Source organism: Macaca mulatta, chromosome 5 (genome assembly GCF_049350105.2).
Source record: "Macaca mulatta isolate MMU2019108-1 chromosome 5, T2T-MMU8v2.0, whole genome shotgun sequence".
Classification (NCBI taxonomy): Eukaryota; Metazoa; Chordata; class Mammalia; order Primates; family Cercopithecidae; genus Macaca; species Macaca mulatta.
In genome coordinates, this window is record NC_133410.1 from 88,106,015 (window position 1) to 88,178,103 (window position 72,089).

Genomic DNA, 72,089 nt, shown 5'->3' on the forward strand with positions numbered 1-72,089 from the left:
CTTAGCGAAAGGCTTCTTGAGGGGAAAGCTGTAACTCTGTGAGCTCATTTCACAGAACACAAAGAAGTTTCTCAGAAAGCTTCTTTCTCTTAGTTATCGGAGGATATTTCCTTTGGCCCTATAGTCTTCAAAGGGATACGAAATATCTGTTGTCAGATTCCACAGAAATAAGGCTAGCAAAGAGATCAACGAAATACAGATGTAACTCTGTGAGTGGAAGTCACACATCACAGAGCAGTTTCTCAGAAATCTTCTTTCCAGATTTCATCTGAGGATATTTCCTTTTTCACCATAGCCCTCTATGGGCTTCCAAATATCACTTTGCCAATTCCACAAGAACTGTCTTAGCGAAAGGCTTCTTGAGGGGAAAGCTGTAACTCTGTGAGATGATTTCATAGAACACAAAGAAGTTCCTCAGAACGCTTCTTTATCTTAGTTATCGGAGGATATTTCCTTTGGCCCTATAGTCTTCAAAGGGATCCGAAATATCTGTTCTCAGATTCCACAGAAATAAGGCTAGCAAAGAGATCCACGAAATACAGATGTAACTCTGTGAGATGAATTAACAGAACACTAAGCAGTTTCTCAGAAAGCTTCTTTCCAGATTTCATCTGAGGATATTTCCTTTTTCACCATAGTCCACAAGGGCTTCCAAATATCACTTTGCCAATTCCACAAGAACTGTCTTAGCGAAAGGCTTCTTGAGGGGAAATCTGTAACTCTCTGAGATGATTTCACAGAACACAAAGAAGTTTCTCAGAAAGCTTGTTTCTCTTAGTTTTCGGAGAATATTTCCTTTGGCCCTATAGTCTTCAAAGGGATCCGCAATATCTGTTCTCAGATTCCACAGAAATAGGGCTAGCAAAGAGATCCACGAAATATATATGTAACTCTGTGAGATGAATTAACAGAACACTAAGCAGTTTCTCAGAAAGCTTCTTTCCAGATTTCATCTGAGGATATTTCCTTTTTCACCATAGCCCTCTATGGGCTTCCAAATATCACTTGGCCAATTCCACAAGAACTGTCTTAGCGAAAGGCTACGTGAGGGGAAAGCTGTAACTCTGTGAGATGATTTCACAGAACACAAAGAAGTTTCTCAGAAAGCTTCTTTCTCTTAGTTATCGGAGGATATTTCCTTTGGCCCTATAGTCTTCAAAGGGATCCGAAATATCTGTTCTCAGATTCCACAGAAATAAGCCTAGCAAAGAGATCCACGAAATACAGATGTAACTCTGTGAGATGAATTAACAGAACACTAAGCACTTTCTCAGAAAGCTTCTTTCCAGATTTCATCTGAGGATATTTCCTTTTTCACCATGGCCCTCTATGGGCTTCCAAATATCACTTGGCCAAATCCACAAGAACTGTCTTAGCGAAAGGCTTCTTGAGGGGAAAGCTGTAACTCTGTGAGATGATTTCACAGAACACAAAGGAGTTTCTCAGAAAGCTTCTTTCTCTTAGTTATCGGAGGATATTTCCTTTGGCCCTATAGTCTTCAAAGGGATCCGAAATATCTGTTGTCAGATTCCACAGAAATAAGGCTAGCAAAGAGATCCACGAAATACAGATGTAACTCTGTGAGATGAATTAACAGAACACTAAGCAGTTTCTCAGAAAGCTTCTTTCCAGATTTCATCTGAGGATATTGCCTTTTTCACCGTAGCCCTCTATGGGCTTCCAAATATCACTTTGCCAATTCCACAAGAACTGTCTTAGCAAAAGGCTTCTTGAGGGGAAAGCTGTAACTCTGTGAGATGATTTCACAGAACACAAAGAAGTTTCTCAGAAAGCTTCTTTCTCTTAGTTATCTGAGGATATTTCCTTTGGCCGTATAGTCTTCAAAGGGATCCGAAATATCTGTTCTCAGATTCCAGAGAAATAAGGCTAGCAAAGAGATCCACGAAATACAGCTGTAACTCTGTGAGATGAATTAACAGAACACTAAGCAGTTTCTCAGAAAGCTTCTTTCCAGATTTCATCTGAGGATATTTCCTTTTTCACCATAGCCCTCTATGGGCTTCCAAATATCACTTTGCCAATTCCACAAGAACTGTCTTAGCGAAAGGCTTCTTGAGGGGAAAGCTGTAACTCTCTGAGATGATTTCACAGAATACAAAGAAGTTTCTCAGAAAGCTTCTTTCTCTTTGTTATCGGAGGATATTTCCTTTGGCCCTATAGTCTTCAAAGGGATCCGAAATACCTGTTCTCAGATTCCACAGAAATAAGGCTAGCAAAGAGATCCACGAAATACAGATGTAACTCTGTGAGATGAATTAACAGAACCCTGAGCAGTTTCTCAGAAAGCTTCTTACCAGATTTCATCTGAGGATATTTCCTTTTTCACCATAGCCCTATATGGGCTTCCAAATATCACTTTGCCAATTCCACAAGAACTGTCTTAGCGAAAGGCTTCTTGAGGGGAAAGCTGTAACTCTGTGAGCTCATTTCACAGAACACAAGAAGTTTCTCAGAAAGCTTCTTTCTCTTAGTTATCGGAGGATATTTCCTTTGGCCCTATAGTCTTCAAAGGGATACGAAATATCTGTTGTCAGATTCCACAGAAATAAGGCTAGCAAAGAGATCAACGAAATACAGATGTAACTCTGTGAGTGGAAGTCACACATCACAGAGCAGTTTCTCAGAAATCTTCTTTCCAGATTTCATCTGAGGATATTTCCTTTTTCACCATAGCCCTCTATGGGCTTCCAAATATCACTTTGCCAATTCCACAAGAACTGTCTTAGCGAAAGGCTTCTTGAGGGGAAAGCTGTAACTCTGTGAGATGATTTCATAGAACACAAAGAAGTTCCTCAGAACGCTTCTTTATCTTAGTTATCGGAGGATATTTCCTTTGGCCCTATAGTCTTCAAAGGGATCCGAAATATCTGTTCTCAGATTCCACAGAAATAAGGCTAGCAAAGAGATCCACGAAATACAGATGTAACTCTGTGAGATGAATTAACAGAACACTAAGCAGTTTCTCAGAAAGCTTCTTTCCAGATTTCATCTGAGGATATTTCCTTTTTCACCATAGTCCACAAGGGCTTCCAAATATCACTTTGCCAATTCCACAAGAACTGTCTTAGCGAAAGGCTTCTTGAGGGGAAATCTGTAACTCTCTGAGATGATTTCACAGAACACAAAGAAGTTTCTCAGAAAGCTTGTTTCTCTTAGTTTTCGGAGAATATTTCCTTTGGCCCTATAGTCTTCAAAGGGATCCGCAATATCTGTTCTCAGATTCCACAGAAATAGGGCTAGCAAAGAGATCCACGAAATATATATGTAACTCTGTGAGATGAATTAACAGAACACTAAGCAGTTTCTCAGAAAGCTTCTTTCCAGATTTCATCTGAGGATATTTCCTTTTTCACCATAGCCCTCTATGGGCTTCCAAATATCACTTTGCCAATTCCACAAGAACTGTCTTAGCGAAAGGCTTCTTGAGGGGAAAGCTGTAACTCTGTGAGATGATTTCACAGAACACAAAGAAGTTTCTCAGAAAGCTTCTTTCTCTTAGTTATCGGAGGATATTTCCTTTGGCCCTATAGTCTTCAAAGGGATCCGAAATATCTGTTCTCAGATTCCACAGAAATAAGCCTAGCAAAGAGATCCACGAAATACAGATGTAACTCTGTGAGATGAATTAACAGAACACTAACCACTTTCTCAGAAAGCTTCTTTCCAGATTTCATCTGAGGATATTTCCTTTTTCACCATGGCCCTCTATGGGCTTCCAAATATCACTTGGCCAAATCCACAAGAACTGTCTTAGCGAAAGGCTTCTTGAGGGGAAAGCTGTAACTCTGTGAGATGATTTCACAGAACACAAAGGAGTTTCTCAGAAAGCTTCTTTCTCTTAGTTATCGGAGGATATTTCCTTTGGCCCTATAGTCTTCAAAGGGATCCGAAATATCTGTTGTCAGATTCCACAGAAATAAGGCTAGCAAAGAGATCCACGAAATACAGATGTAACTCTGTGAGATGAATTAACAGAACACTAAGCAGTTTCTCAGAAAGCTTCTTTCCAGATTTCATCTGAGGATATTGCCTTTTTCACCGTAGCCCTCTATGGGCTTCCAAATATCACTTTGCCAATTCCACAAGAACTGTCTTAGCAAAAGGCTTCTTGAGGGGAAAGCTGTAACTCTGTGAGATGATTTCACAGAACACAAAGAAGTTTCTCAGAAAGCTTCTTTCTCTTTGTTATCGGAGGATATTTCCTTTGGACCTATAGTCTTCCAAGGGATCCGAAATATCTGTTCTCACATTTCACAGAAATAAGGCAAGCAAAGAGATCCACGAAATACAGAAGTAACTCTGTGAGATGAATTAACAGAACACTAAGCAGTTTCTCAGAAAGCTTCTTTCCAGATTTCTTCGGAGGATATTTCCTTTTTCACCATAGCCCTCTATGGGCTTCCAAATATCACTTTCCCAATTCCACAAGAACTGTCTTAACGAAAGGCTTCTTGAGGGGAAAGCTGTAACTCTGTGAGATGATTTCACAGAACACAAAGAAGTTTCTCAGAAAGCTTCTTTCTCTTAGTTATCGGAGGATATTTCCTTTGGCCCTATAGTCTTCAAAGCGATCCGAAATATCAGTTTTCAGATTCCACAGAAATAAGGCTAGCAAAGAGATCCACGAAATACAGATCTAACTCTGTGAGATGAATTAACAGAACACTAAGCAGTTTCTCAGAAAGCTTCTTTCCAGATTTCATCTGAGGATATTTCCTTTTTCACCATAGCCCTCTATGGGCTTCCAAATATCACTTTGCCAATTCCACAAGTATTGTCTTAGCGAAAGGCTTCTTGAGGGAAAGCTGTAACTCTGTGAGATGATTTCACAGACCACAAAGAAGTTTCTCAGAACGCTTCTTTCTCTTTGTTATCGGAGGATATTTCCTTTGGCCCTATAGTCTTCAAAGGGATCCGAAATATCTGTTCTCAGATTCCACAGAAATAAGGCTAGCAAAGAGATCAACGAAATACAGATCTAACTCTGTGAGTGGATGTCGCACATCACAGAGCAGTTTCTAAGAAAACTTCTTTCCAGATTTCATCTGAGGATATTTCCTTTTTCACCATAGACCTCTATGGGCTTCCAAATATCACTTTGCCAATTCCACAAGAACTGTCTTAGCGAAAGGCTTCTTGAGGCGAAAGCTGTAACTCTCTGAGATGATTTCACAGAACACAAAGAAGTTTCTCAGAAAGCTTCTTCCTCTTTGTTATAGGAGGAAATTTCCTTTGGCCCTATAGTCTTCAAAGGGATCCGAAATATCTGTTCTCAGATTCCACAGAAATAAGGCTAGCAAAGAGATCCATGAAATGTAGATGTAACTCTGTGAGATGAATTAACAGAACACTAAGCAGTTTCTCAGAAAGCTTCTTTCCAGATTTCATCGGAGGATATTTCCTTTTTCACCATAGCCCTCTATGGGCTTCCAAATATCACTTGGCCAATTCCACAAGAACTGTCTTAGCGAAAGGCTTCGTGAGGGGAAAGCTGTAACTCTGTGAGATGATTTCACAGAACACAAAGAAGTTTCTCAGAAACCTTCTTTCTCTTAGTTATCGGAGGATATTTCCTTTGGCCCTATCGTCTTCAAAGGGATCCGAAATATCTGTTGTCAGATTCCACAGAAATAAAGCTAGCAAAGAGATCCACGAAATACAGATGTAACTATGTGAGATGAATTAACAGAACACTAAGCAGTTTCTCAGAAAGCTTCTTTCCAGATTTCATCTGAGGATATTTCCTTTTTCACCATAGCCCTCTATGGGCTTCCAAATATCACTTTGCCAATTCCACAAGAACTGTCTTAGCGAAAGGCTTCTTGAGGGGAAAGCTGTAACTCTGTGAGATGATTTCACAGAACACAAAGAAGTTTCTCAGAAAGGTTCTTTCTCTTTGTTATCGGAGGATATTTCCTTTGGCCCTATAGTCTTCAAAGGGATCCGAAATATCTGTTCTCAGATTTCACAGAAATAAGGCTAGCAAAGAGATCCACGAAATATAGAAGTAACTCTGTGAGATGAATTAACAGGACACTAAGCAGTTTCTCAGAAAGCTTCTTTCCAGATTTCATCTGAGGATATTTCCTTTTTCACCATAGCCCTCTATGGGCTTCCAAATATCACTTTGCCAATTCCACAAGAACTGTCTTAGCCAAAGGCTTTTTGAGGGGAAAGCTGTAACTCTGTGAGCTCATTTCACAGAACACAAAGAAGTTTCTCAGAAGGCTTCTTTCTCTTTGTTATCGGAGGATATTTCCTTTGGCCCTATAGTCTTCAAAGGGATCCGAAATATCTGTTTTCAGATTCCACAGAAATAAGGCTAGCAAAGAGATCCACGACATACAGATGTAACTCTGTGAGATTAATTAACAGAACACTAAGCAGTTTCTCAGAAAGCTTCTTTCCAGATTTCATCTGAGGATATTTCCTTTTTCACCATAGCCCTCTATGGGCTTCCAAATATCACTTTGCCAATTCCACAAGGACTGTCTTAGCGAAAGATTTCTTGAGGGGAAAGCTGTAACTCTGTGAGCTCATTTAACAGAACACAAAGAAGTTTCTGAGAAAGCTTCTTTCTCTTAGTTTTCGGAGGATATTTCCTTTGGCCCTATAGTCTTCAAAGGGATCCGAAATATCTCTTCTCAGATTCCACAGAAATAAGACTAGCAAAGAGATCCACGAAATATAGATGTAACTCTGTGAGATGAATTAACAGAACACTAAGCAGTTTCTCAGAAAGCTTCTTTCCAGATTTCATCGGAGGATATTTCCTTTTTCACCATAGCCCTCTATGGGCTTCCAAATATCACTTTGCCAATTCCACAAGAACTGTCTTAGCGAAAGGCTTCTTGAGGGGAAAGCTGTAACTCTGTGAGATGATTTCACAGAACACAGAGAAGTTTCTCAGAAAGCTTCTTTCTCTTAGTTATCGGAGGATATTTCCTTTGGCCGTATAGTCTTCAGGGATCCGAAATATCTGTTTTCAGATTCCACAGAAATAAGGCTAGCAAAGAGATCCACGAAATACAGATGTAACTCTGTGAGATGAATTAACAGAACACTAAGCAGTTTCTCAGAAAGCTTCTTTCCAGATTTCATCTGAGGATATTTCCTTTTTCACCAGAGCCCTCTATGGGCTTCCAAATATCACTTTGCCAATTCCACAAGAACTGTCTTAGCCAAAGGCTTCTTGAGGGGAAAGCTGTAACTCTGTGAGCTCATTTCACAGAACACAAAGAAGTTTCTCAGAAAGATTCTTTCTCTTAGTTATCGGAGGATATTTCCTTTGGCCCTATAGTCTTCAAAGGGATCCGAAATATCTGTTTTCAGATACCACAGAAATAAGGCTAGCAAAGAGATCCATGAAATACAGATGTAACTCTGTGAGATGAATTAACAGAACACTAAGCAGTTTCTCAGAAAGCTTCTTACCAGATTTCATCTGAGGATATTTCCTTTTTCACCATAGCCCTCTATGGGCTTCCAAATATCACTTTGCCAATTCCACAAGAACTGTCTTAGCGAAAGGCTTCTTGAGGGGAAAGCTGTAACTCTGTGAGATGATTTCACAGAACACAAAGAAGTTTCTCAGAAAGCTTCTTTCTCTTAGTTATCGGAGGATATTTCCTTTGGCCCTATAGTCTTCAAAGGGATCCGAAATATCTGTTCTCAGATTCCACAGAAATAAGGCTATCAAAGAGATCCACGAAATACAGATGTAACTCTGTGAGTGGAAGTCACACATCACAGAGCAGTTTCTCAGAAATCTTCTTTCCAGATTTCATCTGAGGATATTTCCTTTTTTACCATAGCCCTCTATGGGCTTCCAAATATCACTTTGCCAATTCCACAACAACTGTCTTAGCGAAAGGCTTCTTGAGGGGAAAGCTGTAACTCTGTGAGATGATTTCACAGAAAACAAAGTAGTTTCTCAGAAAGCTTCTTTCTCTTAGTTATCGGAGGATATTTCCTTTGGCCCTATAGTCTTCAGGGATCCGAAATATCTGTTTTCAGATTCCACAGAAATAAGGCTAGCAAAGAGATCCACGAAATACAGATGTAACTCTGTGAGATGAATTAACAGAACACTAAGCAGTTTCTCAGAAAGCTTCTTTCCAGATTTCATCGGAGGATATTTCCTTTTTCACCATAGCCCTCTATGGGCTTCCAAATATCACTTTGCCAATTCAACAAAACTGTCTTAGCGAAAGGCTTCTTGAGGGGAAAGCTGTAACTCTGTGAGATGATTTCAGAGAACACAATGAAGTTTCTCAGAAAGCTTCTTTCTCTTAGTTATCGGAGGATATTTCCTTTGTCCCTATAGTCTTCAAAGGGATCCGAAATATCTGTTCTCAGATTCCACAGAAATAAGGCTAGCAAAGAGATCCATGAAATGTAGATGTATCTCTGTGAGATGAATTAACAGAACACTAAGCAGTTTCTCAGAAAGCTTCTTTCCAGATTTCATCCGAGGATATTTCCTTTTTCACCATAGTCCACAAGGGCTTCCAAATATCACTTTGCCAATTCCACAAGAACTGTCTTAGCGAAAGGCTTCTTGAGGGGAAATCTGTAACTCTCTGAGATGATTTCACAGAACACAAAGAAGTTTCTCAGAAAGCTTCTTTCTCTTAGTTTTCGGAAGATATTTCCTTCGGCCCTATAGTCTTCAAAGGGATCCGAAATATCTGTTTTCAGATTCCACAGAAATAAGGCTAGCAAAGAGATCTACGAAATACAGATCTAACTCTGTGAGTGGATGTCACACATCACAGAGCAGTTTCTCACAAAGCTCCTTTCCAGATTTCACCTGAGGATATTTCCTTTTTCACCATAGCCCACTATGGGCTTCCAAATATCACTTTGCCAATTCCACAAGAACTGTCTTAGCGAAAGGCTTCTTTAGGGGAATGCTGTAACTCTGTGAGATGATTTCATAGAACACAAAGAAGTTTCTCAGAAAGCTTCTTTCTCTTAGTTATCGGAGGATATTTCCTTTGGCCCTATAGTCTTCAAAGGGATCCGAAATATCTGTTCTCAGATTCCACAGAAATAAGGCTAGCAAAGAGATCCACGAAATACAGATGTAACTCTGTGAGATGAATTAACAGAACACTAAGCAGTTTCTCAGAAAGCTTCTTTCCAGATTTCATCTCAGGATATTTCCTTTTTCACCATAGTCCTCTTTGGGCTTCCAAATATCACTTTGCCAATTCCACAAGAACTGTCTTAGCTAAAGGCTTCTTGAGGGGAAAGCTGTAACTCTGTGAGATGATTTCACAGAACACAAAGAAGTTTCTCAGAAAGCTTCTTTCTCTTAGTTATCGGAGGATATTTCCTTTGGCCCTATAGTCTTTAAAGGGATCCGAAATACCTGTTCTCAGATTCCACAGAAATAAGGCTAGCAAAGAGATCCACGAAATACAGATGTAACTCTGTGAGATGAATTAACAGAACACTGAACAGTTTCTCAGAAAGCTTCTTTCCAGATTTCATCTGAGGATATTTCCTTTTACACCGTAGCCCTCTATGGGCTTCCAAATATCACTTTGCCAATTCCACAAGAACTGTCTTAGCGAAAGGTTTCTTGAGGGGAAAGCTCTAACTCTGTGAGCTCATTTCAAAGAACACAAAGAAGTTTCTCAGAAAGCTTCTTTCGCTTAGTTATCGGAGGATATTTCCTTTGGCCCTATAGTCTTCAAAGAGATCCGAAATATCTGTTCTCAGATTCCACAGAAATAAGGCTAGTCAAGTGATCCACGAAATACAGATGTAACTCTGTGAGATGAATTAACAGAACACTAAGCAGTTTCTCAGAAAGCTTCTTTCCAGATTTCATCTGAGGATATTTCCTTTTTCACCATAGCCCCCTATGGGCTTCCAAATATCACTTTGCCAATTCCACAAGAACTGTCTTAGCGAAAGGCTTCTTGAGGGGAAAGCTGTAACTCTGTGAGATAATTACATAGAACACAAAGAAATTTCTCACAAAGCTTCTTTCTCTTTGTTATCGGAGGTTATTTCCTTTGGCCCTATAGTCTTTAAAGGGATCCGAAATACCTGTTCTCAGATTCCACAGAAATAAGGCTAGCAAAGAGATCCACGAAATACAGATGTAACTCTGTGAGATGAATTAACAGAACACTGAGCAGTTTCTCAGAAAGCTTCTTTCCAGATTTCATCTGAGGATATTTCCTTTTACACCATAGCCCTCTATGGGCTTCCAAATATCACTTTGCCAATTCCACAAGAACTGTCTTAGCGAAAGGCTTCTTGAGGGGAAAGCTGTAACTCTGTGAGCTCATTTCACAGAACACAAAGAAGTTTCTCAGAAAGCTTCTTTCGCTTAGTTATCGGAGGATATTTCCTTTGGCCCTATAGTCTTCAAAGAAATCCGAAATATCTGTTCTCAGATTCCACAGAAATAAGGCTAGTCAAGTGATCCACGAAATACAGATGTAACTCTGTGAGATGAATTAACAGAACACTAAGCAGTTTCTCAGAAAGCTTCTTTCCAGATTTCATCTGAGGATATTTCCTTTTTCACCATAGCCCCCTATGGGCTTCCAAATATCACTTTGCCAATTCCACAAGAACTGTTTTAGCGAAAGGCTTCTTGAGGGGAAAGCTGTAACTCTGTGAGATGCTCACATAGAACACAAAGAAATCTCTCACAAAGCTTCTTTCTCTTTGTTATCGGAGGATATTTCCTTTGGCCCTATAGTCTTCAAAGGGATCCGAAATATCTGTTCTCAGATTCCACAGAAATAAGGCTAGCAAAGAGATACACGAAATACAGATGTAACTCTCTGAGATGAATTAACAGAACACTAAGCAGTTTCTCAGAAAGATTCTTTCCAGATTTCATCTGAGGATATTTCCTTTTTCACCATAGCCCTCTATGGGCTTCCAAATATCACTTTGCCTATTCCACAAGAACTGTCCTAGCGAAAGGCTTCTTGAGGGGAAAGCTGTAACTCTGTGAGATGATTTCACAGAACACAAAGAAGTTTCTCAGAAAGCTTCTTTCTCTTAGTTATCGGAGGATATTTCCTTTGGCCCTATAGTCTTCAAAGGGATCCGAAATATCTGTTTTCAGATTCCACAGAAATAAGGCTAGCAAAGAGATCCACGAAATACAGATGTAACTCTGTGGGATGAATTAACAGAACACTAAGCAGTTTCTCAGAAAGCTTCTTTCCAGATTTCATCGGAGGATATTTCCTTTTTCACCATAGCCCTCTATGGGCTTCCAAATATCACTTTGCCAATTCCACAAGAACTGTCTTAGCGAAAGGCTTCTTGAGGGGAAAGCTGTAACTCTGTGAGATGATTTCACAGAACACAAAGAAGTTTCTCAGAAAGCTTCTTTCTCTTAATTATCGGAGGATATTTCCTTTGGCCCTATAGTCTTCAAAGGGATCCGAAATATCTGTTCTCAGATTCCACAGAAATAAGGCTAGCCAAGTGATCCACGAAATACAGATGTAACTCTGTGAGATGAATTAACAGAACACTAAGCAGTTTCTCAGAAAGCTTCTTTCCAGATTTCATCTGAGTATATTTCCTTTTTCACCATAGCCCTCTATGGGCTTCCAAATATCACTTTGCCAATTCCACAAGAACTGTCTTAGCGAAAGGCTTCTTGAGGGGAAAGCTGTAACTCTGTGAGATGATTTCACAGAACACAAAGATGTTTCTCAGAAAGCTTCTTTCTCTTACTTATCGGAGGATATTTCCTTTGGCACTATAGTCTTCAAAGGGATCCGAAATATCTGTTCTCAGATTCCACAGAAATAAGGCTAGCAAAGAGATCCACGAAATACAGATGTAACTCTGTGAGATGAATTAACAGAACACTAAGCAGTTTCTCAGAAAGCTTCTTTCCAGATTTCATCTGAGGATAATTCCTTTTTCACCATAGCCCTATATGGGCTTCCATATATCACTTTGCCAATTCCACAAGAACTGTTTTAGCGAAAGGCTTCTTGAGGGGAAAGCTTCATCTCTGTGAGATGATTTCACAGAACACAAAGAAGTTTCTCAGAAAGCTTCTTTCTCTTAGTTATCGGAGGATATTTCCTTTGGCCCTATAGTCTTCAAAGGGATCCGAAATATCTGTTCTCAGATTCCACAGAAATAAGGCTAGCAAAGAGATCCACGAAATACAGATGTAACTCTGTGAGATGAATTAACAGAACACTAAGCAGTTTCTCAGAAAGCTTCTTTCCAGAATTCATTTGAGGATATTTCCTTTTTCACCATAGCCCTCTATGGGCTTCCTAATATCACTTTGCCAATTCCACAAGAACTGTCTTAGCGAAAGGCTTCTTGAGGGGAAAGCTGTAACTCTGTGAGATGATTTCACAGAACACAAAGAAGTTTCTCAGAAAGCTTCTTTCTCTTAGTTATCGGAGGATATTTCCTTTGGCCCTATAGTCTTCAAAGGGATCCGAAATATCTGTTCTCAGATTCCACAGATAAAGGCTAGCAAGGAGATCCACGAAATATAGATGTAACTCTGTGAGATGAATTAACAGAACACTAAGCAGTTTCTCAGAAAGCTTCTTTCCAGATTTCATCTGAGGATATTTCCTTTTTCACCATAGCCCTCTATGGGCTTCCAAATATCACTTTGCCAATTCCACAAGAACTGTCTTAGCGAAAGACTTTTTGAGGGGAAAGCTGTAACTCTGTGAGATGATTTCACAGAACACAAAGAAGTTTCTCAGAAAGCTTCTTTCTCTTAGTTATCGGAGGATATTTCCTTTGGCCCTATAGTCTTCAAAGGGATCCGAAATATCTTTTCTCAGATTCCACAGAAATAAGGCTAGCAAAGAGATCCACGAAATACAGATGTAACTCTGTGAGATGAATTAACAGAACACTAAGCAGTTTCTCAGAAAGCTTCTTTCCAGATTTCATCTGAGGATATTTCCTTTTTCACCATAGCCCTCTATGGGCTTCCAAATATCACTTTGCCAATTCCACAAGAACTGTCTTAGCGAAAGGCTTTTTGAGGGGAAAGCTGTAACTCTGTGAGATGATTTCACAGAACACAAAGAAGTTTCTCAGAAAGCTTCTTTCTCTTAGTTATCGGAGGATATTTCCTTTGGCCCTATAGTCTTCAAAGGGATCCGAAATATCTGTTCTCAGATTCCACAGAAATAAGGCTAGCAAAGGGATCTACGTAATACAGATGTAACTCTGTGAGTGGAAGTCACACATCACAGAGCAGTTTCTCAGAAAGCTTCTTTCCAGATTTCATCTGAGGATATTTCCTTTTTCACCATAGCCCTCACTGGGCTTCCAAATATCACTTTGCCAATTCCACAAGAACTGTCTTAGCGAAAGGCTTCTTGAGGGGAAAGCTGTAACTCCGTGAGCTCATTTCACAGAACACAAAGAAGTTTCTCAGAAAGCTTCTTTCTCTTAGTTTTCGGAGGATATTTCCTTTGGCCCTATAGTCTTCAAAGGGATCCGAAATATCTGTTCTCAGATTCCACAGAAATAAGGCTAACAAAGAGATCCACGAAATATAGATGTAACTCTGTGAGATGAATTAACAGAACACTAAGCAGTTTCTCAGAAAGCTTCTTTCCAGATTTCATCGGAGGATATTTCCTTTTTCACCCTAGCCTCTATGGGCTTCCAAATATCACTTTGCAAATTCCACAAGAACTGTCTTAGCGAAAGGCTTCTTGAGGGGAAAGTTGTAACCCTGTGAGATGATTTCACAGAACACAAAGAAGTTTCTCAGAAAGCTTCTTTCTCTTAGTTTTCGGAGGATATTTCCTTTGGCCCTATAGTCTTCAAAGGGATCCGAAATATCTGTTCTCAGATTCCACAGAAATAAGGCTAACAAAGAGATCCACGAAATATAGATGTAACTCTGTGAGATGAATTAACAGAACACTAAGCAGTTTCTCAGAAAGCTTCTTTCCAGATTTCATCGGAGGATATTTCCTTTTTCACCCTAGCCTCTATGGGCTTCCAAATATCACTTTGCAAATTCCACAAGAACTGTCTTAGCGAAAGGCTTCTTGAGGGGAAAGCTGTAACTCTGTGAGATGATTTCACAGAACACAAAGAAGTTTCTCAGAAAGCTTCTTTCTCTTAGTTATCGGAGGATATTTCCTTTGGCCCTATAGTCTTTAAAGGGATCCGAAATATCTGTTCTCAGATTCCACAGAAATAAGGCTAGCAAAGAGATCCACGAAATACAGATGTAACTCTGTGAGATGAATTAACAGAACACTAAGCAGTTTCTCAGAAAGCTTCTTTCCAGATTTCATCTGAGGATATTTCCTTTTTCACCATAGCCCTCTATGGGCTTCCAAATATCACTTTGCCAATTCCACAAGAACTGTCTGAGCGAAAGGCTTCTTGAGGGGAAAGCTGTAACTCTGTGAGATGATTTCACAGAACACAAAGAAGTTTCTCAGAAAGCTTCTTTCTCTTAGTTATCGGAGGATATTTCCTTTGGCCCTATAGTCTTCAAAGGGATCCGAAATATCTGTTCTCAGATTCCACAGAAATAAGGCTAGCAAAGAGATCTACGTAATACAGATGTAACTCTGTGAGTGGAAGTCACACATCACAGAGCAGTTTCTCAGAAAGCTTCTTTCCAGATTTCATCTGAGGATATTTCCTTTTTCACCATAGCCCTCTATGGGCTTCCAAATATCACTTTGCCAATTCCACAAGAACTGTCTTAGCGAAAGGCTTCTTGAGGGGAAAGCTGTAACTCTGTGAGATGATTACATAGAACACAAAGAAATTTCTCACAAAGCTTCTTTCTCTTTGTTATCGGAGGATATTTCCTTTGGCCCTATAGTCTTCAAAGGGATCCGAAATATCTGTTCTCAGATTCCACAGAAATAAGGCTAGCAAAGAGATCCACGAAATACAGATGTAACTCTGTGAGATGAATTAACAGAACACTAAGCAGTTTCTCAGAAAGCTTCTTTCCAGATTTCATCTGAGGATATTTCCTTTTTCACCATAGCCCTCTATGGGCTTCCAAATATCACTTTGCCAATTCCACAAGAACTGTCTTAGCGAAAGGCTTCTTGAGGGGAAAGCTGTAACTCCGTGAGCTCATTTCACAGAACACAAAGAAGTTTCTCAGAAAACTTCTTTCTCTTAGTTTTCGGAGGATATTTCCTTTGGCCCTATAGTCTTCAAAGGGATCCGAAATATCTGTTCTCAGATTCCACAGAAATAAGGCTAACAAAGAGATCCACGAAATATAGATGTAACTCTGTGAGATGAATTAACAGAACACTAAGCAGTTTCTCAGAAAGCTTCTTTCCAGATTTCATCGGAGGATATTTCCTTTGTCACCCTAGCCTCTATGGGCTTCCAAATATCACTTTGCAAATTCCACAAGAACTGTCTTAGCGAAAGGCTTCTTGAGGGGAAAGCTGTAACTCTGTGAGATGATTTCACAGAACACAAAGAAGTTTCTCAGAAAGCTTCTTTCTCTTAGTTTTCGGAGGATATTTCCTTTGGCCCTATAGTCTTCAAAGGGATCCGAAATATCTGTTGTCAGATTCCACAGAAATAAGGCTAACAAAGAGATCCACGAAATACAGATGTAACTCTGTGAGATGAATTAACAGAACACTAAGCAGTTTCTCAGAAAGCTTCTTTCCAGATTTCATCTGAGGATATTTCCTTTTTCACCCTAGCCCTCTATGGGCTTCCAAATATCACTTTGCCAATTCCACAAGAACTGTCTTAGCGAAAGGCTTTTTGAGGGGAAAGCTGTAACTCTGTGAGATGATTTCACAGAACACAAAGAAGTTTCTCAGAAAGCTTCTTTCTCTTAGTTATCGGAGGATATTTCCTTTGGCCCTATAGTCTTCAAAGGGATCCGAAATATCTGTTTTCAGATTCCACAGAAATAAGGCTAGCACAGAGATCCACGAAATACAGATGTAACTCTGTGAGATGAATTAACAGAACACTAAGCAGTTTCTCAGAAAGCTTCTTTCCAGATTTCATCTGAGGATATTTCCTTTTTCACCATAGCCCTCTATGGGCTTCCAAATATCACTTTGCCAATTCCACAAGAACTGTCTTAGCGAAAGGCTTCTTGAGGGGAAAGCTGTAACTCTGTGAGTTGATTTCACAGAACACAAAGAAGTTTCTCAGGAAGCTTCTTTCTCTTAGTTATCGGAGGATATTTCCTTTGGCCCTATAGTCTTCAAAGGGATCCGAAATATCTGTTCTCAGATTCCACAGAAATAAGGCTAGCAAAGAGATCCACGAAATATAGAAGTATCTCTGTGAGATGAATTAACAGAACACTAAGCAGTTTCTTAGAAAGCTTCTTTCCAGATTTCTTCCGAGGATGTTTCCTTTTTGACCTTAGCCCTCTATGGGTTTCCAAATATCACTTTGCCAATTCCACAAGAAATGTCTTAGCGAAAGGCTTCTTGAGGGGAAAGCTGTAACTCTGTGAGATGATTTCACAGAACACAAAGAAGTTTCTCAGAAAGCTTCTTTCTCTTAGTTATCGGAGGATATTTCCTTTGTCCCTGTAGTCTTCAAAGGGATCCGAAATATCTGTTCTCAGATTCCACAGAAATAAGGCTAGCAAAGAGATCCACGAAATACATATGTAACTCTGTGAGATGAATTAACAGAACACTAAGCAGTTTCTCAGAAAGCTTCTTTCCAGATTTCATCTGAGGATATTTCCTTTTTCACCATAGCCCTCTATGGGCTTCCAAATATCACTTTGCCAATTCCACAAGAACTATCTTAGCGAAAGGCTTCTTGAGGGGAAAGCTGTAACTCCGTGAGCTCATTTCACAGAACACAAAGAAGTTTCTCAGAAAGCTTCTTTCTCTTAGTTTTCGGAGGATATTTCCTTTGGCCCTATAGTCTTCAAAGGGATCCGAAATATCTGTTCTCAGATTCCACAGAAATAAGGCTAACAAAGAGATCCACGAAATATAGATGTAACTCTGTGAGATGAATTAACAGAACACTAAGCAGTTTCTCAGAAAGCTTCTTTCCAGATTTCATCGGAGGATATTTCCTTTTTCACCCTAGCCTCTATGGGCTTCCAAATATCACTTTGCCAATTCCACAAGATCTGTCTTAGCGAAAGGCTTCTTGAGGGGAAAGCTGTAACTCTGTGAGATGATTTCACAGAACACAAAGAAGTTTCTCAGAAAGCTTCTTTCTCTTAGTTATCGGAGGATATTTCCTTTGGCCCTATAGTCTTCAAAGGAATCCGAAATATCTGTTTTCAGATTCCACAGAAATAAGGCTAACAAAGAGATCCACGAAATACAGATGTAACTCTGTGAGATGAATTAACAGAACACTAAGCAGTTTCTCAGAAAGCTTCTTTCTAGATTTCATCTGAGGATATTTCCTTTTTCACCATAGCCCTCTATGGGCTTCCAAATATCACTTTGCCAATTCCACAAGAACTGTCTTAGCGAAAGGCTTCTTGAAGGGAAAGCTGTAACTCTGTGAGTTGATTTCAAAGAACACAATGAAGTTTCTCAGGAAGCTTCTTTCTCTTAGTTATCGGAGGATATTTCCTTTGGCCCTATAGTCTTCAAAGGGATCCGAAATATCTCTTCTCAGATTCCACAGAAATAAGGCTAGCAAAGAGATCCACCAAATATAGAAGTATCTCTGTGAGATGAATTAACAGAACACTAAGCAGTTTCTTAGAAAGCTTCTTTCCAGATTTCATCGGAGGATGTTTCCTTTTTGACCATAGCCCTCTATGGGTTTCCAAATATCACTTTGCCAATTCCACAAGAACTGTCTTAGCGAAAGGCTTCTTGAGGGGAAAGCTGTAACTCTGTGAGATGATTTCACAGAACACAAAGAAGTTTCTCAGAAAGCTTCTTTCTCTTAGTTATCGGAGGATATTTCCTTTGGCCCTATAGTCTTCAAAGGGATCCGAAATATCTGTTCTCAGATTCCACAGAAATAAGTCTAGCAAAGAGATCCACGAAATACAGTTGTATCTCTGTGAGATGAATTAACAGAACACTAAGCAGTTTCTCAGAAAGCTTCTTTCCAGATTTCATCTGAGGATATTTCCTGTTTCACCATAGCCCTCTATGGGCTTCCAAATATCACTTTGCCAATTCCACAAGAACTGTCTTAGCGAAAGGCTTCTTGAGGGGAAAGCTGTTACTCTGTGAGATGATTTCACAGAACACAAAGAAGTTTCTCAGAAAGCTTCTTTCTCTTAGTTTTCGGAGGATATTTCCTTTGGCCCTATAGTCTTCAAAGGGATCCGAAATATCTGTTCTCAGATTCCACAGAAATAAGGCTAACAAAGAGATCCACGAAATATAGATGTAACTCTGTGAGATGAATTAACAGAACACTAAGCAGTTTCTCGGAAAGCTTCTTTCCAGATTTCATCGGAGGATATTTCCTTTTTCACCCTAGCCTCTATGGGCTTCCAAATATCACTTTGCAAATTCCACAAGAACTGTCTTAGCGAAAGGCTTCTTGAGGGGAAAGCTGTAACTCTGTGAGATGATTTCACAGAACACAAAGAAGTTTCTCAGAAAGCTTCTTTCTCTTAGTTATCGGAGGATATTTCCTTTGGCCCTATAGTCTTCAAAGGGATCCGAAATATCTGTTGTCAGATTCCACAGAAATAAGGCTAGCAAAGAGATCCACGAAATACAGATGTAACTCTGTGAGATGAATTAACAGAACACTAAGCAGTTTCTCAGAAAGCTTCTTTCCAGATTTCATCTGAGGATATTTCCTTTTTCACCATAGCCCTCTATGGGCTTCCAAATATCACTTTGCCAATTCCACAAGAACTGTCTTAGCGAAAGGCTTCTTGAGGGGAAAGCTGTAACTCTGTGAGTTGATTTCACAGAACACAAAGAAGTTTCTCAGGAAGCTTCTTTCTCTTAGTTATCGGAGGATATTTCCTTTGGCCCTATAGTCTTCAAAGGGATCCGAAATATCTGTTCTCAGATTCCACAGAAATAAGGCTAGCAAAGAGATCCACGAAATATAGAAGTATCTCTGTGAGATGAATTAACAGAACACTAAGCAGTTTCTTAGAAAGCTTCTTTCCAGATTTCTTCGGAGGATGTTTCCTTTTTGACCTTAGCCCTCTATGGGTTTCCAAATATCACTTTGCCAATTCCACAAGAAATGTCTTAGCGAAAGGCTTCTTGAGGGGAAAGCTGTAACTCTGTGAGATGATTTCACAGAACACAAAGAAGTTTCTCAGAAAGCTTCTTTCTCTTAGTTATCGGAGGATATTTCCTTTGTCCCTGTAGTCTTCAAAGGGATCCGAAATATCTGTTCTCAGATTCCACAGAAATAAGGCTAGCAAAGAGATCCACGAAATACATATGTAACTCTGTGAGATGAATTAACAGAACACTAAGCAGTTTCTCAGAAAGCTTCTTTCCAGATTTCATCTGAGGATATTTCCTGTTTCACCATAGCCCTCTATGGGCTTCCAAATATCACTTTGCCAATTCCACAAGAACTGTCTTAGCGAAAGGCTTCTTGAGGGGAAAGCTGTTACTCTGTGAGATGATTTCACAGAACACAAAGAAGTTTCTCAGAAAGCTTCTTTCTCTTAGTTTTCGGAGGATATTTCCTTTGGCCCTATAGTCTTCAAAGGGATCCGAAATATCTGTTCTCAGATTCCACAGAAATAAGGCTAACAAAGAGATCCACGAAATATAGATGTAACTCTGTGAGATGAATTAACAGAACACTAAGCAGTTTCTCAGAAAGCTTCTTTCCAGATTTCATCGGAGGATATTTCCTTTTTCACCCTAGCCTCTATGGGCTTCCAAATATCACTTTGCAAATTCCACAAGAACTGTCTTAGCGAAAGGCTTCTTGAGGGGAAAGCTGTAACTCTGTGAGATGATTTCACAGAACACAAAGAAGTTTCTCAGAAAGCTTCTTTCTCTTAGTTATCGGAGGATATTTCCTTTCGCCCTATAGTCTTCAAAGGGATCCGAAATATCTGTTGTCAGATTCCACAGAAATAAGGCTAGCAAAGAGATCCACGAAATACAGATGTAACTCTGTGAGATGAATTAACAGAACACTAAGCAGTTTCTCAGAAAGCTTCTTTCCAGATTTCATCTGAGGATATTTCCTTTTTCACCATAGCCCTCTATGGGCTTCCAAATATCACTTTGCCAATTCCACAAGAACTGTCTGAGCGAAAGGCTTCTTGAGGGGAAAGCTGTAACTCTGTGAGATGATTTCACAGAACACAAAGAAGTTTCTCAGAAAGCTTCTTTCTCTTAGTTATCGGAGGATATTTCCTTTGGCCCTATAGTCTTCAAAGGGATCCGAAATATCTGTTCTCAGATTCCACAGAAATAAGGCTAGCAAAGAGATCTACGTAATACAGATGTAACTCTGTGAGTGGAAGTCACACATCACAGAGCAGTTTCTCAGAAAGCTTCTTTCCAGATTTCATCTGAGGATATTTCCTTTTTCACCATAGCCCTCTATGGGCTTCCAAATATCACTTTGCCAATTCCACAAGAACTGTCTTAGCGAAAGGCTTCTTGAGGGGAAAGCTGTAACTCTGTGAGATGATTACATAGAACACAAAGAAATTTCTCACAAAGCTTCTTTCTCTTTGTTATCGGAGGATATTTCCTTTGGCCCTATAGTCTTCAAAGGGATCCGAAATATCTGTTCTCAGATTCCACAGAAATAAGGCTAGCAAAGAGATCCACGAAATACAGATGTAACTCTGTGAGATGAATTAACAGAACACTAAGCAGTTTCTCAGAAAGCTTCTTTCCAGATTTCATCTGAGGATATTTCCTTTTTCACCATAGCCCTCTATGGGCTTCCAAATATCACTTTGCCAATTCCACAAGAACTGTCTTAGCGAAAGGCTTCTTGAGGGGAAAGCTGTAACTCCGTGAGCTCATTTCACAGAACACAAAGAAGTTTCTCAGAAAACTTCTTTCTCTTAGTTTTCGGAGGATATTTCCTTTGGCCCTATAGTCTTCAAAGGGATCCGAAATATCTGTTCTCAGATTCCACAGAAATAAGGCTAACAAAGAGATCCACGAAATATAGATGTAACTCTGTGAGATGAATTAACAGAACACTAAGCAGTTTCTCAGAAAGCTTCTTTCCAGATTTCATCGGAGGATATTTCCTTTGTCACCCTAGCCTCTATGGGCTTCCAAATATCACTTTGCAAATTCCACAAGAACTGTCTTAGCGAAAGGCTTCTTGAGGGGAAAGCTGTAACTCTGTGAGATGATTTCACAGAACACAAAGAAGTTTCTCAGAAAGCTTCTTTCTCTTAGTTTTCGGAGGATATTTCCTTTGGCCCTATAGTCTTCAAAGGGATCCGAAATATCTGTTGTCAGATTCCACAGAAATAAGGCTAACAAAGAGATCCACGAAATACAGATGTAACTCTGTGAGATGAATTAACAGAACACTAAGCAGTTTCTCAGAAAGCTTCTTTCCAGATTTCATCTGAGGATATTTCCTTTTTCACCCTATCCCTCTATGGGCTTCCAAATATCACTTTGCCAATTCCACAAGAACTGTCTTAGCGAAAGGCTTTTTGAGGGGAAAGCTATAACTCTGTGAGATGATTTCACAGAACACAAAGAAGTTTCTCAGAAAGCTTCTTTCTCTTAGTTATCGGAGGATATTTCCTTTGGCCCTATAGTCTTCAAAGGGATCCGAAATATCTGTTTTCAGATTCCACAGAAATAAGGCTAGCAAAGAGATCCACGAAATACAGATGTAACTCTGTGAGATGAATTAACAGAACACTAAGCAGTTTCTCAGAAAGCTTCTTTCCAGATTTCATCTGAGGATATTTCCTTTTTCACCATAGCCCTCTATGGGCTTCCAAATATCACTTTGCCAATTCCACAAGAACTGTCTTAGCGAAAGGCTTCTTGAGGGGAAAGCTGTAACTCTGTGAGTTGATTTCACAGAACACAAAGAAGTTTCTCAGGAAGCTTCTTTCTCTTAGTTATCGGAGGATATTTCCTTTGGCCCTATAGTCTTCAAAGGGATCCGAAATATCTGTTCTCAGATTCCACAGAAATAAGGCTAGCAAAGAGATCCACGAAATATAGAAGTATCTCTGTGAGATGAATTAACAGAACACTAAGCAGTTTCTTAGAAAGCTTCTTTCCAGATTTCTTCGGAGGATGTTTCCTTTTTGACCTTAGCCCTCTATGGGTTTCCAAATATCACTTTGCCAATTCCACAAGAAATGTCTTAGCGAAAGGCTTCTTGAGGGGAAAGCTGTAACTCTGTGAGATGATTTCACAGAACACAAAGAAGTTTCTCACAAAGCTTCTTTCTCTTAGTTATCGGAGGATATTTCCTTTGTCCCTGTAGTCTTCAAAGGGATCCGAAATATCTGTTCTCAGATTCCACAGAAATAAGGCTAGCAAAGAGATCCACGAAATACATATGTAACTCTGTGAGATGAATTAACAGAACACTAAGCAGTTTCTCAGAAAGCTTCTTTCCAGATTTCATCTGAGGATATTTCCTTTTTCACCATAGCCCTCTATGGGCTTCCAAATATCACTTTGCCAATTCCACAAGAACTATCTTAGCGAAAGGCTTCTTGAGGGGAAAGCTGTAACTCCGTGAGCTCATTTCACAGAACACAAAGAAGTTTCTCAGAAAGCTTCTTTCTCTTAGTTTTCGGAGGATATTTCCTTTGGCCCTATAGTCTTCAAAGGGATCCGAAATATCTGTTCTCAGATTCCACAGAAATAAGGCTAACAAAGAGATCCACGAAATATAGATGTAACTCTGTGAGATGAATTAACAGAACACTAAGCAGTTTCTCAGAAAGCTTCTTTCCAGATTTCATCGGAGGATATTTCCTTTTTCACCCTAGCCTCTATGGGCTTCCAAATATCACTTTGCCAATTCCACAAGATCTGTCTTAGCGAAAGGCTTCTTGAGGGGAAAGCTGTAACTCTGTGAGATGATTTCACAGAACACAAAGAAGTTTCTCAGAAAGCTTCTTTCTCTTAGTTATCGGAGGATATTTCCTTTGGCCATATAGTCTTCAAAGGAATCCGAAATATCTGTTTTCAGATTCCACAGAAATAAGGCTAACAAAGAGATCCACGAAATACAGATGTAACTCTGTGAGATGAATTAACAGAACACTAAGCAGTTTCTCAGAAAGCTTCTTTCTAGATTTCATCTGAGGATATTTCCTTTTTCACCATAGCCCTCTATGGGCTTCCAAATATCACTTTGCCAATTCCACAAGAACTGTCTTAGCGAAAGGCTTCTTGAAGGGAAAGCTGTAACTCTGTGAGTTGATTTCAAAGAACACAATGAAGTTTCTCAGGAAGCTTCTTTCTCTTAGTTATCGGAGGATATTTCCTTTGGCCCTATAGTCTTCAAAGGGATCCGAAATATCTCTTCTCAGATTCCACAGAAATAAGGCTAGCAAAGAGATCCACCAAATATAGAAGTATCTCTGTGAGATGAATTAACAGAACACTAAGCAGTTTCTTAGAAAGCTTCTTTCCAGATTTCATCGGAGGATGTTTCCTTTTTGACCATAGCCCTCTATGGGTTTCCAAATATCACTTTGCCAATTCCACAAGAACTGTCTTAGCGAAAGGCTTCTTGAGGGGAAAGCTGTAACTCTGTGAGATGATTTCACAGAACACAAAGAAGTTTCTCAGAAAGCTTCTTTCTCTTAGTTATCGGAGGATATTTCCTTTGGCCCTATAGTCTTCAAAGGGATCCGAAATATCTGTTCTCAGATTCCACAGAAATAAGTCTAGCAAAGAGATCCACGAAATACAGTTGTATCTCTGTGAGATGAATTAACAGAACACTAAGCAGTTTCTCAGAAAGCTTCTTTCCAGATTTCATCTGAGGATATTTCCTGTTTCACCATAGCCCTCTATGGGCTTCCAAATATCACTTTGCCAATTCCACAAGAACTGTCTTAGCGAAAGGCTTCTTGAGGGGAAAGCTGTAACTCTGTGAGATGATTTCACAGAACACAAAGAAGTTTCTCAGAAAGCTTGTTTCTCTTTGTTATCGGAGGATATTTCCTTTGGCCCTATAGTCTTGAAAGGGATCCGAAATATCTGTTCTCAGATTCCACAGAAATAAGGCTAGCGAAGAGATCCACGAAATATAGATGTAACTCTGTGAGATGAATTAACAGAACACTAAGCAGTTTCTCAGAAAGTTTCTTTCCAGATTTCAACGGAGAATATTTCCTTTTTCACCTTAGCCCTCTATGGGCTTCCAAATATCACTTTGCCAATTCCACAAGAACTGTCTGAGCGAAAGGCTTCTTGAGGGGAAAGCTGTAACTCTGTGAGATGATTTCACAGAACACAAAGAAGTTTCTCAGAAAGCTTCTTTCTCTTAGTTATCGGAGGATATTTCCTTTGGCCCTATAGTCTTCAAAGGGATCCGAAATATCTGTTTTCAGATTCCACAGAAATAAGGCTAGCAAAGAGATCCACGAAATACAGATGTAACTCTGTGAGATGAATTAACAGAACACTAAGCAGTTTCTCAGAAAGCTTCTTTCCAGATTTCATCGGAGGATATTTCCTTTTTCACCCTAGCCTCTATGGGCTTCCAAATATCACTTTGCCAATTCCACAAGATGTGTCTTAGCGAAAGGCTTCTTGAGGGGAAAGCTGTAACTCTGTGAGATGATTTCACAGAACACAAAGAAGTTTCTCAGAAAGCTTCTTTCTCTTAGTTATCGGAGGATATTTCCTTTGGCCCTATAGTCTTCAAAGGGATCCGAAATATCTGTTTTCAGATTCCACAGAAATAAGGCTAACAAAGAGATCCACGAAATACAGATGTAACTCTGTGAGATGAATTAACAGAACACTAAGCAGTTTCTCAGACAGCTTCTTTCTAGATTTCATCTGAGGATATTTCCTTTTTCACCATAGCCCTCTATGGGCTTCCAAATATCACTTTGCCAATTCCACAAGAACTGTCTTAGCGAAAGGCTTCTTGAAGGGAAAGCTGTAACTCTGTGAGTTGATTTCAAAGAACACAAAGAAGTTTCTCAGGAAGCTTCTTTCTCTTAGTTATCGGAGGATATTTCCTTTGGCCCTATAGTCTTCAAAGGGATCCGAAATATCTCTTCTCAGATTCCACAGAAATAAGGCTAGCAAAGAGATCCACCAAATATAGAAGTATCTCTGTGAGATGAATTAACAGAACACTAAGCAGTTTCTTAGAAAGCTTCTTTCCAGATTTCATCGGAGGATGTTTCCTTTTTGACCATAGCCCTCTATGGGTTTCCAAATATCACTTTGCCAATTCCACAAGAAATGTCTTAGCGAAAGGCTTCTTGAGGGGAAAGCTGTAACTCTGTGAGATGATTTCACAGAACACAAAGAAGTTTCTCAGAAAGCTTCTTTCTCTTAGTTATCGGAGGATATTTCCTTTGGCCCTATAGTCTTCAAAGGGATCCGAAATATCTGTTCTCAGATTCCACAGAAATAAGTCTTGCAAAGAGATCCACGAAATACAGTTGTATCTCTGTGAGATGAATTAACAGAACACTAAGCAGTTTCTCAGAAAGCTTCTTTCCAGATTTCATCGGAGGATATTTCCTTTTTCACCATAGCCCTCTATGGGCTTCCAAATATCACTTTGCCAATTCCACAAGAACTGTCTTAGCGAAAGGCTTCTTGAGGGGAAAGCTGTAACTCTGTGAGATGATTTCACAGAACACAAAGAAGTTTCTCAGAAAGCTTGTTTCTCTTTCTTATCGGAGGATATTTCCTTTGGCCCTATAGTCTTCAAAGGGATCCGAAATATCTGTTCTCAGATTCCACAGAAATAAGGCTAGCAAAGAGATCCACGAAATATAGATGTAACTCTGTGAGATGAATTAACAGAACACTAAGCAGTTTCTCAGAAAGCTTCTTTCCAGATTTCATCTGAGGATATTTCCTTTTTCACCGTAGCCCTCTATGGGCTTCCAAATATCACCTTGCCAATTCCACAAGAAGTGTCTGAGCGAAAGGCTTCTTGAGGGGAATGCTGTAACTCTGTGAGATGATTTCACAGAACACAAAGAAGTTTCTCAGAAAGCTTCTTTCTCTTAGTTATCGGAGGATATTTCCTTTGGCCCTATAGTCTTCAAAGGGAAACGAAATATCTGTTTTCAGTTTCCACAGAAATAAGGCTAGCAAAGAGATCCACGAAATACAGATGTAACTCTGTGAGATGAATTAACAGAACACTAAGCAGTTTCTCAGAAAGCTTCTTTCCAGAGTTCATCTGAGGATATTTCCTTTTTCACCATAGCCCTCTATGGGCTTAAAATATCACTTTGCCAATTCCACAAGAACTGTCTTAGCGAAAGGCTTCTTGAGGGGAAAGCTGTAACTCTGTGACATGATTTCACAGAACACAAAGAAGTTTCTCAGAAAGCTTCTTTCTCTTTGTTATCGGAGGATATTTCCTTTGGCCCTATAGTCTTCAAAGGGATCCGAAATATCTGTTCTCAGATTCCACAGAAATAAGGCTAGCAAAGAGATCCACGAAATACAGATGTAACTCTGTGAGATGAATTAACAGAACACTAAGCAGTTTCTCAGAAAGCTTCTTTCCAGATTTCATCGGAGGATATTTCCTTTTTCACCATAGCCCTCTATGGGCTTCCAAATATCACTTTGCCAATTCCACAAGAACTGTCTTAGCGAAAGGTTTCTTGAGGGGAAAGCTGTAACTCTGTGAGATGATTTCACAGAACACAAAGAAGTTTCTCAGAAAGCTTCTTTCTCTTAGTTATCGGAGGATATTTCCTTTGGCCCTATAGTCTTCAAAGGGATCCGAAATATCTGTTCTCAGATTCCACAGAAATAAGGCTAGCCAAGTGATCCAGGAAATAGAGATGTAACTCTGTGAGATGAATTAACAGAACACTAAGCAGTTTCTCAGAAAGCTTCTTTCCAGAGTTCATCTGAGGATATTTCCTTTTTCACCATAGCCCTCTATGGGCTTAAAATATCACTTTGCCAATTCCACAAGAACTGTCTTAGCGAAAGGCTTCTTGAGGGGAAAGCTGTAACTCTGTGACATGATTTCACAGAACACAAAGAAGTTTCTCAGAAAGCTTCTTTCTCTTTGTTATCGGAGGATATTTCCTTTGGCCCTATAGTCTTCAAAGGGATCCGAAATATCTGTTCTCAGATTCCACAGAAATAAGGCTAGCAAAGAGATCCACGAAATACAGATGTAACTCTGTGAGATGAATTAACAGAACACTAAGCAGTTTCTCAGAAAGCTTCTTTCCAGATTTCATCTGAGGATATTTCCTTTTTCACCATAGCCCTCTATGGGCTTCCAAATATCACTTTGCCAATTCCACAAGAACTGTCTGAGCGAAAGGCTTCTTGAGGGGAAAGCTGTAACTCTGTGAGATGATTTCACAGAACACAAAGAAGTTTCTCAGAAAGCTTCTTTCTCTTAGTTATCGGAGGATATTTCCTTTGGCCCTATAGTCTTCAAAGGGATCCGAAATATCTGTTCTCAGATTCCACAAAAATAAGGCTAGCAAAGAGATCTACGTAATACAGATGTAACTCTGTGAGTGGAAGTCACACATCACAGAGCAGTTTCTCAGAAAGCTTCTTTCCAGATTTCATCTGAGGATATTTCCTTTTTCACCATAGCCCTCTATGGGCTTCCAAATATCACTTTGCCAATTCCACAAGAACTGTCTTAGCGAAAGGCTTCTTGAGGGGAAAGCTGTAACTCTGTGAGATGATTACATAGAACACAAAGAAATTTCTCACAAAGCTTCTTTCTCTTTGTTATCGGAGGATATTTCCTTTGGCCCTATAGTCTTCAAAGGGATCCGAAATATCTGTTCTCAGATTCCACAGAAATAAGGCTAGCAAAGAGATCCACGAAATACAGATGTAACTCTGTGAGATGAATTAACAGAACACTAAGCAGTTTCTCAGAAAGCTTCTTTCCAGATTTCATCTGAGGATATTTCCTTTTTCACCATAGCCCTCTATGGGCTTCCAAATATCACTTTGCCAATTCCACAAGAACTGTCTTAGCGAAAGGCTTCTTGAGGGGAAAGCTGTAACTCCGTGAGCTCATTTCACAGAACACAAAGAAGTTTCTCAGAAAACTTCTTTCTCTTAGTTTTCGGAGAATATTTCCTTTGGCCCTATAGTCTTCAAAGGGATCCGAAATATCTGTTCTCAGATTCCACAGAAATAAGGCTAACAAAGAGATCCACGAAATATAGATGTAACTCTGTGAGATGAATTAACAGAACACTAAGCAGTTTCTCAGAAAGCTTCTTTCCAGATTTCATCGGAGGATATTTCCTTTGTCACCCTAGCCTCTATGGGCTTCCAAATATCACTTTGCAAATTCCACAAGAACTGTCTTAGCGAAAGGCTTCTTGAGGGGAAAGCTGTAACTCTGTGAGATGATTTCACAGAACACAAAGAAGTTTCTCAGAAAGCTTCTTTCTCTTAGTTTTCGGAGGATATTTCCTTTGGCCCTATAGTCTTCAAAGGGATCCGAAATATCTGTTGTCAGATTCCACAGAAATAAGGCTAACAAAGAGATCCACGAAATACAGATGTAACTCTGTGAGATGAATTAACAGAACACTAAGCAGTTTCTCAGAAAGCTTCTTTCCAGATTTCATCTGAGGATATTTCCTTTTTCACCCTAGCCCTCTATGGGCTTCCAAATATCACTTTGCCAATTCCACAAGAACTGTCTTAGCGAAAGGCTTTTTGAGGGGAAAGCTGTAACTCTGTGAGATGATTTCACAGAACACAAAGAAGTTTCTCAGAAAGCTTCTTTCTCTTAGTTATCGGAGGATATTTCCTTTGGCCCTATAGTCTTCAAAGGGATCCGAAATATCTGTTTTCAGATTCCACAGAAATAAGGCTAGCAAAGAGATCCACGAAATACAGATGTAACTCTGTGAGATGAATTAACAGAACACTAAGCAGTTTCTCAGAAAGCTTCTTTCCAGATTTCATCTGAGGATATTTCCTTTTTCACCATAGCCCTCTATGGGCTTCCAAATATCACTTTGCCAATTCCACAAGAACTGTCTTAGCGAAAGGCTTCTTGAGGGGAAAGCTGTAACTCTGTGAGTTGATTTCACAGAACACAAAGAAGTTTCTCAGGAAGCTTCTTTCTCTTAGTTATCGGAGGATATTTCCTTTGGCCCTATAGTCTTCAAAGGGATCCGAAATATCTGTTCTCAGATTCCACAGAAATAAGGCTAGCAAAGAGATCCACGAAATATAGAAGTATCTCTGTGAGATGAATTAACAGAACACTAAGCAGTTTCTTAGAAAGCTTCTTTCCAGATTTCTTCGGAGGATGTTTCCTTTTTGACCTTAGCCCTCTATGGGTTTCCAAATATCACTTTGCCAATTCCACAAGAAATGTCTTAGCGAAAGGCTTCTTGAGGGGAAAGCTGTAACTCTGTGAGATGATTTCACAGAACACAAAGAAGTTTCTCAGAAAGCTTCTTTCTCTTAGTTATCGGAGGATATTTCCTTTGTCCCTGTAGTCTTCAAAGGGATCCGAAATATCTGTTCTCAGATTCCACAGAAATAAGGCTAGCAAAGAGATCCACGAAATACATATGTAACTCTGTGAGATGAATTAACAGAACACTAAGCAGTTTCTCAGAAAGCTTCTTTCCAGATTTCATCTGAGGATATTTCCTTTTTCACCATAGCCCTCTATGGGCTTCCAAATATCACTTTGCCAATTCCACAAGAACTATCTTAGCGAAAGGCTTCTTGAGGGGAAAGCTGTAACTCCGTGAGCTCATTTCACAGAACACAAAGAAGTTTCTCAGAAAGCTTCTTTCTCTTAGTTTTCGGAGGATATTTCCTTTGGCCCTATAGTCTTCAAAGGGATCCGAAATATCTGTTCTCAGATTCCACAGAAATAAGGCTAACAAAGAGATCCACGAAATATAGATGTAACTCTGTGAGATGAATTAACAGAACACTAAGCAGTTTCTCAGAAAGCTTCTTTCCAGATTTCATCGGAGGATATTTCCTTTTTCACCCTAGCCTCTATGGGCTTCCAAATATCACTTTGCCAATTCCACAAGATCTGTCTTAGCGAAAGGTTTCTTGAGGGGAAAGCTGTAACTCTGTGAGATGATTTCACAGAACACAAAGAAGTTTCTCAGAAAGCTTCTTTCTCTTAGTTATCGGAGGATATTTCCTTTGGCCCTATAGTCTTCAAAGGAATCCGAAATATCTGTTTTCAGATTCCACAGAAATAAGGCTAACAAAGAGATCCACGAAATACAGATGTAACTCTGTGAGATGAATTAACAGAACACTAAGCAGTTTCTCAGAAAGCTTCTTTCTAGATTTCATCTGAGGATATTTCCTTTTTCACCATAGCCCTCTATGGGCTTCCAAATATCACTTTGCCAATTCCACAAGAACTGTCTTAGCGAAAGGCTTCTTGAAGGGAAAGCTGTAACTCTGTGAGTTGATTTCAAAGAACACAATGAAGTTTCTCAGGAAGCTTCTTTCTCTTAGTTATCGGAGGATATTTCCTTTGGCCCTATAGTCTTCAAAGGGATCCGAAATATCTCTTCTCAGATTCCACAGAAATAAGGCTAGCAAAGAGATCCACCAAATATAGAAGTATCTCTGTGAGATGAATTAACAGAACACTAAGCAGTTTCTTAGAAAGCTTCTTTCCAGATTTCATCGGAGGATGTTTCCTTTTTGACCATAGCCCTCTATGGGTTTCCAAATATCACTTTGCCAATTCCACAAGAACTGTCTTAGCGAAAGGCTTCTTGAGGGGAAAGCTGTAACTCTGTGAGATGATTTCACAGAACACAAAGAAGTTTCTCAGAAAGCTTCTTTCTCTTAGTTATCGGAGGATATTTCCTTTGGCCCTATAGTCTTCAAAGGGATCCGAAATATCTGTTCTCAGATTCCACAGAAATAAGTCTAGCAAAGAGATCCACGAAATACAGTTGTATCTCTGTGAGATGAATTAACAGAACACTAAGCAGTTTCTCAGAAAGCTTCTTTCCAGATTTCATCTGAGGATATTTCCTGTTTCACCATAGCCCTCTATGGGCTTCCAAATATCACTTTGCCAATTCCACAAGAACTGTCTTAGCGAAAGGCTTCTTGAGGGGAAAGCTGTAACTCTGTGAGATGATTTCACAGAACACAAAGAAGTTTCTCAGAAAGCTTGTTTCTCTTTGTTATCGGAGGATATTTCCTTTGGCCCTATAGTCTTGAAAGGGATCCGAAATATCTGTTCTCAGATTCCACAGAAATAAGGCTAGCGAAGAGATCCACGAAATATAGATGTAACTCTGTGAGATGAATTAACAGAACACTAAGCAGTTTCTCAGAAAGTTTCTTTCCAGATTTCAACGGAGAATATTTCCTTTTTCACCTTAGCCCTCTATGGGCTTCCAAATATCACTTTGCCAATTCCACAAGAACTGTCTGAGCGAAAGGCTTCTTGAGGGGAAAGCTGTAACTCTGTGAGATGATTTCACAGAACACAAAGAAGTTTCTCAGAAAGCTTCTTTCTCTTAGTTATCGGAGGATATTTCCTTTGGCCCTATAGTCTTCAAAGGGATCCGAAATATCTGTTTTCAGATTCCACAGAAATAAGGCTAGCAAAGAGATCCACGAAATACAGATGTAACTCTGTGAGATGAATTAACAGAACACTAAGCAGTTTCTCAGAAAGCTTCTTTCCAGATTTCATCGGAGGATATTTCCTTTTTCACCCTAGCCTCTATGGGCTTCCAAATATCACTTTGCCAATTCCACAAGATGTGTCTTAGCGAAAGGCTTCTTGAGGGGAAAGCTGTAACTCTGTGAGATGATTTCACAGAACACAAAGAAGTTTCTCAGAAAGCTTCTTTCTCTTAGTTATCGGAGGATATTTCCTTTGGCCCTATAGTCTTCAAAGGGATCCGAAATATCTGTTTTCAGATTCCACAGAAATAAGGCTAACAAAGAGATCCACGAAATACAGATGTAACTCTGTGAGATGAATTAACAGAACACTAAGCAGTTTCTCAGACAGCTTCTTTCTAGATTTCATCTGAGGATATTTCCTTTTTCACCATAGCCCTCTATGGGCTTCCAAATATCACTTTGCCAATTCCACAAGAACTGTCTTAGCGAAAGGCTTCTTGAAGGGAAAGCTGTAACTCTGTGAGTTGATTTCAAAGAACACAAAGAAGTTTCTCAGGAAGCTTCTTTCTCTTAGTTATCGGAGGATATTTCCTTTGGCCCTATAGTCTTCAAAGGGATCCGAAATATCTCTTCTCAGATTCCACAGAAATAAGGCTAGCAAAGAGATCCACCAAATATAGAAGTATCTCTGTGAGATGAATTAACAGAACACTAAGCAGTTTCTTAGAAAGCTTCTTTCCAGATTTCATCGGAGGATGTTTCCTTTTTGACCATAGCCCTCTATGGGTTTCCAAATATCACTTTGCCAATTCCACAAGAAATGTCTTAGCGAAAGGCTTCTTGAGGGGAAAGCTGTAACTCTGTGAGATGATTTCACAGAACACAAAGAAGTTTCTCAGAAAGCTTCTTTCTCTTAGTTATCGGAGGATATTTCCTTTGGCCCTATAGTCTTCAAAGGGATCCGAAATATCTGTTCTCAGATTCCACAGAAATAAGTCTTGCAAAGAGATCCACGAAATACAGTTGTATCTCTGTGAGATGAATTAACAGAACACTAAGCAGTTTCTCAGAAAGCTTCTTTCCAGATTTCATCGGAGGATATTTCCTTTTTCACCATAGCCCTCTATGGGCTTCCAAATATCACTTTGCCAATTCCACAAGAACTGTCTTAGCGAAAGGCTTCTTGAGGGGAAAGCTGTAACTCTGTGAGATGATTTCACAGAACACAAAGAAGTTTCTCAGAAAGCTTGTTTCTCTTTCTTATCGGAGGATATTTCCTTTGGCCCTATAGTCTTCAAAGGGATCCGAAATATCTGTTCTCAGATTCCACAGAAATAAGGCTAGCAAAGAGATCCACGAAATATAGATGTAACTCTGTGAGATGAATTAACAGAACACTAAGCAGTTTCTCAGAAAGCTTCTTTCCAGATTTCATCTGAGGATATTTCCTTTTTCACCATAGCCCTCTATGGGCTTCCAAATATCACCTTGCCAATTCCACAAGAAGTGTCTGAGCGAAAGGCTTCTTGAGGGGAATGCTGTAACTCTGTGAGATGATTTCACAGAACACAAAGAAGTTTCTCAGAAAGCTTCTTTCTCTTAGTTATCGGAGGATATTTCCTTTGGCCCTATAGTCTTCAAAGGGAAACGAAATATCTGTTTTCAGTTTCCACAGAAATAAGGCTAGCAAAGAGATCCACGAAATACAGATGTAACTCTGTGAGATGAATTAACAGAACACTAAGCAGTTTCTCAGAAAGCTTCTTTCCAGAGTTCATCTGAGGATATTTCCTTTTTCACCATAGCCCTCTATGGGCTTAAAATATCACTTTGCCAATTCCACAAGAACTGTCTTAGCGAAAGGCTTCTTGAGGGGAAAGCTGTAACTCTGTGACATGATTTCACAGAACACAAAGAAGTTTCTCAGAAAGCTTCTTTCTCTTTGTTATCGGAGGATATTTCCTTTGGCCCTATAGTCTTCAAAGGGATCCGAAATATCTGTTCTCAGATTCCACAGAAATAAGGCTAGCAAAGAGATCCACGAAATACAGATGTAACTCTGTGAGATGAATTAACAGAACACTAAGCAGTTTCTCAGAAAGCTTCTTTCCAGATTTCATCGGAGGATATTTCCTTTTTCACCATAGCCCTCTATGGGCTTCCAAATATCACTTTGCCAATTCCACAAGAACTGTCTTAGCGAAAGGTTTCTTGAGGGGAAAGCTGTAACTCTGTGAGATGATTTCACAGAACACAAAGAAGTTTCTCAGAAAGCTTCTTTCTCTTAGTTATCGGAGGATATTTCCTTTGGCCCTATAGTCTTCAAAGGGATCCGAAATATCTGTTCTCAGATTCCACAGAAATAAGGCTAGCCAAGTGATCCAGGAAATAGAGATGTAACTCTGTGAGATGAATTAACAGAACACTAAGCAGTTTCTCAGAAAGCTTCTTTCCAGATTTCATCTGAGGATATTTCCTTTTTCACCATAGCCCTCTATGGGCTTCCAAATATCACTTTGCCAATTCCACAAGAACTGTCTTAGCGAAAGGCTTTTTGAGGGGAAAGCTGTAACTCTGTGAGATGATTACATAGAACACAAAGAAATTTCTCACAAAGCTTCTTTCTCTTTGTTATCGGAGGATATTTCCTTTGGCCCTATAGTCTTCAAATGTATCCGAAATATCTGTTCTCAGATTCCACAGAAATAAGGCTAGCAAAGAGATCCACGAAATACAGATGTAACTCTGTGAGATGAATTAACAGAACACTAAGCACTTTCTCAGAAAGCTTCTTTCCAGATTTCATCTGAGGATATTTGCTTTTTCACCATAGCCCTCTATGGGCTTCCAAATATCTCTTTGCCAATTCCACAAGAACTGTCTTAGCGAAAGGCTTTTTGAGGGGAAAGCTGTAACTCTGTGAGATGATTACATAGAACACAAAGAAATTTCTCACAAAGCTTCTTTCTCTTTGTTATCGGAGGATATTTCCTTTGGCCCTATAGTCTTCAAAGGGATCCGAAGTATCTGTTCTCAGATTCCACAGAAATAAGGCTAAAAAAGAGATCCACGAAATACAGATGTAACTCTGTGAGATGAATTAACAGAACACTAAGCAGTTTCTCGTAAAGCTTCTTTCCAGATTTCATCTGAGGATATTTCCTTTTTCACCATAGCCCTCTACGGGCTTCCAAATATCACTTTGCCAATTCCACAAGAACTGTCTTAGCGAAAGGCTTTTTGAGGGGAAAGCTGTAACTCTGTGACCTCATTTCACAGAACACAAAGAAGTTTCTCAGAAAGCTTCTTTCTCTTAGTTTTCGGAGGATATTTCCTTTGGCCCTATAGTCTTCAAAGGGATCCGAAATATCTGTTCTCAGATTCCACAGAAATCAGGCTAGCAAAGAGATCCACGAAATATAGATGTAACTCTGTGAGATGAATTAACAGAACACTAAGCAGTTTCTCAGAAAGCTTCTTTCCAGATTTCATCGGAGGATATTTCCTTTTTCACCATAGCCCTCTATGGGCTTCCAAATATCACTTTGCCAATTCCACAAGAACTGTCTTAGCGAAAGGCTTTTTGAGGGGAAGCTGTAACTCTGTGAGATGATTTCACAGAACACAAAGAAGTTTCTCAGAAAGCTTCTTTCTCTTAATTACCGGAGGATATTTTCTTTGGTATATAGTCTTCAAAGGGATCCGAAATATCTGTTTTCAGATTCCACAGAAATAAGTCTAGCAAAGAGATCCACGAAATACAGATGTAATTCTGTGAGATGAATTAACAGAACACTAAGCAGTTTCTCAGAAAGCTTCTTTCCAGATTTCATCTGAGGATATTTCGTTTTTCACCATAGCCCTCTATGGGCTTCCAAATATCACTTTGCCAATTCCACAAGAACTGTCTTAGCGAAAGGCTTCTTGAGGGGAAAGCTGTAACTCTGTGAGATGATTTCACAGAACACAAAGAAGTTCCTCAGAAAGCTTCTTTCTCTTAGCTTTCGGAGGATATTTCCTTTGGCCATATAGTCTTCAAAGGGATCCGAAATATCTGTTCTCAGATTCCACAGAAATAAGGCTAGGCAAGTGATCCACGAAATACAGATGTAACTCTGTGAGATGAATTAACAGAACACTGAGCAGTTTCTCAGAAAGCATCTTTCCAGATTTCATCTGAGGATATTTCCTTTTTCACCATAGCCCTCTATGGGCTTCCAAATATCACTTGGCCAATTCCACAAGAACTGTCTTAGCGAAAGGCTTCTTGAGGGGAAAGCTGTAACTCTGTGAGATGATGTCACAGAACACAAAGAAGTTTCTCAGAAAGCTTCTTTCTCTTTGTTATCGGAGGATATTTCCTTTGGCCCTGTAGTCTTCAAAGGGATCCGAAATATCTGTTCTCAGATTCCACAGAAATAAGGCTAGCAAAGAGATCCACGAAATATAGATGTAACTCTGTGAGATGAATTAACAGAACATTAAGCAGTTTCTCAGAAAGCTTCTTTCCAGATTTCATCGAAGGATATTTCCTGTTTCACCATAGCCCTCTATGGGCTTCCAAATATCACTTTGCCAATTCCACAAGAACTGTCTGAGCGAAAGGCTTCTTGAGGGGAAAGCTGTAACTCTGTGAGATGATTTCACAGAACACAAAGAAGTTTCTCAGAAAGCTTCTTTCTCTTAGTTATCGGAGGATATTTCCTTTGGCCCTATAGTCTTCAAAGGGATCCGAAATATCTGTTGTCAGATTCCACAGAAATAAGGCTAGCAAAGAGATCCACGAAATACAGATGTAACTCTGTGAGATGAATTAACAGAACACTAAGCAGTTTCTCAGAAAGCTTCTTTCCAGATTTCATCTGAGGATATTTCCTTTTTCACCATAGCCCTCTATGGGCTTCCAAATATCACTTTGCCAATTCCACAAGAACTGTCTTAGCGAAAGGCTTTTTGAGGGGAAAGCTGTAACTCTGTGAGATGATTTCACAGAACACAAAGAAGTTTCTCAGAAAGCTTCTTTCTCTTAGTTATCGGAGGATATTTCCTTTGTCCCTATAGTCTTCAAAGGGATCCGAAATATCTGTTTTCAGATTCCACAGAAATAAGGCTAGCAAAGAGATCTACGTAATACAGATGTAACTCTGTGAGTGGAAGTCACACATCACAGAGCAGTTTCTCAGAGAGCTTCTTTCCAGATTTCATCTGAGGATATTTCCTTTTTCACCATAGCCCTCTATGGGCTTCCAAATATCACTTTGCCAATTCCACAAGAACTGTCTTAGCGAAAGGCTTCTTGAGGGGAAAGCTGTAACTCTGTGAGATGATTACATAGAACACAAAGAAATTTCTCACAAAGCTTCTTTCTCTTTGTTATCGGAGGATATTTCCTTCGGCCCTATAGTCTTCAAAGGGATCCGAAATATCTGTTCTCAGATTCCACAGAAATAAGGCTAGCAAAGAGATCCACGAAATACAGATGTAACTCTGTGAGATGAATTAACAGAACACTAAGCAGTTTCTCAGAAAGCTTCTTTCCAGATTTCATCTGAGGATATTTCCTTTTTCACCATAGCCCTCTATGGGCTTCCAAATATCACTTTGCCAATTCCACAAGAACTGTCTTAGCGAAAGGCTTCTTGAGGGGAAAGCTGTAACTCCGTGAGCTCATTTCACAGAACACAAAGAAGTTTCTCAGAAAGCTTCTTTCTCTTAGTTTTCGGAGGATATTTCCTTTGGCCCTATAGTCTTCAAAGGGATCCGAAATATCTGTTCTCAGATTCCACAGAAATAAGGCTAACAAAGAGATCCACGAAATATAGATGTAACTCTGTGAGATGAATTAACAGAACACTAAGCAGTTTCTCAGAAAGCTTCTTTCTAGATTTCATCTGAGGATATTTCCTTTTTCACCATAGCCCTCTACGGGCTTCCAAATATCACTTTGCCAATTCCACAAGAACTGTCTTAGCGAAAGGCTTCTTGAGGGGAAAGCTGTAACTCTGTGAGTTGATTTCACAGAACACAAAGAAGTTTCTCAGGAAGCCTCTTTCTCGTAGTTATCGGAGGATATTTCCTTTGGCCCTATAGTCTTCAAAGGGATCCGAAATATCTCTTCTCAGATTCCACAGAAATAAGGCTAGCAAAGAGATCCACGAAATATAGAAGTATCTCTGTGAGATGAATTAACAGAACACTAAGCAGTTTCTTAGAAAGCTTCTTTCCAGATTTCTTCGGAGGATGTTTCCTTTTTGACCATAGCCCTCTATGGGTTTCCAAATATCACTTTGCCAATTCCACAAGAAATGTCTTAGCGAAAGGCTTCTTGAGGGGAAAGCTGTAACTCTGTGAGATGATTTCACAGAACACAAAGAAGTTTCTCAGAAAGCTTCTTTCTCTTAGTTATCGCAGGATATTTCCTTTGGCCCTATAGTCTTCAAAGGGATCCGAAATATTTGTTTTCAGATTCCACAGAAATAAGGCTAGCAAAGAGATCCACGAAATACAGATGTAACTCTGTGAGATGAATAAACAGAACACTAAGCAGTTTCTCAGAAAGCTTCTTTCCAGATTTCATCTGAGGATATTTACTTTTTCACCATAGCCCTCTATGGGCTTCCAAATATCACTTGGCCAAATCCACAAGAACTGTCTTAGCGAAAGTCTTCTTGAGGGGAAAGCTGTAACTCTGTGAGATGATTTCACAGAACACAAAGAAGTTTCTCAGAAAGCTTCTTCCTCTTTGTTATCGGAGGATATTTCCTTTGGCCCTATAGTCTTCAAAGGGATCCGAAATATCTGTTCTCAGATTCCACAGAAATAAGGCTAGCAAAGAGATCCACGAAATGTAGATGTAACTCTGTGAGATGAATTAACAGAACACTAAGCAGTTTCTCAGAAAGCTTCTTTCCATATTTCATCCGAGGATGTTTCCTTTTTCACCATAGTCCACAAGGGCTTCCAAATATCACTTTGCCAATTCCACAAGAACTGTCTTAGCGAAAGGCTTCTTGAGGGGAAATCTGTAACTCTCTGAGATGATTTCACAGAACACAAAGAAGTTTCTCAGAAAGCTTCTTTCTCTTAGTTTTCTGAGGATATTTCCTTCGGCCCTATAGTCTTCAAAGGGATCCGAAATATCTGTTTTCAGATTCCACAGAAATAAGGCTAGCAAAGAGATCAACGAAATACAGATCTAACTCTGTGAGTGGATGTCACACATCACAGAGCAGTTTCTCAGAAAGCTCCTTTCCAGATTTCACCTGAGGATATTTCCTTTTTCACCATAGCCCTCTATGGGCTTCCAAATATCACTTTGCCAATTCCACAAGAACTGTCTTAGCGAAAGGCTTCTTGAGGGGAAAGCTGTAACTCTGTGAGATGATTTCACAGAACACAAAGAAGTTTCTCAGAAAGCTTCTTTCTCTTAGTTATCGGAGGATATTTCCTTTGGCACTATAGTCTTCAAAGGGATCCGAAATATCTGTTTTCAGATTCCACAGAAATAAGGCTAGCAAAGAGATCCACGAAATACAGATGTAACTCTGTGAGATGAATTAACAGAACACTAAGCAGTTTCTCAGAAAGCTTCTTTCCAGATTTCATCTGAGGATAATTCCTTTTTCACCATAGCCCTCTATGGGCTTCCATATATCACTTTGCCAATTCCACAAGAACTGTCTTAGCGAAAGGCTTCTTGAGGGGAAAGCTTTATCTCTGTGAGATGATTTCACAGAACACAAAGAAGTTTCTCAGAAAGCTTCTTTCTCTAAGTTATCGGAGGATATTTCCTTTGGCCCTATAGTCTTCAAAGGGATCCGAAATATCTGTTCTCAGATTCCACAGAAATAAGGCTAGCAAAGAGATCCACGAAATACAGATGTAACTCTGTGAGATGAATTAACAGAACATTAAGCAGTTTCTCAGAAAGCTTCTTTCCAGAATTCATTTGAGGATATTTCCTTTTTCACCATAGCCCTCTATGGGCTTCCTAATATCAGTTTGCCAATTCCACAAGAACTGTCTTAGCGAAAGGCTTCTTGAGGGGAAAGCTGTAACTCTGTGAGATGATTTCACAGAACACAAAGAAGTTTCTCAGAAAGCTTCATTCTCTTAGTTATCGGAGGATATTTCCTTTGGCCCTATAGTCTTCAAAGGGATCCGAAATATCTGTTCTCAGATTCCACAGATAAAGGCTAGCAAGGAGATCCACGAAATATAGATGTAACTCTGTGAGATGAATTAACAGAACACTAAGCAGTTTCTCAGAAAGCTTCTTTCAAGATTTCATCTGAGGATATTACCTTTTTCACCGTAGCCCTCTATGGGCTTCCAAATATCACTTTGCCAATTCCACAAGAACTGTCTTAGAGAAAGGCTTCTTGAGGGGAAAGCTGTAACTCTGTGAGATGATTTCACAGAACACAAAGAGGTTTCTCAGAAAGCTTCTTTCTTTTAGTTATCGGAGGATATTTCCTTTGGCCCTATAGTCTTCAAAGGGATCCGAAATATCTGTTCTCAGATTCCACAGAAATAAGGCTAGCAAAGAGATCCACGAAATATAAATGTAACTCTGTGAGATGAATTAACAGAACACTAAGCAGTTTCTCAGAAAGCTTCTTTCCAGATTTCATCGGAGGATATTTCCTTTTTCACCATAGCCCTCTATGGGCTTCCAAATATCACTTTGCCAATTCCACAAGAACTGTCTTAGTGAAAGGCTTCTTGAGGCTAAAGCTGTAACTCTGTGAGATGATTTCACAGAACACAAAGAAGTTTCTCAGAAAGCTTCTTTCTCTTAGATATCGGAGGATATTTCCTTTGGCCCTATTGTCTTCAGGGATCCGAAATATCTGTTTTCAGATTCCACAGAAATAAGGCTAGCAAAGAGATCCACGAAATACAGATGTAAATCTGTGAGATGAATTAACAGAACACTAAGCAGTTTCTCAGAAAGCTTCTTTCCAGATTTCATCTGAGGATATTTCCTTTTTCACCATAGTCCTCTTTGGGCTTCCAAATATCACTTTGCCAATTCCACAAGAACTGTCTTAGCGAAAGGCTTCTTGAGGGGAAAGCTGTAACTCTCTGAGATGATTTCACAGAACACAAAGAAGTTTCTCAGAAAGCTTCTTTCTCTTTGTTATCGGAGGATATTTCCTTTGGCCCTATAGTCTTTAAAGGGATCCGAAATACCTGTTCTCAGATTCCACAGAAATAAGGCTAGCAAAGAGATCCACGAAATACAGATGTAACTCTGTGAGATGAATTAACAGAACACTGAGCAGTTTCTCAGAAAGCTTCTTTCCAGATTTCATCTGAGGATATTTCCTTTTACACCATAGCCCTCTATGGGCTTCCAAATATCACTTTGCCAATTCCACAAGAACTGTCTTAGCGAAAGGCTTCTTGAGGGGAAAGCTGTAACTCTGTGAGCTCATTTCACAGAACACAAAGAAGTTTCTCAGAAAGCTTCTTTCGCTTAGTTATCGGAGGATATTTCCTTTGGCCCTATAGTCTTCAAAGAGATCGGAAATATCTGTTCTCAGATTCCACAGAAATAAGGCTAGTCAAGTGATCCACGAAATACAGATGTAACTCTGTGAGATGAATTAACAGAACACTAAGCAGTTTCTCAGAAAGCTTCTTTCCAGATTTCATCTGAGGATATTTCCTTTTTCACCATAGCCCTCTATGGGCTTCCAAATATCACTTTGCCAATTCCACAAGAACTGTCTTAGCGAAAGGCTTCTTGAGGGGAAAGCTGTAACTCTGTGAGATGATTACATAGAACACAAAGAAATTTCTCACAAAGCTTCTTTCTCTTTGTTATCGGAGGATATTTCCTTTGGCCCTATAGTCTTCCAAGGGATCCGAAATATCTGTTCTCAGATTCCACAGAAATAAGGCTAGCAAAGAGATACACGAAATACAGATGTAACTCTCTGAGATGAATTAACAGAACACTAAGCAGTTTCTCAGAAAGATTCTTTCCAGATTTCATCTGAGGATATTTCCTTTTTCACCATAGCCCTCTATGGGCTTCCAAATATCACTTTGCCTATTCCACAAGAACTGTCTTAGCGAAAGGCTTCTTGAGGGGAAAGCTGTAACTATGTGAGATGATTTCACAGAACACAAAGACGTTTCTCAGAAAGCTTCTTTCTCTTAGTTATCGGAGGATATTTCCTTTGGCCCTATAGTCTTCAAAGGGATCCGAAATATCTGTTTTCAGCTTCCACAGAAATAAGGCTAGCAAAGAGATCCACGAAATACAGATGTAACTCTGTGAGATGAATTAACAGAACATTAAGCAGTTTCTCAGAAAGCTTCTTTCCAGAATTCATTTGAGGATATTTCCTTTTTCACCATAGCCCTCTATGGGCTTCCTAATATCAGTTTGCCAATTCCACAAGAACTGTCTTAGCGAAAGGCTTCTTGAGGGGAAAGCTGTAACTCTGTGAGATGATTTCACAGAACACAAAGAAGTTTCTCAGAAAGCTTCATTCTCTTAGTTATCGGAGGATATTTCCTTTGGCCCTATAGTCTTCAAAGGGATCCGAAATATCTGTTCTCAGATTCCACAGATAAAGGCTAGCAAGGAGATCCACGAAATATAGATGTAACTCTGTGAGATGAATTAACAGAACACTAAGCAGTTTCTCAGAAAGCTTCTTTCAAGATTTCATCTGAGGATATTACCTTTTTCACCGTAGCCCTCTATGGGCTTCCAAATATCACTTTGCCAATTCCACAAGAACTGTCTTAGAGAAAGGCTTCTTGAGGGGAAAGCTGTAACTCTGTGAGATGATTTCACAGAACACAAAGAGGTTTCTCAGAAAGCTTCTTTCTTTTAGTTATCGGAGGATATTTCCTTTGGCCCTATAGTCTTCAAAGGGATCCGAAATATCTGTTCTCAGATTCCACAGAAATAAGGCTAGCAAAGAGATCCACGAAATATAAATGTAACTCTGTGAGATGAATTAACAGAACACTAAGCAGTTTCTCAGAAAGCTTCTTTCCAGATTTCATCGGAGGATATTTCCTTTTTCACCATAGCCCTCTATGGGCTTCCAAATATCACTTTGCCAATTCCACAAGAACTGTCTTAGTGAAAGGCTTCTTGAGGCTAAAGCTGTAACTCTGTGAGATGATTTCACAGAACACAAAGAAGTTTCTCAGAAAGCTTCTTTCTCTTAGATATCGGAGGATATTTCCTTTGGCCCTATTGTCTTCAGGGATCCGAAATATCTGTTTTCAGATTCCACAGAAATAAGGCTAGCAAAGAGATCCACGAAATACAGATGTAAATCTGTGAGATGAATTAACAGAACACTAAGCAGTTTCTCAGAAAGCTTCTTTCCAGATTTCATCTGAGGATATTTCCTTTTTCACCATAGTCCTCTTTGGGCTTCCAAATATCACTTTGCCAATTCCACAAGAACTGTCTTAGCGAAAGGCTTCTTGAGGGGAAAGCTGTAACTCTCTGAGATGATTTCACAGAACACAAAGAAGTTTCTCAGAAAGCTTCTTTCTCTTTGTTATCGGAGGATATTTCCTTTGGCCCTATAGTCTTTAAAGGGATCCGAAATACCTGTTCTCAGATTCCACAGAAATAAGGCTAGCAAAGAGATCCACGAAATACAGATGTAACTCTGTGAGATGAATTAACAGAACACTGAGCAGTTTCTCAGAAAGCTTCTTTCCAGATTTCATCTGAGGATATTTCCTTTTACACCATAGCCCTCTATGGGCTTCCAAATATCACTTTGCCAATTCCACAAGAACTGTCTTAGCGAAAGGCTTCTTGAGGGGAAAGCTGTAACTCTGTGAGCTCATTTCACAGAACACAAAGAAGTTTCTCAGAAAGCTTCTTTCGCTTAGTTATCGGAGGATATTTCCTTTGGCCCTATAGTCTTCAAAGAGATCCGAAATATCTGTTCTCAGATTCCACAGAAATAAGGCTAGTCAAGTGATCCACGAAATACAGATGTAACTCTGTGAGATGAATTAACAGAACACTAAGCAGTTTCTCAGAAAGCTTCTTTCCAGATTTCATCTGAGGATATTTCCTTTTTCACCATAGCCCCCTATGGGCTTCCAAATATCACTTTGCCAATTCCACAAGAACTGTCTTAGCGAAAGGCTTCTTGAGGGGAAAGCTGTAACTCTGTGAGATGATTACATAGAACACAAAGAAATTTCTCACAAAGCTTCTTTCTCTTTGTTATCGGAGGATATTTCCTTTGGCCCTATAGTCTTCCAAGGGATCCGAAATATCTGTTCTCAGATTCCACAGAAATAAGGCTAGCAAAGAGATACACGAAATACAGATGTAACTCTCTGAGATGAATTAACAGAACACTAAGCAGTTTCTCAGAAAGATTCTTTCCAGATTTCATCTGAGGATATTTCCTTTTTCACCATAGCCCTCTATGGGCTTCCAAATATCACCTTGCCTATTCCACAAGAACTGTCTTAGCGAAAGGCTTCTTGAGGGGAAAGCTGTAACTCTGTGAGATGATTTCACAGAACACAAAGACGTTTCTCAGAAAGCTTCTTTCTCTTAGTTATCGGAGGATATTTCCTTTGGCCCTATAGTCTTCAAAGGGATCCGAAATATCTATTTTCAGCTTCCACAGAAATAAGGCTAGCAAAGAGATCCACGAAATACAGATGTAACTCTGTGAGATGAATTAACAGAACACTAAGCAGTTACTCAGAAAGCTTCTTTCCAGATTTCATCGGAGGATATTTCCTTTTTCACCATAGCCCTCTATGGGCTTCCAAATATCACTTTGCCAATTCCACAAGAACTGTCTTAGCGAAAGGCTTCTTGAGGGGAAAGCTGTAACTCTGTGAGATGATTTCACAGAACACAAAGAAGTTTCTCAGAAAGCTTCTTTCTCTTAGTTATCGGAGGATACTTCCTTTGGCCCTACAGTCTTCAAAGGGATCCGAAATATCTGTTTTCAGATTCCACAGAAATAAGGCTAGCAAAGAGATCCACGAAATACAGATGTAACTCTGTGTGATGAATTAACAGAACACTAAGCAGTTTCTCAGAAAGCTTCTTTCCAGATTTCATCTGAGGATATTTCCTTTTTCACCATAGCCCTCTATGGGCTTCCAAATATCACTTTGCCAATTCCACAAGAACTGTCTTAGCGAAAGGCTTCTTGAGGGGAAAGCTGTAACTCTGTGAGATGATTACATAGAACACAAAGAAATTTCTCACAAAGCTTCTTTCTCTTTGTTATCGGAGGATATTTCCTTTGGCCCTATAGTCTTCAAAGGGATCCGAAATATCTGTTCTCAGATTCCACAGAAATAAGGCTAGCAAAGAGATCCACGAAATACAGATGTAACTCTGTGAGATGAATTAACAGAACACTAAGCAGTTTCTCAGAAAGCTTCTTTCCAGATTTCATCTGAGGATATTTCCTTTTTCACCATAGCCCTCTATGGGCTTCCAAATATCACTTTGCCAATTCCACAAGAACTGTCTTAGCGAAAGGCTTCTTGAGGGGAAAGCTGTAACTCTGTGAGCTCATTTAACAGAACACACAGAAGTTTCTCAGAAAGTTTCTTTCTCTTTGTTTTCGGAGGATATTTCCTTTAGCCCTATAGTCTTCAAAGGGATCCGAAATATCTGTTCTCAGATTCCACAGAAATAAGCCTAGCAAAGATCCACGAAATACAGATGTAACTCTGTCAGATGAATTAACAGAACACTAAGCAGTTTCTCAGAAAGCTTCTTTCCAGATTTCATCGGAGGATATTTCCTTTTTCACCATAGCCCTCTATGGGCTTCCAAATATCACTTGGCCAATTCCAAAAGAACTGTCTTAGCGAAAAGCTTCTTGAGGTGAAAGCTGTAACTCTGTGAGATGATTTCACAGAACACAAAGAAGTTTCTCAGAAAGCTTCTTTCTCTTAGTTATCGGAGGATATTTCCTTTGGCCCTATAGTCTTCAAAGGGATCCGAAATATCTGTTCTCAGATTCCACAGAAATAAGGCTAGCAAAGAGATCCACGAAATACAGATGTAATTCTGTGAGATGAATTAACAGAACACTAAGCAGTTTCTCAGAAAGCTTCTTTCCAGAATTCATTTGAGGATATTTCCTTTTTCACCATAGCCCTCTATGTGCTTCCTAATATCACTTTGCCAATTCCACAAGAACTGTCTTAGCGAAAGGCTTCTTGAGGGGAAAGCTGTAACTCTGTGAGATGATTTCACAGAACACAAAGAAGTTTCTCAGAAAGCTTCTTTCTCTTAGTTATCGGAGGATATTTCCTTTGGCCCTATAGTCTTCAAAGGGATCCGAAATATCTGTTCTCAGATTCCACAGATAAAGGCTAGCAAGGAAATCCACGAAATATAGATGTAACTCTGTGAGATGAATTAACAGAAGACTAAGCAGTTTCTCAGAAAGCTTCTTTCCAGATTTCATCTGAGGATATTTCCTTTTTCACCGTAGCCCTCTATGGGCTTCCAAATATCACTTTGCCAATTCCACAAGAACTTTCTTAGAGAAAGGCTTCTTGAGGGGAAAGCTGTAACTCTGTGAGATGATTTCACAGAACACAAAGAGGTTTCTCAGAAAGCTTCTTTCTTTTAGTTATCGGAGGATATTTCCTTTGGCCCTATAGTCTTCAAAGGGATCCGAAATATCTGTTCTCAGATTCCACAGAAATAAGGCTAGCAAAGAGATCCACGAAATATAGATGTAACTCTGTGAGATGAATTAATAGAACACTAAGCAGTTTCTCAGAAACCTTCTTTCCAGATTTCATCGGAGGATATTTCCTTTTTCACCATAGCCCTCTATGGGCTTCCAAATATCACTTTGCCAATTCCACAAGAACTGTCTTAGTGAAAGGCTTCTTGAGGGGAAAGCTGTAACTCTGTGAGATGATTTCACAGAACACAAAGAAGTTTCTCAGAAAGCTTCTTTCTCTTAGTTATCGGAGGATATTTCCATTGGCCCTATAGTCTTCAAAGGGATCCGAAATATCTGTTCTCAGATTCCACAGAAATAAGGCTAGCAAAGAGATACACGAAATACAGATGTAACTCTGTGAGATGAATTAACAGAACACTAAGCAGTTTCTCAGAAAGCTTCTTTCCAGATTTCATCTGAGGATATTTCCTTTTTCACCATAGCCCTCTATGGGCTTCCAAATATCACTTTGCCAATTCCACAAGAACTGTCTTAGCGAAAGGCTTTTTGAGGGGAAAGCTGTAACTCTGTGAGATGACTTCACAGAACACAAAGAAGTTTCTCAGAAAGCTTCTTTCTCTTAGTTATCGGAGGATATTTCCTTTGGCCCTATAGTCTTCTAAGGGATCCGAAATATCTGTTCTCAGATTCCACAGAAATAAGGCTAGCAAAGAGATCTACGTAATACAGATGTAACTCTGTGAGTGGAAGTCACACATCACAGAGCAGTTTCTCAGAAAGCTTCTTTCCAGATTTCATCTGAGGATATTACCTTTTTCCCAATAGCCCTCTATGGGCTTCCAAATATCACTTTGCCAATTCCACAAGAACTGTCTTAGCGAAAGGCTTCTTGAGGGGAAAGCTGTAACTCTGTGAGATGATTACATAGAACACAAAGAAATTTCTCACAATGCTTCTTTCTCTTTGTTATCGGAGGATATTTCCTTTGGCCCTATAGTCTTCAATGGGATCCGAAATATCTGTTCTCAGATTCCACAGAAATAAGGCTAGCAAAGAGATCCACGAAATACAGATGTAACTCTGTGAGATGAATTAACAGAACACTAAGCAGTTTCTCAGAAAGCTTCTTTCCAGATTTCATCTGAGGATATTTCCTTTTTCACCATAGCCCTCTATGGGCTTCCAAATATCACTTTGCCAATTCCACAAGAACTGTCTTAGCGAAAGGCTTCTTGAGGGGAAAGCTGTAACTCCGTGAGCTCATTTCACAGAACACAAAGAAGTCTCTCAGAAAGCTTCTTTCTCTTAGTTTTCGGAGGATATTTCCTTTGGCCCTATAGTCTTCAAAGGGATCCGAAATATCTGTTCTCAGATTCCACAGAAATAAGGCTAACAAAGAGATCCACGAAATATAGATGTAACTCTGTGAGATGAATTAACAGAACACTAAGCAGTTTCTCAGAAAGCTTCTTTCCAGATTTCATCGGAGGATATTTCCTTTTTCACCCTAGCCTCTATGGGCTTCCAAATATCACTTTGCCAATTCCACAAGAACTGTCTTAGCGAAAGGCTTCTTGAGGGGAAAGCTGTAACTCTGTGAGATGATTTCACAGAACACAAAGAAGTTTCTCAGAAAGCTTCTTTCTCTTAGTTATCGGAGGATATTTCCTTTGGCTCTATAGTCTTCAAAGGGATCCGAAATATCTGTTTTCAGATTCCACAGAAATAAGGCTAACAAAGAGATCCACGAAATACAGATGTAACTCTGTGAGATGAATTAACAGAACACTAAGCAGTTTCTCAGAAAGCTTCTTTCTAGATTTCATCTGAGGATATTTCCTTTTTCACCATAGCCCTCTATGGGCTTCCAAATATCACTTTGCCAATTCCACAAGAACTGTCTTAGCGAAAGGCTTCTTGAGGGGAAAGCTGTAACTCTGTGAGTTGATTTCACAGAACACAAAGAAGTTTTTCAGGAAGCTTCTTTCTCTTAGTTATCGGAGGATATTTCCTTTGGCCCTATAGTCTTCAAAGGGATCCGAAATATCTGTTCTCAGATTCCACAGAAATAAGGCTAGCAAAGAGATCCACGAAATATAGAAGTATCTCTGTGAGATGAATTAACAGAACACTAAGCAGTTTCTTAGAAAGCTTCTTTCCAGATTTCATCGGAGGATGTTTCCTTTTTGACCATAGCCCTCTATGGGTTTCCCAATATCACTTTGCCAATTCCACAAGAAATGTCTTAGCGAAAGGCTTCTTGAGGGGAAAGCTGTAACTCTGTGAGATGATTTCACAGAACACAAAGAAGTTTCTCAGAAAGCTTCTTTCTCTTAGTTATCGGAGGATATTTCCTTTGGCCCTATAGTCTTCAAAGGGATCCGAAATATCTGTTCTCAGATTCCACAGAAATAAGGCTAGCAAAGAGATCCACGAAATACAGTTGTAACTCTGTGAGATGAATTAACAGAACACTAAGCAGTTTCTCAGAAAGCTTCTTTCCAGATTTCATCTGAGGATATTTCCTTTTTCACCATAGCCCTCTATGGGCTTCCAAATATCACTTTGCCAATTCCACAAGAACTGTCTTAGCGAAAGGCTTCTTGAGGGGAAAGCTGTAACTCTGTGAGATGATTTCACAGAACACAAAGAAGTTTCTCAGAAAGCTTGTTTCTCTTTGTTATCGGAGGATATTTCCTTTGGCCCTATAGTCTTCAAAGGGATCCGAAATATCTGTTCTCAGATTCCACAGAAATAAGGCTAGCAAAGAGATCCACGAAATATAGATGTAACTCTGTGAGATGAATTAACAGAACACTAAGCAGTTTCTCAGAAAGCTTCTTTCTAGATTTCATCTGAGGATATTTCCTTTTTCACCATAGCCCTCTATGGGCTTCCAAATATCACTTTGCCAATTCCACAAGAACTGTCTTAGCGAAAGGCTTCTTGAGGGGAAAGCTGTAACTCTGTGAGTTGATTTCACAGAACACAAAGAAGTTTTTCAGGAAGCTTCTTTCTCTTAGTTATCGGAGGATATTTCCTTTGGCCCTATAGTCTTCAAAGGGATCCGAAATATCTGTTCTCAGATTCCACAGAAATAAGGCTAGCAAAGAGATCCACGAAATACAGATGTAACTCTGTGAGATGAATTAACAGAACACTAAGCAGTTTCTCAGAAAGCTTCTTTCCAGATTTCATCTGAGGATATTTCCTTTTTCCCAATAGCCCTCTATGGGCTTCCAAATATCACTTTGCCATTTCCACAAGAACTGTCTTAGCGAAAGGCTTATTGAGGGGAAAGTTGTAACTCTGTGAGATGATTTCACAGAACACAAAGAAGTTTCCCAGAAAGCTTCTTTCTCTTAGTTATCGGAGGATATTTCCTTTGGCCCTATAGTCTTCAAAGGGATCCGAAATATCTGTTCTCAGATTCCACAGAAATCAGGCTAGCAAAGAGATCTACGTAATACAGATGTAACTCTGTGAGTGGAAGTCACACATCACAGAGCAGTTTCTCAGAAAGCTTCTTTCCAGATTTCATCTGAGGATATTTCCTTTTTCACCATAGCCCTCACTGGGCTTCCAAATATCACTTTGCCAATTCCACAAGAACTGTCTTAGCGAAAGGCTTCTTGAGGGGAAAGCTGTAACTCTGTGAGATGATTACATAGAACACAAAGAAATTTCTCACAAAGCTTCTTTCTCTTTGTTATCGGAGGATATTTCCTTTGGCCCTATAGTCTTCAAAGGGATCCGAAATATCTGTTCTCAGATTCCACAGAAATAAGGCTAGCAAAGAGATCCACGAAATACAGATGAAACTCTGTGAGATGAATTAACAGAACACTAAGCAGTTTCTCAGAAAGCTTCTTTCCAGATTTCATCTGAGGATATTTCCTTTTTCACCATAGCCCTCTATGGGCTTCCAAATATCACTTTGCCAATTCCACAAGAACTGTCTTAGCAAAAGGCTTCTTGAGGGGAAAGCTGTAACTCCGTGAGCTCATTTCACAGAACACAAAGAAGTTTCTCAGAAAGCTTCTTTCTCTTAGTTTTCGGAGGATATTTCCTTTGGCCCTATAGTCTTCAAAGGGATCCGAAATATCTGTTCTCAGATTCCACAGAAATAAGGCTAACAAAGAGATCCACGAAATATAGATGTAACTCTGTGAGATGAATTAACAGAACACTAAGCAGTTTCTCAGAAAGCTTCTTTCCAGATTTCATCGGAGGATATTTCCTTTTTCACCCTAGCCTCTATGGGCTTCCAAATATCACTTTGCCAATTCCACAAGAACTGTCTTAGCGAAAGGCTTCTTGAGGGGAAAGCTGTAACTCTGTGAGATGATTTCACAGAATACAAAGAAGTTTCTCAGAAAGCTTCTTTCTCTTAGTTATCGGAGGATATTTCCTTTGGCCCTATAGTCTTCAAAGGGATCCGAAATATCTGTTTTCAGATTCCACAGAAATAAGGCTAACAAAGAGATCCACGAAATACAGATGTAACTCTGTGAGATGAATTAACAGAACACTAAGCAGTTTCTCAGAAAGCTTCTTTCCAGATTTCATCTGAGGATATTTCCTTTTTCACCATAGCCCTCTATGGGCTTCCAAATATCACTTTGCCAATTCCACAAGAACTGTCTTAGCGAAAGGCTTCTTGAGGGGAAAGCTGTAACTCTGTGAGTTGATTTCACAGAACACAAAGAAGTTTCTCAGGAAGCTTCTTTCTCTTAGTTATCGGAGGATATTTCCTTTGGCCCTATAGTCTTCAAAGGGATCCGAAATATCTGTTTTCAGATTCCACAGAAATAAGGCTAGCAAAGAGATCCACGAAATATAGAAGTATCTCTGTGAGATGAATTAACAGAACACTAAGCAGTTTCTTAGAAAGCTTCTTTCCAGATTTCATCGGAGGATGTTTCCTTTTTGACCATAGCCCTCTATGGGTTTCCAAATATCACTTTGCCAATTCCACAAGAAATGTCTTAGTGAAAGGCTTCTTGAGGGGAAAGCTGTAACTCTGTGAGATGATTTCACAGAACACAAAGAAGTTTCTCAGAAAGCTTCTTTCTCTTAGTTATCGGAGGATATTTCCTTTGGCCCTATAGTCTTCAAAGGGATCCGAAATATCTGTTCTCAGATTCCACAGAAATAAGGCTAGCAAAGAGATCCACGAAATACAGTTGTAACTCTGTGAGATGAATTAACAGAACACTAAGCAGTTTCTCAGAAAGCTTCTTTCCAGATTTCATCTGAGGATATTTCCTTTTTCACCATAGCCCTCTATGGGCTTCCAAATATCACTTTGCCAATTCCACAAGAACTGTCTGAGCGAAAGGCTTCTTGAGGGGAAAGCTGTAACTCTGTGAGATGATTTCACAGAACACAAAGAAGTTTCTCAGAAAGCTTCTTTCTCTTAGTTATCGGAGGATATTTCCTTTGGCCCTATAGTCTTCAAAGGGATCCGAAATATCTGTTTTCAGATTCCACAGAAATAAGGCTAGCAAAGAGATCCACGAAATACAGATGTAACTCTGTGAGATGAATTAACAGAACACTAAGCAGTTTCTCAGAAAGCTTCTTTCCAGATTTCATCTGAGGATATTTCCTTTTTCCCAATAGCCCTCTATGGGCTTCCAAATATCACTTTGCCATTTCCACAAGAACTGTCTTAGCGAAAGGCTTATTGAGGGGAAAGTTGTAACTCTGTGAGATGATTTCACAGAACACAAAGAAGTTTCCCAGAAAGCTTCTTTCTCTTAGTTATCGGAGGATATTTCCTTTGGCCCTATAGTCTTCAAAGGGATCCGAAATATCTGTTCTCAGATTCCACAGATATAAGGCTAGCAAAGAGATCCACCAAATATAGATGTAACTCTTTGAGATGAATTAACAGAACACTAAGCAATTTCTCAGAAAGCTTCTTTCCAGATTTCATCTGAAGATATTTCCTTTTTCACCATAGCCCTCTATGGGCTTCCAAATATCACTTTGCCAATTCCACAAGAACTGTCTTAGCGAAAGGCTTCTTGAGGGGAAAGCTGTAACTCTGTGAGATGATTTCACAGAACACAAAGAGGTTTCTCAGAAAGCTTCTTTCTCTTAGTTATCGGAGGATATTTCCTTTGGCCCTATAGTCTTCAAAGGGATCCGAAATATCTGTTCTCAGATTCCACAGAAATAAGGCTAGCAAAGAGATCTACGAAATACAGATGTAACTCTGTGAGTGGAAGTCACACATCACAGAGCAGTTTCTCAGAAAGCTTCTTTCCAGATTTCATCTGAGGATATTTCCTTTTTCACCAAAGCCCTCTATGGGCTTCCAAATATCACTTTGCCAATTCCACAAGAACTGTCTTAGCGAAAGGCTTCTTGAGGGGAAAGCTGTAACTCTGTGAGATGATTTCATAGACCACAAAGAAGTTTCTCAGAAAGCTTCTTTCTCTTAGTTATCGGAGGATATTTCCTTTGGCCCTATAGTCTTCAAAGGGATCCGAAATATCTGTTCTCAGATTCCACAGAAATAAGGCTAGCAAAGGGATCCACGAAATAAAGATGTAACTCTGTGAGATGAATTAACAGAACACTAAGCAGTTTCTCAGAAAGCTTCTCTCCAGATTTCATCTGAGGATATTTCCTTTTTCACCATAGTCCTCTATGGGCTTCCAAATATCACTTTGCCAATTCCACAAGAACTGTCTTAGCGAAAGGCTTCTTGAGGGGAAAGCTGTAACTCTGTGAGATGATTACATAGAACACAAAGAAATTTCTCACAAAGCTTCTTTCTCTTTGTTATCGGAGGATATTTCCTTTGGCCCTATAGTCTTCAAAGGGATCCGAAGTATCTGTTCTCAGATTCCACAGAAATAAGGCTAGAAAAGAGATCCACGCAATACAGATGTAACTCTGTGAGATGAATTAACAGAACACTAAGCAGTTTCTCAGAAAGCTTCTTTCCAGATTTCATCTGAGGATATTTCCTTTTTCACCATAGCCCTCTACGGGCTTCCAAATATCACTTTGCCAATTCCACAAGAAGTGTCTTAGCGAAAGGCTTTTTGAGGGGAAAGCTGTAACTCTGTGAGCTCATTTCACAGAACACAAAGAAGTTTCCCAGAAAGCTTCTTTCTCTTAGTTATCGGAGGATATTTCCTTTGGCCCTATAGTCTTCAAAGGGATCCGAAATATCTGTTCTCAGATTCCACAGATATAAGGCTAGCAAAGAGATCCACCAAATATAGATGTAACTCTTTGAGATGAATTAACAGAACACTAAGCAATTTCTCAGAAAGCTTCTTTCCAGATTTCATCTGAAGATATTTCCTTTTTCACCATAGCCCTCTATGGGCTTCCAAATATCACTTTGCCAATTCCACAAGAACTGTCTTAGCGAAAGGCTTCTTGAGGGGAAAGCTGTAACTCTGTGAGATGATTTCACAGAACACAAAGAGGTTTCTCAGAAAGCTTCTTACTCTTAGTTATCGGAGGATATTTCCTTTGGCCCTATAGTCTTCAAAGGGATCCGAAATATCTGTTCTCAGATTCCACAGAAATAAGGCTAGCAAAGAGATCTACGAAATACAGATGTAACTCTATGAGTGGAAGTCACACATCACAGAGCAGTTTCTCAGAAAGCTTCTTTCCAGATTTCATCTGAGGATATTTCCTTTTTCACCATAGCCCTCTATGGGCTTCCAAATATCACTTTGCCAATTCCACAAGAACTGTCTTAGCGAAAGGCTTCTTGAGGGGAAAGCTGTAACTCTGTGAGATGATTTCATAGACCACAAAGAAGTTTCTCAGAAAGCTTCTTTCTCTTAGTTATCGGAGGATATTTCCTTTGGCCCTATAGTCTTCAAAGGGATCCGAAATATCTGTTCTCAGATTCCACAGAAATAAGGCTAGCAAAGGGATCCACGAAATAAAGATGTAACTCTGTGAGATGAATTAACAGAACACTAAGCAGTTTCTCAGAAAGCTTCTTTCCAGATTTCATCTGAGGATATTTCCTTTTTCACCATAGTCCTCTATGGGCTTCCAAATATCACTTTGCCAATTCCACAAGAACTGTCTTAGCGAAAGGCTTCTTGAGGGGAAAGCTGTAACTCTGTGAGATGATTACATAGAACACAAAGAAATTTCTCACAAAGCTTCTTTCTCTTTGTTATCGGAGGATATTTCCTTTGGCCCTATAGTCTTCAAAGGGATCCGAAGTATCTGTTCTCAGATTCCACAGAAATAAGGCTAGAAAAGAGATCCACGCAATACAGATGTAACTCTGTGAGATGAATTAACAGAACACTAAGCAGTTTCTCAGAAAGCTTCTTTCCAGATTTCATCTGAGCATATTTCATTTTTCACCATAGCCCTCTACGGGCTTCCAAATATCACTTTGCCAATTCCACAAGAACTGTCCTAGCGAAAGGCTTCTTGAGGGGAAAGCTGTAACTCTGTGAGATGATTTCACAGAACACAAAGAAGTTTCTCAGAAAGCTTCTTTCTCTTAGTTATCGGAGGATATTTCCTTTGGCCATATAGTCTTCAAAGGGATCCGAAATATCTGTTCTCAGATTCCACAGAAATAAGGCTCGCCAAGCGATCCATGAAATACAGATGTAACTCTGTGAGATGAATTAACAGAACACTGAGCAGTTTCTCAGAAAGCATCTTTCCAGATTTCATCTGAGCATATTTCCTTTTTCACCATAGCCCTCTATGGGCTTCCAAATATCACTTTGCCAATTCCACAAGAACTGTCTTAGCGAAAGGCTTCTTGAGGGGAAAGCTGTAACTCTGTGAGATGATGTCACAGAACACAAAGAAGTTTCTCAGAAAGCTTCCTTCTCTTTGTTATCGGAGGATATTTCCTTTGGCCCTATAGTCTTCAAAGGGATCCGAAATATCTGTTCTCAGATTCCACAGAAATCAGGCTAGCAAAGAGATCTACGTAATACAGATGTAACTCTGTGAGTGGAAGTCACACATCACAGAGCAGTTTCTCAGAAAGCTTCTTTCCAGATTTCATCGGAGGATGTTTCCTTTTTGACCATAGCCCTCTATGGGTTTCCAAATATCACTTTGCCAATTCCACAAGAAATGTCTTAGCGAAAGGCTTCTTGAGGGGAAAGCTGTAACTCTGTGAGATGATTTCACAGAACACAAAGAAGTTTCTCAGAAAGCTTCTTTCTCTTAGTTATCGGAGGATATTTCCTTTGGCCCTATAGTCTTCAAAGGGATCCGAAATATCTGTTCTCAGATTCCACAGAAATAAGGCTAGCAAAGAGATCCACGAAATACAGTTGTATCTCTGTGAGATGAATTAACAGAACACTAAGCAGTTTCTCAGAAAGCTTCTTTCCAGATTTCATCTGAGGATATTTCCTTTTTCACCATAGCCCTCTATGGGCTTCCAAATATCACTTTGCCAATTCCACAAGAACTGTCTTAGCGTAAGGCTTCTTGAGGGGAAAGCTGTAACTCTGTGAGATGATTTCACAGAACACAAAGAAGTTTCTCAGAAAGCTTGTTTCTATTTGTTATCGGAGGATATTTCCTTTGGCCCTATAGTCTTCAAAGGGATCCGAAATATCTGTTCTCAGATTTCACAGAAATAAGGCTAGCAAAGAGATCCACGAAATATAGATGTAACTCTGTGAGATGAATTAACAGAACACTAAGCAGTTTCTCAGAAGGCTTCTTTCCAGATTTCAACGGAGAATATTTCCTTTTTCACCATAGCCCTCTATGGGCTTCCAAATATCACTTTGCCAATTCCACAAGAACTGTCTGAGCGAAAGGCTTCTTGAGGGGAAAGCTGTAACTCTGTGAGATGATTTCACAGAACACAAAGAAGTTTCTCAGAAAGCTTCTTTCTCTTAGTTATCAGAGGATATTTCCTTTGGCCCTATAGTCTTCAAAGGGATCCGAAATATCTGTTTTCAGATTCCACAGAAATAAGGCTAGCAAAGAGATCCACGAAATACAGATGTAACTCTGTGAGATGAATTAACAGAACACTAAGCAGTTTCTCAGAAAGCTTCTTTCCAGATTTCATCTGAGGATATTTCCTTTTTCACCATAGCCCTCTATGGACTTCCAAATATCACTTTGCCATTTCCACAAGAACTGTCTTAGCGAAAGGCTTCTTGAGGGGAAAGTTGTAACTCTGTGAGATGATTTCACAGAACACAAAGAGGTTTCTCAGAAAGCTTCTTTCTCTTAGTTATCGGAGGATATTTCCTTTGGCCCTATAGTCTTCAAAGGGATCCGAAATATCTGTTCTCAGATTCCACAGAAATAAGGCTAGCAAAGAGATCTACGAAATACAGATGTAACTCTGTGAGTGGAAGTCACACATCACAGAGCAGTTTCTCAGAAAGCTTCTTTCCAGATTTCATCTGAGGATATTTCCTTTTTCACCATAGCCCTCTATGGGCTTCCAAATATCACTTTGCCAATTCCACAAGAACTGTCTTAGCGAAAGGCTTCTTGAGGGGAAAGCTGTAACTCTGTGAGATGATTTCATAGACCACAAAGAAGTTTCTCAGAAAGCTTCTTTCTCTTAGTTATCGGAGGATATTTCCTTTGGCCCTATAGTCTTCAAAGGTATCCGAAATATCTGTTCTCAGATTCCACAGAAATAAGGCTAGCAAAGGGATCCACGAAATAAAGATGTAACTCTGTGAGATGAATTAACAGAACACTAAGCAGTTTCTCAGAAAGCTTCTTTCCAGATTTCATCTGAGGATATTTCCTTTTTCACCATAGTCCTCTATGGGCTTCCAAATATCACTTTGCCAATTCCACAAGAACTGTCTTAGCGAAAGGCTTCTTGTGGGGAAAGCTGTAACTCTGTGAGTTGATTACATAGAACACAAAGAAATTTCTCACAAAGCTTCTTTCTCTTTGTTATCGGAGGATATTTCCTTTGGCCCTATAGTCTTCAAAGGGATCCGAAGTATCTGTTCTCAGATTCCACAGAAGTAAGGCTAGATAAGAGATCCACGAAATACAGATGTAACTCTGTGAGATGAATTAACAGAACACTAAGCAGTTTCTCAGAAAGCTTCTTTCCAGATTTCATCTGAGGATATTTCCTTTTTCACCATAGCCCTCTATGGGCTTCCAAATATCACTTTGCCAATTCCACAAGAACTGTCTTAGCGAAAGGCTTTTTGAGGGGAAAGCTGTAACTCTGTGAGCTCATTTCACAGAACACAAAGAAGTTTCTCAGAAAGCTTCTTTCTCTTAGTTTTCGGAGGATATTTCCTTTGGCCCTATAGTCTTCAAAGGGATCCGAAATATCTGTTCTCAGATTCCACAGAAATAAGGCTAGCAAAGAGATCCACGAAATATAGATGTAACTCTGTGAGATGAATTAACAGAACACTAAGCAGTTTCTCAGAAAGCTTCTTTCCAGATTTCATCGGAGGATATTTCCTTTTTCACCATAGCCCTCTATGGGCTTCCAAATATCACTTTGCCAATTCCACAAGAACTGTCTTAGCGAAAGGCTTTTTGAGGGGAAGCTGTAACTCTGTGAGATGATTTCACAGAACACAAAGAAGTTTCTCAGAAAGCTTCTTTCTCTTAATTATCGGAGGATATTTTCTTTGGCCCTATAGTCTTCAAAGGGATCCGAAATATCTGTTTTCAGATTCCACTGAAATAAGTCTAGCAAAGAGATCCACGAAATACAGATGTAATTCTGTGAGATGAATTAACAGAACACTAAGCAGTTTCTCAGAAAGCTTCTTTCCAGATTTCATCTGAGGATATTTCCTTTTTCACCATAGCCCTCTACGGGCTTCCAAATATCACTTTGCCAATTCCACAAGAACTGTCTTAGCGAAAGGCTTCTTGAGGGGAAAGCTGTAACTCTGTGAGATGATTTCACAGAACACAAAGAAGTTTCTCAGAAAGCTTCTTTCTCTTAGTTATCGGAGGATATTTCCTTTGGCCATATAGTCTTCAAAGGGATCCGAAATATCTGTTCTCAGATTCCACAGAAATAAGGCTAGCCAAGTGATCCACGAAATACAGATGTAACTCTGTGAGATGAATTAACAGAACACTGAGCAGTTTCTCAGAAAGCATCTTTCCAGATTTCATCTGAGCATATTTCCTTTTTCACCATAGCCCTCTATGGGCTTCCAAATATCACTTTGCCAATTCCACAAGAACTGTCTTAGCGAAAGGCTTCTTGAGGGGAAAGCTGTAACTCTGTGAGATGATGTCACAGAACACAAAGAAGTTTCTCAGAAAGCTTCTTTCTCTTTCTTATCGGAGGATATTTCCTTTGGCCCTATAGTCTTCAAAGGGATCCGAAATATCTGTTGTCAGATTCCACAGAAATAAGGCTAGCAAAGAGATCCACGAAATACAGATGTAACTCTGTGAGATGAATTAACAGAACACTAAGCAGTTTCTCAGAAAGCTTCTTTCCAGATTTCATCTGAGGATATTTCCTTTTTCACCATAGCCCTCTAGGGGTTCCAAATATCACTTTGCCAATTCCACAAGAACTGTCTTAGCTTAAGGCTTTTTGAGGGGAAAGCTGTAACTCTGTGAGATGATTTCACAGAACACAAAGAAGTTTCTCAGAAAGCTTCTTTCTCTTAGTTATCGGAGGATATTTCCTTTGGCCCTATAGTCTTCAAAGGGATCCGAAATATCTCTTCTCAGTTTCCACAGAAATAAGGCTAGCAAAGAGATCCACGAAATATAGAAGTATCTCTGTGAGATGAATTAACAGAACACTAAGCAGTTTCTTAGAAAGCTTCTTTCCAGATTTCTTCGGAGGATGTTTCCTTTTTGACCATAGCCCTCTATGGGTTTCCAAATATCACTTTGCCAATTCCACAAGAAATGTCTTAGCGAAAGGCATCATGAGGGGAAAGCTGTAACTCTGTGAGATGATTTCACAGAACACAAAGAAGTTTCTCAGAAAGCTTCTTTCTCTTAGTTATCGGAGGATATTTCCTTTGGCCCTATAGTCTTCAAAGGGATCCGAAATATCTGTTGTCAGATTCCACAGAAATAAGGCTAGCAAAGAGATCCACGAAATACAGATGTAACTCTGTGAGATGAATTAACAGAACACTAAGCAGTTTCTCAGAAAGCTTCTTTCCAGATTTCATCTGAGGATATTGCCTTTTTCACCATAGCCCTCTATGGGCTTCCAAATATCACTTTGCCAATTCCACAAGAACTGTCTTAGCGAAAGGCTTCTTGAGGGGAAAGCTGTAACTCCGTGAGCTCATTTCACAGAACACAAAGAAGTTTCTCAGAAAGCTTCTTTCTCTTAGTTTTCGGAGGATATTTCCTTTGGCCCTATAGTCTTCAAAGGGATCCGAAATATCTGTTCTCAGATTCCACAGAAATAAGGCTAACAAAGAGATCCACGAAATATAGATGTAACTCTGTGAGATGAATTAACAGAACACTAAGCAGTTTCTCAGAAAGCTTCTTTCCAGATTTCATTGGAGGATATTTCCTTTTTCACCCTAGCCTCTATGGGCTTCCAAATATCACTTTGCCAATTCCCCAAGATCTGTCTTAGCGAAAGGCTTCTTGAGGGGAAAGCTGTAACTCTGTGAGATGATTTCACAGAACACAAAGAAGTTTCTCAGAAAGCTTCTTTCTCTTAGTTATCGGAGGATATTTCCTTTGGCCCTATAGTCTTCAAAGGGATCCGAAATATCTGTTTTCAGATTCCACAGAAATAAGGCTAACAAAGAGATCCACGAAATACAGATGTAACTCTGTGAGATGAATTAACAGAACACTAAGCAGTTTCTCAGAAAGCTTCTTTCTAGATTTCATCTGAGGATATTTCCTTTTTCACCATAGCCCTCTATGGGCTTCCAAATATCACTTTGCCAATTCCACAAGAACTGTCTTAGCGAAAGGCTTCTTGAGGGGAAAGCTGTAACTCTGTGAGTTGATTTCAAAGAACACAAAGAAGTTTCTCAGGAAGCTTCTTTATCTTAGTTATCGGAGGATATTTCCTTTGGCCCTATAGTCTTCAAAGGGATCCGAAATATCTCTTCTCAGATTCCACAGAAATAAGGCTAGCAAAGAGATCCACGAAATATAGAAGTATCTCTGTGAGATGAATTAACAGAACACTAAGCAGTTTCTTAGAAAGCTTCTTTCCAGATTTCATCGGAGGATGTTTCCTTTTTGACCATAGCCCTCTATGGGTTTCCAAATATCACTTTGCCAATTCCACAAGAAATGTCTTAGCGAAAGGCTTCTTGAGGGGAAAGCTGTAACTCTGTGAGATGATTTCACAGAACACAAAGAAGTTTCTCAGAAAGCTTCTTTCTCTTAGTTATCGGAGGATATTTCCTTTGGCCCTATAGTCTTCAAAGGGATCCGAAATATCTGTTCTCAGATTCCACAGAAATAAGGCTAGTAAAGAGATCCACGAAATACAGTTGTATCTCTGTGAGATGAATTAACAGAACACTAAGCAGTTTCTCAGAAAGCTTCTTTCCAGATTTCATCTGAGGATATTTCCTTTTTCACCATAGCCCTCTATGGGCTTCCAAATATCACTTTGCCAATTCCACAAGAACTGTCTTAGCGAAAGGCTTCTTGAGGGGAAAGCTGTAACTCTGGGAGATGATTTCACAGAACACAAAGAAGTTTCTCAGAAAGCTTGTTTCTCTTTGTTATCGGAGGATATTTCCTTTGGCCCTATAGTCTTCAAAGGGATCCGAAATATCTGTTCTCAGATTCCACAGATATAAGGCTAGCAAAGAGATCCACCAAATATAGATGTAACTCTTTGAGATGAATTAACAGAACACTAAGCAATTTCTCAGAAAGCTTCTTTCCAGATTTCATCTGAAGATATTTCCTTTTTCACCATAGCCCTCTATGGGCTTCCAAATATCACTTTGCCAATTCCACAAGAACTGTCTTAGCGAAAGGCTTCTTGAGGGGAAAGCTGTAACTCTGTGAGATGATTTCACAGAACACAAAGAGGTTTCTCAGAAAGCTTCTTTCTCTTAGTTATCGGAGGATATTTCCTTTGGCCCTATAGTCTTCAAAGGGATCCGAAATATCTGTTCTCAGATTCCACAGAAATAAGGCTAGCAAAGAGATCTACGATATAGCGATGTAACTCTGTGAGTGGAAGTCACACATCACAGAGCAGTTTCTCAGAAAGCTTCTTTCCAGATTTCATCTGAGGATATTTCCTTTTTCACCATAGCCCTCTACGGGCTTCCAAATATCACTTTGCCAATTCCACAAGAACTGTCTTAGCGAAAGGCTTCTTGAGGGGAAAGCTGTAACTCTGTGAGATGATTTCATAGACCACAAAGAAGTTTCTCAGAAAGCTTCTTTCTCTTAGTTATCGGAGGATATTTCCTTTGGCCCTATAGTCTTCAAAGGTATCCGAAATATCTGTTCTCAGATTCCACAGAAATAAGGCTAGCAAAGGGATCCACGAAATAAAGATGTAACTCTGTGAGATGAATTAACAGAACACTAAGCAGTTTCTCAGAAAGCTTCTTTCCAGATTTCATCTGAGGATATTTCCTTTTTCACCATAGTCCTCTATGGGCTTCCAAATATCACTTTGCCAATTCCACAAGAACTGTCTTAGGGAAAGGCTTTTTGAGGGGAAAGCTGTAACTCTGTGAGCTCATTTCACAGAACACAAAGAAGTTTCTCAGAAAGCTTCTTTCTCTTAGTTTTCGGAGGATATTTCCTTTGGCCCTATAGTCTTCAAAGGGATCCGAAATATCTGTTCTCAGATTCCACAGAAATAAGGCTAGCAAAGAGATCCACGAAATATAGATGTAACTCTGTGAGATGAATTAACAGAACACTAGGCAGTTTCTCAGAAAGCTTCTTTCCAGATTTCATCGGAGGATATTTCCTTTTTCACCATAGCCCTCTACGGGCTTCCAAATATCACTTTGCCAATTCCACAAGAACTGTCTTAGCGAAAGGCTTCTTGAGGGGAAAGCTGTAACTCTGTGAGATGATTTCACAGAACACAAAGAAGTTTCTCAGAAAGCTTCTTTCTCTTAGTTATCGGATGATATTTCCTTTGGCCATATAGTCTTCAAAGGGATCCGAAATATCTGTTCTCAGATTCCACAGAAATAAGGCTAGCCATGTGATCCACGAAATACAGATGTAACTCTGTGAGATGAATTAACAGAACACTGAGCAGTTTCTCAGAAAGCATCTTTCCAGATTTCATCTGAGGATATTTCCCTTTTCACCATAGCCCTCTATGGGCTTCCAAATATCACTTTGCCAATTCCACAAGAACTGTCTTAGCGAAAGGCTTCTTGAGGGGAAAGCTGTAACTCTGTGAGATGATGTCACAGAACACAAAGAAGTTTCTCAGAAAGCTTCTTTCTCTTTGTTATCGGAGGATATTTCCTTTGGCCCTATAGTCTTCAAAGGGATCCGAAATATCTGTTCTCAGATTCCACAGAAATAAGGCTAGCAAAGAGATCCACGAAATATAGATGTAACTCTGTGAGATGAATTAACAGAACATTAAGCAGTTTCTCAGAAAGCTTCTTTCCAGATTTCATCGAAGGATATTTCCTTTTTCACCATAGCCCTCTATGGGCTTCCAAATATCACTTTGCCAATTCCACAAGAACTGTCTGAGCGAAAGGCTTCTTGAGGGGAAAGCTGTAACTCTGTGAGATGATTTCACAGAACACAAAGAAGTTTCTCAGAAAGCTTCCTTCTCTTAGTTATCGGAGGATATTTCCTTTGGCCCTATAGTCTTCAAAGGGATCCGAAATATCTGTTGTCAGATTCCACAGAAATAAGGCTAGCAAAGAGATCCACGAAATACAGATGTAACTCTGTGAGATGAATTAACAGAACACTAAGCAGTTTCTCAGAAAGCTTCTTTCCAGATTTCATCTGAGGATATTTCCTTTTTCACCATAGCCCTCTATGGGCTTCCAAATATCACTTTGCCAATTCCACAAGAACTGTCTTAGCGAAAGGCTTTTTGAGGGGAAAGCTGTAACTCTGTGAGATGATTTCACAGAACACAAAGAAGTTTCTCAGAAAGCATCTTTCTCTTAGTTATCGGAGGATATTTCCTTTGGCCCTATAGTCTTCAAAGGGATCCGAAATATCTGTTCTCAGATTCCACAGAAATAAGGCTAGCAAAGAGATCTACGTAATACAGATGTAACTCTGTGAGTGGAAGTCACACATTACAGAGCAGTTTCTCAGAAAGCTTCTTTCCAGATTTCATCTGAGGATATTTCCTTTTTCACCATAGCCCTCTATGGGCTTCCAAATATCACTTTGCCAATTCCACAAGAACTGTCTTAGCGAAAGGCTCTTGAGGGGAAAGCTGTAACTCTGTGAGATGATTTCATAGACCACAAAGAAGTTTCTCAGAAAGCTTCTTTCTCTTAGTTATCGGAGGATATTTCCTTTGGCCCTATAGTCTTCAAAGGTATCCGAAATATCTGTTCTCAGATTCCACAGAAATAAGGCTAGCAAAGGGATAAACGAAATAAAGATGTAACTCTGTGAGATGAATTAACAGAACACTAAGCAGTTTCTCAGAAAGCTTCTTTCCAGATTTCATCTGAGGATATTACCTTTTTCACCATAGTCCTCTATGGGCTTCCAAATATCACTTTGCCAATTCCACAAGAACTGTCTTAGCGAAAGGCTTCTTGAGGGGAAAGCTGTAACTCTGTGAGATGATTACATAGAACACAAAGAAATTTCTCACAAAGCTTCTTTCTCTTTGTTATCGGAGGATATTTCCTTTGGCCCTATAGTCTTCAAAGGGATCCGAAGTATCTGTTCTCAGATTCCACAGAAATAAGGCTAGAAAAGAGATCCACGAAATACAGATGTAACTCTGTGAGATGAATTAACAGAACACTAAGCAGTTTCTCAGAAAGCTTCTTTCCAGATTTCATCTGAGGATATTTCCTTTTTCACCATAGCCCTCTATGGGCTTCCAAATATCACTTTGCCAATTCCACAAGAACTGTCTTAGCGAAAGGCTTTTTGAGGGGAAAGCTGTAACTCTGTGAGCTCATTTCACAGAACACAAAGAAGTTTCTCAGAAAGCTTCTTTCTCTTAGTTTTCGGAGGATATTTCCTTTGGCCCTATAGTCTTCAAAGGGATCCGAAATATCTGTTCTCAGATTCCACAGAAATAAGGCTAGCAAAGAGATCCACGAAATATAGATGTAACTCTGTGAGATGAATTAACAGAACGCTAAGCAGTTTCTCAGAAAGCTTCTTTCCAGATTTCATCGGAGGATATTTCCTTTTTCACCATAGCCCTCTATGGGCTTCCAAATATCACTTTGCCAATTCCACAAGAACTGTCTTAGCGAAAGGCTTTTTGAGGGGAAGCTGTAACTCTGTGAGATGATTTCACAGAACACAAAGAAGTTTCTCAGAAAGCTTCTTTCTCTTAATTATCGGAGGATATTTTCTTTGGCCCTATAGTCTTCAAAGGGATCCGAAATATCTGTTTTCAGATTCCACAGAAATAAGTCTAGCAAAGAGATCCACGAAATACAGATGTAATTCTGTGAGATGAATTAACAGAACACTAAGCAGTTTCTCAGAAAGCTTCTTTCCAGATTTCATCTGAGGATATTTCCTTTTTCACCATAGCCCTCTACGGGCTTCCAAATATCACTTTGCCAATTCCACAAGAACTGTCTTAGCGAAAGGCTTCTTGAGGGGAAAGCTGTAACTCTGTGAGATGATTTCACAGAACACAAAGAAGTTTCTCAGAAAGCTTCTTTCTCTTAGTTATCGGAGGATATTTCCTTTGGCCATATAGTCTTCAAAGGGATCCGAAATATCTGTTCTCAGATTCCACAGAAATAAGGCTAGCCAAGTGATCCACGAAATACAGATGTAACTCTGTGAGATGAATTAACAGAACACTGAGCAGTTTCTCAGAAAGCATCTTTCCAGATTTCATCTGAGCATATTTCCTTTTTCACCATAGCCCTCTATGGGCTTCCAAATATCACTTTGCCAATTCCACAAGAACTGTCTTATCGAAAGGCTTCTTGAGGGGAAAGCTGTAACTCTGTGAGATGATTTCACAGAACACAAAGAAGTTTCTCAGAAAGCTTCTTTCTCTTAGTTATCGGCGGATATTTCCTTTGGCCCTATAGTCTTCAAAGGGATCCAAAATATCTGTTGTCAGATTCCACAGAAATAAGGCTAGCAAAGAGATCCACGAAATACAGATGTAACTCTGTGAGATGAATTAACAGAACACTAAGCAGTTTCTCAGAAAGCTTCTTTCCAGATTTCATCTGAGGATATTTCCTTTTTCACCATAGCCCTCTAGGGGTTCCAAATATCACTTTGCCAATTCCACAAGAACTGTCTTAGCTTAAGGCTTTTTGAGGGGAAAGCTGTAACTCTGTGAGATGATTTCACAGAACACAAAGAAGTTTCTCAGAAAGCTTCTTTCTCTTAGTTATCGGAGGATATTTCCTTTGGCCCTATAGTCTTCAAAGGGATCCGAAATATCTGTTCTCAGATTCCACAGAAATAAGGCTAGCAAAGAGATCTACGTAATACAGATGTAACTCTGTGAGTGGAAGTCACACATCACAGAGCAGTTTCTCAGAAAGCTTCTTTCCAGATTTCATCTGAGGATATTTCCTTTTTCACCATAGCCCTCTATGGGCTTCCAAATATCACTTTGCCAATTCCACAAGAACTGTCTTAGCGAAAGGCTTCTTGAGGGGAAAGCTGTAACTCTGTGAGATGATTACATAGAACACAAAGAAATTTCTCACAAAGCTTCTTTCTCTTTGTTATCGGAGGATATTTCCTTTGCCCTATAGTCTTCAAAGGGATCCGAAATATCTGTTCTCAGATTCCACAGAAATAAGGCTAACAAAGAGATCCACGAAATATAGATGTAACTCTGTGAGATGAATTAACAGAACACTAAGCAGTTTCTCAGAAAGCTTCTTTCCAGATTTCATCGGAGGATATTTCCTTTTTCACCCTAGCCTCTATGGGCTTCCAAATATCACTTTGCCAATTCCCCAAGATCTGTCTTAGCGAAAGGCTTCTTGAGGGGAAAGCTGTAACTCTGTGAGATGATTTCACAGAACACAAAGAAGTTTCTCAGAAAGCTTCTTTCTCTTAGTTATCGGAGGATATTTCCTTTGGCCCTATAGTCTTCAAAGGGATCCGAAATATCTGTTTTCAGATTCCACAGAAATAAGGCTAACAAAGAGATCCACGAAATACAGATGTAACTCTGTGAGATGAATTAACAGAACACTAAGCAGTTTCTCAGAAAGCTTCTTTCTAGATTTCATCTGAGGATATTTCCTTTTTCACCATAGCCCTCTATGGGCTTCCAAATATCACTTTGCCAATTCCACAAGAACTGTCTTAGCGAAAGGCTTCTTGAGGGGAAAGCTGTAACTCTGTGAGTTGATTTCAAAGAACACAAAGAAGTTTCTCAGGAAGCTTCTTTATCTTAGTTATCGGAGGATATTTCCTTTGGCCCTATAGTCTTCAAAGGGATCCGAAATATCTCTTCTCAGATTCCACAGAAATAAGGCTAGCAAAGAGATCCACGAAATATAGAAGTATCTCTGTGAGATGAATTAACAGAACACTAAGCAGTTTCTTAGAAAGCTTCTTTCCAGATTTCATCGGAGGATGTTTCCTTTTTGACCATAGCCCTCTATGGGTTTCCAAATATCACTTTGCCAATTCCACAAGAAATGTCTTAGCGAAAGGCTTCTTGAGGGGAAAGCTGTAACTCTGTGAGATGATTTCACAGAACACAAAGAAGTTTCTCAGAAAGCTTCTTTCTCTTAGTTATCGGAGGATATTTCCTTTGGCCCTATAGTCTTCAAAGGGATCCGAAATATCTGTTCTCAGATTCCACAGAAATAAGGCTAGTAAAGAGATCCACGAAATACAGTTGTATCTCTGTGAGATGAATTAACAGAACACTAAGCAGTTTCTCAGAAAGCTTCTTTCCAGATTTCATCTGAGGATATTTCCTTTTTCACCATAGCCCTCTATGGGCTTCCATATATCACTTTGCCAATTCCACAAGAACTGTCTTAGCGAAAGGCTTCTTGAGGGGAAAGCTGTAACTCTGGGAGATGATTTCACAGAACACAAAGAAGTTTCTCAGAAAGCTTGTTTCTCTTTGTTATCGGAGGATATTTCCTTTGGCCCTATAGTCTTCAAAGGGATCCGAAATATCTGTTCTCAGATTCCACAGATATAAGGCTAGCAAAGAGATCCACCAAATATAGATGTAACTCTTTGAGATGAATTAACAGAACACTAAGCAATTTCTCAGAAAGCTTCTTTCCAGATTTCATCTGAAGATATTTCCTTTTTCACCATAGCCCTCTATGGGCTTCCAAATATCACTTTGCCAATTCCACAAGAACTGTCTTAGCGAAAGGCTTCTTGAGGGGAAAGCTGTAACTCTGTGAGATGATTTCACAGAACACAAAGAGGTTTCTCAGAAAGCTTCTTTCTCTTAGTTATCGGAGGATATTTCCTTTGGCCCTATAGTCTTCAAAGGGATCCGAAATATCTGTTCTCAGATTCCACAGAAATAAGGCTAGCAAAGAGATCTACGATATAGCGATGTAACTCTGTGAGTGGAAGTCACACATCACAGAGCAGTTTCTCAGAAAGCTTCTTTCCAGATTTCATCTGAGGATATTTCCTTTTTCACCATAGCCCTCTACGGGCTTCCAAATATCACTTTGCCAATTCCACAAGAACTGTCTTAGCGAAAGGCTTCTTGAGGGGAAAGCTGTAACTCTGTGAGATGATTTCATAGACCACAAAGAAGTTTCTCAGAAAGCTTCTTTCTCTTAGTTATCGGAGGATATTTCCTTTGGCCCTATAGTCTTCAAAGGTATCCGAAATATCTGTTCTCAGATTCCACAGAAATAAGGCTAGCAAAGGGATCCACGAAATAAAGATGTAACTCTGTGAGATGAATTAACAGAACACTAAGCAGTTTCTCAGAAAGCTTCTTTCCAGATTTCATCTGAGGATATTTCCTTTTTCACCATAGTCCTCTATGGGCTTCCAAATATCACTTTGCCAATTCCACAAGAACTGTCTTAGGGAAAGGCTTTTTGAGGGGAAAGCTGTAACTCTGTGAGCTCATTTCACAGAACACAAAGAAGTTTCTCAGAAAGCTTCTTTCTCTTAGTTTTCGGAGGATATTTCCTTTGGCCCTATAGTCTTCAAAGGGATCCGAAATATCTGTTCTCAGATTCCACAGAAATAAGGCTAGCAAAGAGATCCACGAAATATAGATGTAACTCTGTGAGATGAATTAACAGAACACTAGGCAGTTTCTCAGAAAGCTTCTTTCCAGATTTCATCGGAGGATATTTCCTTTTTCACCATAGCCCTCTACGGGCTTCCAAATATCACTTTGCCAATTCCACAAGAACTGTCTTAGCGAAAGGCTTCTTGAGGGGAAAGCTGTAACTCTGTGAGATGATTTCACAGAACACAAAGAAGTTTCTCAGAAAGCTTCTTTCTCTTAGTTATCGGATGATATTTCCTTTGGCCATATAGTCTTCAAAGGGATCCGAAATATCTGTTCTCAGATTCCACAGAAATAAGGCTAGCCATGTGATCCACGAAATACAGATGTAACTCTGTGAGATGAATTAACAGAACACTGAGCAGTTTCTCAGAAAGCATCTTTCCAGATTTCATCTGAGGATATTTCCCTTTTCACCATAGCCCTCTATGGGCTTCCAAATATCACTTTGCCAATTCCACAAGAACTGTCTTAGCGAAAGGCTTCTTGAGGGGAAAGCTGAAACTCTGTGAGATGATGTCACAGAACACAAAGAAGTTTCTCAGAAAGCTTCTTTCTCTTTGTTATCGGAGGATATTTCCTTTGGCCCTATAGTCTTCAAAGGGATCCGAAATATCTGTTCTCAGATTCCACAGAAATAAGGCTAGCAAAGAGATCCACGAAATATAGATGTAACTCTGTGAGATGAATTAACAGAACACTAGGCAGTTTCTCAGAAAGCTTCTTTCCAGATTTCATCGGAGGATATTTCCTTTTTCACCATAGCCCTCTACGGGCTTCCAAATATCACTTTGCCAATTCCACAAGAACTGTCTTAGCGAAAGGCTTCTTGAGGGGAAAGCTGTAACTCTGTGAGATGATTTCACAGAACACAAAGAAGTTTCTCAGAAAGCTTCTTTCTCTTAGTTATCGGATGATATTTCCTTTGGCCATATAGTCTTCAAAGGGATCCGAAATATCTGTTCTCAGATTCCACAGAAATAAGGCTAGCCATGTGATCCACGAAATACAGATGTAACTCTGTGAGATGAATTAACAGAACACTGAGCAGTTTCTCAGAAAGCATCTTTCCAGATTTCATCTGAGGATATTTCCCTTTTCACCATAGCCCTCTATGGGCTTCCAAATATCACTTTGCCAATTCCACAAGAACTGTCTTAGCGAAAGGCTTCTTGAGGGGAAAGCTGTAACTCTGTGAGATGATGTCACAGAACACAAAGAAGTTTCTCAGAAAGCTTCTTTCTCTTTGTTATCGGAGGATATTTCCTTTGGCCCTATAGTCTTCAAAGGGATCCGAAATATCTGTTCTCAGATTCCACAGAAATAAGGCTAGCAAAGAGATCCACGAAATATAGATGTAACTCTGTGAGATGAATTAACAGAACATTAAGCAGTTTCTCAGAAAGCTTCTTTCCAGATTTCATCGAAGGATATTTCCTTTTTCACCATAGCCCTCTATGGGCTTCCAAATATCACTTTGCCAATTCCACAAGAACTGTCTGAGCGAAAGGCTTCTTGAGGGGAAAGCTGTAACTCTGTGAGATGATTTCACAGAACACAAAGAAGTTTCTCAGAAAGCTTCCTTCTCTTAGTTATCGGAGGATATTTCCTTTGGCCCTATAGTCTTCAAAGGGATCCGAAATATCTGTTGTCAGATTCCACAGAAATAAGGCTAGCAAAGAGATCCACGAAATACAGATGTAACTCTGTGAGATGAATTAACAGAACACTAAGCAGTTTCTCAGAAAGCTTCTTTCCAGATTTCATCTGAGGATATTTCCTTTTTCACCATAGCCCTCTATGGGCTTCCAAATATCACTTTGCCAATTCCACAAGAACTGTCTTAGCGAAAGGCTTTTTGAGGGGAAAGCTGTAACTCTGTGAGATGATTTCACAGAACACAAAGAAGTTTCTCAGAAAGCATCTTTCTCTTAGTTATCGGAGGATATTTCCTTTGGCCCTATAGTCTTCAAAGGGATCCGAAATATCTGTTCTCAGATTCCACAGAAATAAGGCTAGCAAAGAGATCTACGTAATACAGATGTAACTCTGTGAGTGGAAGTCACACATTACAGAGCAGTTTCTCAGAAAGCTTCTTTCCAGATTTCATCTGAGGATATTTCCTTTTTCACCATAGCCCTCTATGGGCTTCCAAATATCACTTTGCCAATTCCACAAGAACTGTCTTAGCGAAAGGCTCTTGAGGGGAAAGCTGTAACTCTGTGAGATGATTTCATAGACCACAAAGAAGTTTCTCAGAAAGCTTCTTTCTCTTAGTTATCGGAGGATATTTCCTTTGGCCCTATAGTCTTCAAAGGTATCCGAAATATCTGTTCTCAGATTCCACAGAAATAAGGCTAGCAAAGGGATAAACGAAATAAAGATGTAACTCTGTGAGATGAATTAACAGAACACTAAGCAGTTTCTCAGAAAGCTTCTTTCCAGATTTCATCTGAGGATATTTCCTTTTTCACCATAGTCCTCTATGGGCTTCCAAATATCACTTTGCCAATTCCACAAGAACTGTCTTAGCGAAAGGCTTCTTGAGGGGAAAGCTGTAACTCTGTGAGATGATTACATAGAACACAAAGAAATTTCTCACAAAGCTTCTTTCTCTTTGTTATCGGAGGATATTTCCTTTGGCCCTATAGTCTTCAAAGGGATCCGAAGTATCTGTTCTCAGATTCCACAGAAATAAGGCTAGAAAAGAGATCCACGAAATACAGATGTAACTCTGTGAGATGAATTAACAGAACACTAAGCAGTTTCTCAGAAAGCTTCTTTCCAGATTTCATCTGAGGATATTTCCTTTTTCACCATAGCCCTCTATGGGCTTCCAAATATCACTTTGCCAATTCCACAAGAACTGTCTTAGCGAAAGGCTTCTTGAGGGGAAAGCTGTAACTCTGTGAGCTCATTTCACAGAACACAAAGAAGTTTCTCAGAAAGCTTCTTTCTCTTAGTTTTCGGAGGATATTTCCTTTGGCCCTATAGTCTTCAAAGGGATCCGAAATATCTGTTCTCAGATTCCACAGAAATAAGGCTAGCAAAGAGATCCACGAAATATAGATGTAACTCTGTGAGATGAATTAACAGAACGCTAAGCAGTTTCTCAGAAAGCTTCTTTCCAGATTTCATCGGAGGATATTTCCTTTTTCACCATAGCCCTCTATGGGCTTCCAAATATCACTTTGCCAATTCCACAAGAACTGTCTTAGCGAAAGGCTTTTTGAGGGGAAGCTGTAACTCTGTGAGATGATTTCACAGAACACAAAGAAGTTTCTCAGAAAGCTTCTTTCTCTTAATTATCGGAGGATATTT